A 72,089-nucleotide genomic window follows, 5' to 3' on the forward strand; every position below is an offset into this window, starting at 1 on the left:
CCAGGCTTTCACTCACCCCGGCGGCTGAGAATAGGGCGGAGCCGGGTCGACAGTTCTTGAGTAATGACTATCAAAAAGGCGGGGAGTTGGGAGGAGCGGAAGTGACGAAAACTTTGGGAGCTGACCGGAACCGCGCTGCGACCCCAGGCACGCGCCCAGAAGGCCTTCTGGGAAGTGTAGTCCTGGGGACGGCGTAGCTTGTGCGCATGCGTGCAGTCACACCCACGCTCCAAACACGCGGGGCTGACCCTGCCCTGTAGCTTCGCTGTGGAGCTTCGAGTTCTTTTCCCTCTTCCTTCATCTCTTCGCCGCGTTCAACCTCCATACCTGGGCACCGCCCAGTATCGCAGCTGCTCATGGACAACTTCGGCCTTACCCCTGGCCCCTCCCAGGGATCAGTTCGACTTACGCATTCATTAAGCGCCTACTGTATGTCAGGTTCTCATTTAGGTTTCGGGTTAGCCTAACCCTAAGTGCTGGAGATGAAAAAAGAGACAAAGTAATGGCGAGGCGGCATGCAAACAAATCTATACAAAACAAGCTCCGGGCGAGACCGACAGGTGATAGGATTAAGAGGGGCTGGGCATAGCTGGGGTGGCGGAGGGAGAGCGTCCTGGCCTGGGGGACAGCCCGAGAGGATGACCGGAGCCGGGAGAGGGAGGGCTCCGTCCGTGGAACAACCCGAGCCCGGTGCTTGTCCAAACTCAGAGACCGCCTGGTCCTGGTGTGAAACAGTCCTGGGATTTTGCTGTGTCTGGGTTCATCCAGAGGGCGAGCACAAAGGATTGTTATTGTCCAGCTCCGGGCACAGCTAGCTCGCCCGGCCTTAGCTCGGGAAGATGGGGTCTCTCTAAATAGTAAACAGAGAGGTGGTCTTGGCGTGGGATGCTGACGTTTCTGAGCCTGAGGGACCGGGAGGAGGCTGCTTCCCTCTATAGTAACAGGGAAGGGGTGGGGGTTAGGGTGAAAGATAATGAGTTCTTTTGCGCTGGTTGAGTTCGAGATGTTCACCGGGCGTTGGGCTCCACCTTTCTGAAAGGCATTTTGGGGGTCAGCGGAGACCTGGGGCAGACCAGGTAGATTTAAGAATAACCAGCATAGAGGCGGTAATTAAAGCCACATAAGCTGATGAGATCTAGAGAAGTAGTCACAAGAGGGCCCAGGACCTCACTCTGATTCCTTCCCGAAGGTGCTGTACTGAATGGGAAACAAAAGGAACATCAAATGCTTAGAAGTTAAAAATAAATAAATGAAAGGAGAAAGGAGTCTGTGAGGTTGAGGTTCCCTCCGAATCTCAAATTCTAACATTCTGTGACTAGCACTTAGCACAGTCGTATCGGACCCTTTGAGTCCCATTTGCGTTTTTTCGGCAAAGATACTGGAGTGGTTTCCCATTTCCTTCTCCAGCTCATTTACGGATGAGGAAACTGAGGCAGACAGGGGGAAGTGACTTTCCCAGCATCACTCAGCTAGTAAGTGTCTGAGGTCGGATTTGAGCTCAGGGAGTCCTCCTGACTCTAATTGCACTATGGTGCCACCCAGTGGCCCCAACTGTACAGCAGATTTTGTGTTCTCACTGAAGGCCTCTCAACATTTTTTACATCTGTGTGGTTTCTCTCCAGGATAAATTATCTGATGAAGAGTAAGATCTGATCTCCAACTTATTACATTTATAAGGTTTCTGTGCAGTGTAGTATTAATTTGATTGAAGTTCTTACCCACCCATTCAATAGGCCTCAGGTGGGCCTAGGTGGGAAAGCTTGACTGTGTCTTTGTTTGTAAGTAGGCCTAAAGCCTCTACATGCTAGATGCTAAGCCATTGTGGGTGTGAAGCCCTCAGGACCCTAAGGGGAGTTGATAAGACCAGAGCCAATGGTATGGGCACTGAGTTCTAGTCAATTATGGATTCAGCCAATCAGAGGCCTGAGTTCTAAGCCAATCACATGCCAGCTAGGACTGTATAAAAAGAGAACCCTGGGCAGCTAGGTGGCTCAGTGAGTAGAGCACCAGTCCTGGAGTCAGGAGGACCTGCCTTCAAATCTGGCCTCGATACTTGATACACTTACTAGCTGTGTAACCTTGGGCAAGTCACTTAACCCCAATTGCCCTGCCTTCCCCCCTCAAAAAAAAAAGAGAGAGCCCAGAACTGGGAGCAAAGTGGCGGGATTCAGAAGCAGACGTTGATGGAGAACCAGCATTGAGAGAGACTGCAGAGCCGAAAGTGCAGAACAAGAGAGAGTTGTGGAGATCAAGGAACGCGGAGTGTGCGGAGCTGCAGGAGAGAGTGCTGAGTGGAGAGTTAGGGTTCATGAGTGATTGTTTACAAGAAGCCCCTAGCAGGGGGGAAGTTACAGTATGGTTTGGCTCCTTGCTATATAATTTGCTTATAATTTCCTTGTTGCTACATTGAGGTGGGCTTACTGGTTTTGGCGTATCATTGCTACTACATGGAATTGAAATTATTGGTCCTGAGATTGGATTCTCTCATTTCTAAATAAATGTTATACTTCCTCAGCCTTCTATCTAGAGAATTTCTTGTACTTCACGATTCTGAACCATTCAGGCATGTTCATGGTCATCTTCAAGGTCATGAATCTTGCCTTGCTGCTATATCCAGTATGAATTCTACAATGAACAATAAATTGTGAGCTTTCTTGTATACGGCACATTTACAGTCTTTGTCTCCAGTATAAATTGCACAAGGGAACTTAATGGATGGTCTGTAGTCAAAATGTTCCTATATTTGTTGCATTCCTAAGTTTTCTCACTCCTTTGATATCCAATAGTGTAGCAACAATTCGGCTAGCAGCTGTTGTGGGGTGTAAGACCCAACAAGACCAGCAAGAAGAGCTGCCAGCATAGGTTCTTTGATCTGCTTTACTAAGGAAAGTAACATTAAGGGATTAGCAGTCTTACTTTAATCCAACATACAAATATCATTCACTCAGTTCAGGAGGAAAAGCCAGCAACCTGAACTTCAGAGCAAATACAAAGTACAAACATACGCAATATAAAAAGACCAAATCACAATTCATAGTTACCAAAAAGCATCAACACCTGGGTTCACGAGCTGGGGAGCTCTTCACAACGGCTTGCCCAGAGTCACACACCGCTCTTTCAGTCAGTGAGAGCCCCAAACAAACAACTCTGTTCTCTCTTTTGATGTAGTTCTTAGACGTCATCCGATCAACTGGAACATCATGTGATCAACCAGAACTTAGGTGCATACCATTGCTCTGGTCTTAGCAACTCCCCTTAGGGCCTTGGGGGCTTTCCACCTCCCTCAAACTAGCTAACTAGTTTGCTAATCACCCTGGGGCTTTGCACCTAGTAAGATTCAATCAAAGACAATCAATTTAGCATCCTAAAACAGTAAAAAAAAAAAAAAAGTCCCACCTTAATTACCAATAGAAATAGGGCACTGTAAGGATTTCATACATTCACTACTTAGGAAATAATTTCCTTTAATAGATTCTGTTACACTTAGGTCTGAATAGACTCTGAAACTTTTCCTCCGGATATCACATTTATGGACATTCACAATTATTCTCCACTATAGAAAAAGGTTTGGACTTGAGTCAGGAGTTCTTAACATGGGTTCCATTGACTTGTTTTTTTAAAATATTCTGATAATAATGATGGGCTGGTGAAGCTTTTAACAGCCAGCTCTCCGGGGGTGGGGGGGAGGTTTAGGGTTAGGGTTAGGGCTTCTATTGTTAATGGAATGGGCAGATCTTTCTTGCCCATTAAAAGCCTCTTTGACCTGCTTTGAGCCTGAGTCAAATGGAAGCCTGACTCTGTGGAGCCTGTGATGGGAGTAGCTTTTGGAAGGGACGGAGCAGAAAGAGTGGGTGAGGCAGAGCTGGGAGAGAAAGCAGGCAGAGAGAGGCAGAGCAGCTAGCATGTTTGAGAGAGGGGCATTTTGCCTAAGGGAGCTTGTTTGTGGGAAGGCCTGATGGAGGGAAGTCTTGGGGATGGTGGTGCCCCCTGCATTGGTAATGTATACCAACTTCTTTGTTACTATGGGGGATTTGGCTTTCTGGTCTCTGAATAAATATCTTGCTTTCATCTTTGAGGAAGAGAGTCTGTGATATCTTGCTATTCATACCAGGAAACACGCCTGCATATTCATAGCAGCTTCTCTGGGTATCACATTGATGATATAGGGCTTGACACACTTCTAAGTTTTATTTGAATTGTTAACATTCTTTCTATCACTTTCTTAAGCCTACATAATCAACAGAACAATAAATCAAACCTTTATTTGTATTATTTTCCAGTTCCTGAGGTAGAAATGCTCACACTGAAAATTTAACAATTGGCTCTCTAAAGCTGGTTATGAGCTGACTCCAGCACAACCCTGATTGTATTTTAGTATAATTGGTTTCCTTTGCAATCCTGAGTATTTTATTTTATGCATTTAAAAATATTATTGAGAAGAGGGTTCACCAGAATGTCCAAGAGGTTAAGAGCCCCTGCCTTAAACTGACCTTTCATGACCTATCACTGCATTGGGAGTTTTCCTTAGGGAGACTTTTATTTGCCTAGATCTCCTCACCATGCTATTGGTGCCTTCATCAGGGCATCAAGTTATGAAGCTTGTAGAATTCAGACCTATCTAAAAATAACAGAATCTATTAAAGGAAATTATTTCCTAAGTGGTGAATGTATGAAATCCTTTAATTATAATGCTCTATTGGATTTCAAAGGATAGAGAAAATGAAACAATTAGAAATGCAGCAAATGTGGGAACATTTAGACTATAGACCATCCAAGTTCCCTTACCCCCCACATGTAGAAACATGGAGGATCCCTTAGGAGCCACTGTGAGGACAGCTGTTCCATAGCATGCCAAGCTTTGGAGAGCCTTGGCTTCAGGCATCGGGAAAAGAAAGGCCTAAAAACTCTGTTTCTCCAGCTGGGAAAAAGTTAATCCCTGCTTACTTAGTCCTGTTTGCTGTTTCTTCCCTCAAGAAACACAATTGCCACAGGTTGTAGGGTAGAACAAAGAAAACAATATCATATATATCTGTAAGTTAGATAGATAGAAAAATGAGAAGCCCCTGAAATTCTCAAACAGGCTTAAGAAGCCTGCTTTCATGATACCCCTGCCTCCCAAAGAAAACCTCAAATATGAGTATTCTCTCAAAAGAAGATATCCTGGATTGGGGAAACCCAGCAAACAAGAATGTACAGTGTTCAGGAAAGACTAGTATCTCTGGTGTGAGGGCTGCCAAGCCTTTTTCAGGGCTACTTTCCACCTTTGGTGTTCAACTGGTCATCCAATTCTCACCTGTGGTTCCAAGAAGCTGCAGCATATGTTGTGTTTAATCCAGTAAACCATTACAGCAGATGGTTGAAGGTAATCAAGGGGTCTCAAACCCATCAGTGACTTAGGGGGTGACTACCCCAAGTGTATGAAGACATTCCCCTGTGGATGGGTGGATGAGAACAATTTATTCCAATAGCTATGAAGGTGGCAGAAGCAGACATTGTGGAGTGCTTAAAGCTTGCTTCGACATCAAAGCCATTACTGTATATTGAGCCGTAGCCAAGAGTTTTGTCTTGCCACTGGACTTTGATGACTCTGGAAGAGAGAGTGAGGCTGACAACTTCACACAACTCTGCCTCACTTAAATTTATATATGAATCAAAAGGCATCACCCATACAATTTTACCCTTTTTAGCTACCTCATAGTGCTTAGATGAAAGGCAAGTGATAAAGCAACAGGTGTGGCTATACTGGGAGCTATAGTCCCAACCCTATGCGCAGGCAGCCCAGACCACAGAGTCACTTTCTCACTAGACTGAAGCAACTTTTGGATTTAGCAGCCCCCTGGGTATCTGTGCAGCTTTTTTTAAGGACTGCATTGCTCACCTCCTGGCATTTAAAAGGGTCTAGAAAAGGTGCCTGTTGCGGGCCGAGTTAGAGCTGAGCCCTGTCCTCCTGGGACCTCCAGGCCCAGGGGCCTGCTGAGATAGATTCAGGGCTTTGGGATGGGGGTGGAGCCAGGAGGAGGGGTCTCGCCTTTGTTGCCTCCCTAGCTATTCCAGGTTGGACCTGCCTGACCACGTGGAACTTCCGGCTCTCTGGCAGAGCATGTGGAACTTCCGGTTCTTTTCCGGTTACTGCCTGCCTGACCGCAGGGAGCTTCGGTTAGCGCGGGAAGAGAAGGGGAGGAGAGTAGGCGGAGTCAGGGCAGTCCTAGGACCCAGGTGTATTGAGTTTTCACCTGTCCTTCACCCACGTAACCAAAGAATGTACCTGCGTCACTAAAGCAATAAATGTGCTGCTTGCTGAAATAATAAACGGAGTCCTTCACCATCTTTCGGCTCCCGCCCCGTACATTGTCTGAGAGATCAGGTCCTTTGCTTAGGCAGAGGCCTGGGGCTTGGGGGGAACCCCGAGCATAGTTACAAGGCTTCAGAAGCTCGTAATAGGTGCCCTAAAATTTGTCTCCACAGAACCTTGATGCAACAGGTGGGGATCTCAACCTGTAGTCAAAAAAAAAAACATACAAAAATTTTGCAAACATGATTCCACTCAACATCGGTACATGGAATGTGCACACACTTATGGACAAGAGGAAATCCAGTAGACCTGAAAGACAAACAGATCTTGTTGAGAGAGAACTCAGCAGTTATCATAGCCAAATAGCAGCCCTGAGTGAAACAAGGCTTGCAAATGAAGGCCAGCTTACTGGAAGTCAGCTAGATACACATTTTTCTGAAGTGGCTGCAGTGGTGAGGAGTGCTGTGAAGCTGGGATAGGTTTTGCAATCAGAACCAACCTAGTCAACAAGCTTGTATGCCTCCCAAAAGGAGTGAGTGAAAGATTTATAACAATGCAATTGCCCCTTGTAGGAAAGCATCACACCACCATCATTAATGCGAATGCTCCCACTGTGACTGATCCTGATGAGGTCAAAGAAAAAATTTATGAAAGACCTTCATCACTAATGTGCTGAGAGGACAAGCTGATATAATTCTTTTTTTTTTTTTAAATGCAATTTATTTATTTAACATATTTGGTTTTCAGCATTGATTTTCACAACATTTTGAATTACGAATTTTCTCCCCATTTCTACCCTCCCCCCCACTCCAAGATGGCTTATATTCTGGTTGCCCTGTTCCCCAGTCAGCCCTCCCCTCTATCACCCCCCTCCCCTCTCATCCCCTTTTCCCTTCCTTTCTTGTAGGGCAAGATAAATTTCTACACCCCATTGCCTGTGTAGCTTATTTTTTAGTTGCATATAAAAATTTTTTTGTTTTTGAACATCTGATTTTAAAACTTTGATTTCCAAATTCTCTTCCCTCTTCCCTTCCCACCCACCCTCCCTAAGAAGTTGAGCAATTCAACCTAGGCCACACATGTATTATTATGTATAACCCTTCCACAATACTCATGTTGTGAAAGGCTAACTACATTTTGCTCCTTCCCAACCCATCCTGCTTTATTGAATTTTCTCCCTTGACCCTGTCCCCTTTCCAAAGTGTTTGTTTTGATTACTTCCACCCCCATCTGCCCTCCCCTCCACCATCCCCCCGCCTTTTATTTTATTTTTATTTTTATTTTTTATCTTCCTCCCTCTTCTTTCCTGTGGGGTAAGATACCCAACTGAGTATGTATGGTATTCCCCCTCAGGCCAAATCTGATGAGAGCAAGGTTCACTCATTCCCCCCTCACCTGCCCTCTCCCCTCCTCCCATAGAACTGCTTCCTCTTGCCACCTTTATGCGAGATAATCCACCCCATTCTATCTCTCCCTATCTCCCTCTCTCAGTATGTTACTCTCTCATCCATTAATTTCATTTTATTTCTTTTAGATATCTTCCCTTCATCTTCAACTCACCCTGTGTCTGCTTTCTCTCTTTTACATATATATATATATATATATACACATATATATAAACATATATATATATATACACATACATACACATACATACATATAGACATAGATATATACATACATACACATTCACTTATATATATACATAAACATATATATATATATATACACATACACATATACATACATGCATATTCCCTTCAACTACCCTAATACTGAGGTCTCATGAATCATACTCATCATCTTTCCATGTAGGAATGTAAACAAAACAGTCCAACTTTAGTAAGTCCCTTGCAATTTCTTTTTCTTGTTCTTTTTCTTGATTACCTTTTCATGCTTCTCTTGATTCTTGTGTTTGAAAGTCAAATTTTCTATTCAGTTCTGGTCTTTTCACTGAGAAAGCTTGAAAGTCCTCTATTTTATTGAAACTCCATATTTTGCCTTGGAACATGATACTCAGTTTTGCTGGGTAGGTGATTCTAGGTTTTAATCCTAGCTCCATTGACCTCCGGAATATCGCATTCCAAGCCCTTCGATCTCTTAATGTAGAAGCTGCCAGATCTTGGGTTATTCTGATTGGGTTTCCACAATACTCAAATTGTTTCTTTCTGGCTGCTTGCAGTATTTTCTCCTTGATCTGGGAGCTCTGGAATTTGGCAACAATATTCCTAGGAGATTTCTTTTTGGGATCTATTTGAGGAGGCGATCGATGGATTCTTTCAATTTCTATTTTGCCCTGTGGCTCTAGAATATCAGGGCAGTTCTCCTTGATAATTTCCTGAAAGATGGTATCTAGGCTCTTTTTTGATCATGGCTTTCAGGTAGTCCAATAATTTTTAAATTATCTCTCCTGGATCTATTTTGCAGGTCAGTGGTTTTTCCAAGGAGATATTTCACATTGTCTTCCATTTTTTCATTCCTCTGGTTCTGTTTTATAATATCCTGATTTCTCATAAAGTCACTAGCTTCCACTTGCTCCAATCTAATTTTTAAAGTAGTATTTTCTTCAGTGGTCTTTTGGACCTCCTTTTCCATTTGGCTAATTCTGCCTTTCAAGGCATTCTTCTCCTCATTGGCTTTTTGGAGCTCTTTTGCCATTTGAGTTAGACTGTTTTTTAAGGTGTTGTTTTCTTCAGTGTATTTTTCAGTATTTTTTTGGGTCTCCTTTAGCAAGTCATTGACTTGTTTTTCATGGTTTTCTCGCATCCTTCTCATTTCTCTTCCCAATTTTTCCTCTACTTCTCTGACTTGCTTTTCCAAATCCTTTTTGAGTTCTTCTATGGCCTGGGGCCAGTTCATGTTTTTCTTGGAGGCTTTGGTTGTAGGCTCTATGACTTTGTTGTCTTCTTTAGGCTGTGTGTTTTGGTCTTCTTTGTCACCAAAGAAAGAATCCAAAGTCTGAGACTGAATCTGGGCGCGTTTTCGCTGCCTGGCCATATTCCCAACCAACTAACTTGACCCTTGAGTTTTTCAGTGGGGTATGACTGCTTGTAGACTTACGAGTTCTATGTTCTACGTTGGGGGGGAGGTGCCAGCTCTGTCAGAGCCGCACTCCTCCTTCCCCAAGGACCCCCAGTCCAGACTGGGCTTAGATCTTCAGCAGGCTGTTGCACTCCTGCTCTGATCCGCCACTTAATTCCTCCCACCAGGTGGGCCTGGAGCCGGAAGTAACAACCGCTGTAGCTGCCCCACCTCTGCTGCCCCTGGGGCTGGAAGCCGAACCACGAACTCCTTCCACTCCCGCAGCTTTTCCCACTAACCTTCTCCGCAGTCTTTGGTGTTTGTGGGTCGAGGGGTCTGGTAACCGCCGCAGCTCACATATCCAGGGCGCTAGGGCCCCCTCCGCCCGGCTTCTGGTCTGGATCGTCCACGCCGCTCAGGCTGGGCTCTGCTCCACTCCGTTCCCAGCTCCCAGCTCCGTGTGGAATAGACCTCACCCAGAGACCATCCAGGCTGTCCTGGGCTGGAACCCTGCTTCCCTCTGCTGTTCTGTGGGTTCTGCTGTTCTAGAATTGGTTCAGAGCCATTTTTATAGGTTTTTGGAGGGACTCGGGTACGGAGCTCACTCTAGTCCGTGCTTACCAGCCTCCATCTTGGCTCCGCCCCCCAAGCTGATATAATTCTGGGTGACTTCAACACCAGAGTAGACACAGACTAACAGAAAGAGTAGGGAGTCCTTGGGAGGAATGGATTCAGAAACAGCAACAGCAATCAATGGTCACTTAACTATTGAACATTTGTATGTCTTGTGACCTTCTCCTCACCAACATTGTCTTCCATTTACCTAAACCCAATAAAACTTCATGGATGCACCCTCACATCAAATGTTGGCATTTAATGTACTACATTATCATAAGGAGAAGAGACAGATAGAATCTGAAAGTAACAAAGGCAATTTATGGTGCAGAGTGCTGGATTGATTATAGACTTGTCTTCTCCAAGCTAAACATTCGAATTCAACAAAAGTGGTGATCCCAAGGCAAAATGACTATCAGAAGACTTAATATCAACATATTAGAGCACTTCTCTGAGCATGCAGTTTACTGCTAACTTGGAGGGAAAGCTGAGCCAACACATGGTTGGCAACAGTGGAGCAGAAAAGGAGTGGGGGTTTTCAGAGATTTGGTGTACAGTACCACATTTACTCATTTGGGCCAGCACACTCGCAAACAAGATTTGTTTGATGAAATTTATGGGGAAATCAGGAAGCTGCTAAATGAAAAACGAGAACTCCATAGGATTTACCAGAAAGATCCATCCATCTCTAGGAAGGGAACATTTAACTCTATCAAAAGTAAAGTTCAGGATTCTTGGCTCAGTAAGAAGCCAGAAGAAATTCAATTTTCCACTGATAGTAACACTCCAAAGCCCTTTTATAATGCCCTGAAAGTTATTTATGGGCCAAAGACCTATAGTGCATCTCAGCACTGATAGAGTCACATTGATTAGTGATAAAGACATGATCCTAGAGAGATGGGCTGACCACTTCCATAGTGTTCTCAACAGGCCATCATCAATCAATGCTGAAGTCACTGACCATTTACCTCAGGTTGAAGTCAGTCTCTCTCTAGCAGAACTTCCAGCTGAAGAAGAGGTTTTGAATGTCATTAGGTTTCTCTCATGTGGCAAAGCACCTGGTGCTGATTCTACTCCAAATGAGATTTACAAGGCAGGGTGTCCACTGCTCATACAAAAACTGATTGAAATTTTCCAAGTTACATGGCAAGAAGAGGTTACCCCCCAGGAGTTCAAGGATGCCTCCACTGTCAATCTCTATAAAGGAAAGGGAAATATTTTCCTTTAACAAACATGGTGGGGGGGGGGGCGTGGTAAGGGGTTGTCCCTCCTTAGTCATTGCTGGCAGTGTCCTCCTTAGTAGGCTGGTCCTTCCTATGGAAGACAGTCATCTACCTGAGAGCCAGAGTGACTTCAGAAAGAGCTAAAAAATGGTAGATATGGTGTTTACTGCCCGACAACTCAAGGAGAAGTGCCAAGAGCAGAACATAGGTCTGTGCACGGTGTTCATCAATATAACTAGGGCCTCTGATACTGTTGGTTGTGAGGGCTTATGGAAAATTAGGGCAAAATTTGATTGCCTGTAGAAGCTCATCTGTATTTTATATCGGTTTCATGACAGCATGCTTGGCTAATGGATGGTGCTGTAGCACTTTCCCAGTCACCAACTAAGTAAAGCATGGCTGTGTGCTTGCTCCCATGCTTTCTGGAATATTCTCAATAAGGTTGCTAAATGCCTTTAACAAAAATGAAAAGGACGTCAAGGTCAACTATTTCACTGACTAAATTATTTAACTTGAAAAGACTACACGCCAAGACTAAAGTGGAGGGAAAGTTGGTGTGTGAATTTTTGTTCATAGATGATTGTGTACTCGGTGCAACCTCTGAGGCTGAGATGCAACAAAGTACGAATTGATTCTCTGCTGTGCTAATTTTGGCCTAACAACAGCAAGGAAACAGAAGTTTTCTTTCAGACAGCTCTACATATATCCCTACATGAAAGCATCAGTTATGGCGAAATTCTGAATGCTGTGGAAAAGCTCACTTCCCTTGGCAATATACTCCTTTCCAGAGATGTCCACATAGATGATGAAGTTAACTTACACATTGTCAAAGCTAGCTCAGTGTTTGGGGGGCTCCAAAGGAAAGTGTGGGAGAGAACAGGTATTAGGCTGCCTATTGTGAGATGATTATTTCTCTCTTGTATTAATAATGAATTATTCAGTCAGAACCAAGGTTTTTCCTTGTTTCTACTTCCTCATCCAGAAACCAACCAGTGTGGAAAATCTTAAACAGAGATTTACCCAAATCACGATCTAATCAGACAGTAAAAAAAAATTCTAAGCTTAAGCTAATGGATGGATTCCTGCTTATTGTGTTTACTCAGACAGGTCTGGGAAAATGTTGATTCTCCCTTTTGTCTGACAGGTGATATGGAAATTGGTAAGTCTCTTTGACCAAGATTTGGGTGATCCAAGTCATGTGCCCCAAGATTCTCATTGAAATACAGCCCAGCCTCTCATTGTAATATTTATTTTCTCATTGTTCACCAATAACAGTTGATTGCCACCCTCAGGAACATCTGTTCTTCCAAGGGCATGTAAACTGTGAGGCTGATGGGGTGCTTGGGTGTTTAACGGAGCTTACCTTGACTTGGAGAATGCTTGAGACTTCAGACTGCTCCACATAGAGGCTACCACAGAAATTATACAGTTTAAAGAGTTCAGGGACCACACCCCCAGGACTGAAATACTGGACAGGGTCATCTAGAATGAATTCACAGACTCAAGCATATTATTGAGAAGAGGTCCATGGGGTTCACCAGACTGTCCAAGAGGTTAAGAGCCCCTGCCTTAAACTGACTTTTCATGACCTATCACTGAACTGGGAGTTTTCCTTAGTTTTCCCTGTGTGTGGGACAATAATCCCCGAAAATGAAATAACAATCAGAGGTTTCACAAGGTAAAGACAGAGGCTTTATTTGCAAGACTCACATGAGAGTTGGGCATCGCCCACTCCAGAATGGTCTGGGGTGGGGAGGCAAGTTTCAGAAGGCAGACAGTCAGTTTATATACCTCTCAAAGGCCCCCCGAAAAGCCCCCTTACATAACAATTCTAAGAAGCCCCATTACAATAACAATTCTAAGAAGCCCCCAAAAGCCCCTCCCCCCTTCTGGACCTCCATCCCCATCCATGGGGGTTGTTGGCCTCACATTCTTGAAACAAAAAAGATTCTTAATCTAACACCTTAACCTCAAACTAACAGACAGCAGCTACAGGTGGTATTCACCCTATGAGTATGCAGGATGTGGATATATGTGGTGTATGTGCAAGTTTAAGCGGGAGGGAAAAGGGGGAGTTTAATTCTTAAACTTAAAGACATAGTTCAGGCATTATGGAAGCTAAATTATTAAGTATCCTCTTTTCCCTAAATGGGAGACTTTCATTCATCTCACTCAATTCCTCCCCTTATTCCCTAGTTGAAAGTCTCTCACACCAAACTTGGTAAACTTCACCAGCTCTCTCATCAGTTTGGTCCCTACCCCCATCAGGGGTCAATTCCCATTCTTGACCCCTCAAAATCATCAGCCTCATGGACCCAACGGGGTCCTCTAACTTAATCATTTTGGAGAGTGTCTTATGCACAGTGGCTGTAATTAATTGCATCATGCATGGGAGGCAAACAGGGAGCAATATAACTCTACTTAGTGCCACTAGTAAAAACCATAGAACCTGTTTCCACCAGGTTCCTCCAAACCAGGACCACCATGATGCACTGAGTGGGGGAGACCAGGTCTGGACTGGAACATGGGCAATTTTTTATAATCTCTTTGTCAATGTCTCTGTTTTGCCCTACATCATACAACAAGTGGACAGATTGCGCTTATCACATACTCCCCCCTTCTTCAGCCAAGAGGTAGTCCAGCCTATGCTGCAAAATAGCATCCCTGTCTTAAATATTTAAGCAATACTTCCCTTCATGGGTCTCTGTTAGAGGCTGAGTATGTTTCTCTATTCCCGGCCAAGTTGGCATACCCAGGTGGACTTCAGACCTTTTACTAAGTATCTGAGCCGGGCTTACAGGAACAGGGACCCAGGGCCAGTTCTCCAACTGCTGGGGTCCTCCACAGACCCAGCAATGGGTCAAATTAAAGGTTCCGGCTACTCTCTGAGGGAGCCAAGGGATGGAGGCTGGAGAGGACAGTCCTAGCAGAAGGGCAAAGGTTAGGAAAGTCCCCATTTGTACTTACAATTCACGTGATTCAAGAGACTGGGGAGAAGGTAGTTTTGACTCAAAATCCAGAATACAATTAGAATTATCCAACCCAAGAGGGTCATCATGCATACCCACTGAGAGTCCAAGTCCCTTTACTCCAAGGAGAAAGGTTGGCACCAAAGATGAAGCTTTAAGTCCTTTGGGTCCTTCAGGTCTGTTTTCTCAACAGTCCGAACCATCAGAAGTGCAATTGGTCCTTTTACTCCAGTATGGTGTGTCTAACCGCTTTCCAGAGTCTGCACTGCCGTGTCTGAAGTTAGCAGGATCTGGAACGGCCCTTCTGTGTTGGTAACCAAAAATGGGCTCCTTAGCACTTAGTCAACAAGTGCCCTTGACTAGTTTGGCTTTTTCCCCTGAACTGAATGCTGTTTGTATGTTGGATTGGAGTAAGCTTGTTGGCCCCTTCACCTTGCTTCCCTTGCTTAAGCAGATGGAAAGAACCTGTGCTTTCCCCCGGCGTACCTTACACCCCCGCAGAAGCTGGATGGTTAAAAGCAGCTCCCGTTGGAGCCAGAGGCTGCTACAGCTACAGCCACAGCTGAAGCAGGAGCTGCCAGTAGCAGAGCTGACCTACGGGAGGTAGCTGAACAAGGACTTGAGGCCAGCGGGTAATCTTTTTACCATAGAGGGGAAGCATGTATGTGATTTTATTGTACACCATCATGCTTCTCTGTGGCCCCCTGGTTACTCTTGTGCAATGTACTTATTGGGCCTGGAAGCTTTTGATCAATATATCAAAATGGGGATGCTGGTTCACGGGTTGGTTACTGTGGAGCCTAAATATATGCTTTGATTCTTCTGCCTCCTACTTTGAGAGTTTCTTATATCTGGCGGTTCTGAACCTTTCAGATATATATATGATCCTCTTTGAAATTATAAACTCTGCCCTCCTAATACATTTGGTGACAAGGATGGGATTGCTAGGTATAAGATCTCTATTTAGAAGCAGAAGAACTTCAGAGGAAGAGATGAATATCCCAGGGTGGGAGGATCCATTTTATTCCTCCCTAGCAAAAGAATTGGCTAAAAAAGCTGGACCCTGTGAAAACTGGGAACCAAGGCTACAGAGAGGAGATCCTATGGATTTGGAAAGGTTTTTACAAGAGGTTGGGATTCAGTCAGGGGCATCACTATCTAGGCAAAGCTGGATAGTGTTATCAGCCTACCGGCTAGTATATGAAAGATTGAGATTAAGTGAAAGAGATGGGGGCACTCCTACCCCACGGCAAGAAGGGGAATCTCAGATAGCAGGAGAACAAACTGACTCAAATGAGAACTTTTCTATTAATGTGGCTAGGAGCAATAGGAGGACTATATAACCTAGACAATAAAATACTTCTCTCTCTCTCCTCTCTGCCACCCACTTGCTCCTCTAAGGAGACTGGAATCAGAGAGAGAGAGAGATCACACACACTCCACACAAAAACAAACACAGAAACGGATACAAACAAAGGGTGACAAGATGGATCCAGAAAGCTAATTTATTCAAAATTTTTGGGGTCCCCCTTTTCTGAATATATTTCAGCTAAATATTTAACCATTTTCTTCCTATCCTTTCCCTTATACTTTGGCAATTCATTCCAATTTTATTTTTGCAATCGATTGCCTAGAGGACTATATACAGGTACCCCACACTTATACTCCAACTGCACAATTTTAGACTGCTCTTTCCCCATCTTCAGGGGTTTTATGGGAGTCATCACCGAGCTCCCCGAGTCAAAAAGACTCAGCTGAATTACTGAGGGAGGTCGCCCGCCCTCCTCAGTCACCCGTGAAGCCTACTCAGTGGTGTCCTTTCACTGAGGTATTAACCCCGTACTTTGGTCGGTGGACTACCAGAAGTCCACTGCAATGCCAATTACCTCCAGACCCCCAAGCGCTTACCTCCAGGTTGTACATGTAAAAGTTTCCTGACTGCTCACACTCACCAGCCAGCCGGAATTTCAGTCTCACGTACGTAAGCCAAATTATTGTTGGAGTTTTAATAAGCAGTCTGTCTTACCGAGTCCCTCTCTCCGGTTGTTTCCCTCAGCCAGGCAGCTCCACTCCCCTTGGATCCAAAACCTCCAGGAAATCCCGGTGCGCGCTAGGTTGTGGCTCCAATAAAAGGGGTCTGCCTTAGTCAAGGGTTGTCCCAGGTTTCGGCACCAAAACTGTGTGGGACAATAATCCCCGAAAATGAAATAACAATCAGAGGTTTCACAAGGTAAAGACAGAGGCTTTATTTGCAAGTCTCACAGGAGAGTTGGGCATCGCCCACTCCAGAATGGTCTGGGGTGGGGAGGCAAGTTTCAGAAGGCAGACAGTCAGTTTATATACCTCTCAAAGGGCCCCCCGAAAAGCCCCCTTACATAACAATTCTAAGAAGCCTCATTACAATAACAATTCTAAGAAGCCCCCAAAAGCTCCCCGCCCCTTCTGGCCTCACATTCTTGAAACAAAAAAGATTCTTAATCTAACACCTTAACCTCAAACTAACAGACAGCAGCTACAGGTGGTATTCACCTTATGAGTATGCAGGATGTGGATATATGTGGTGTATGTGCAAGTTCAAGCGGGAGGGAAAAGGGGGAGTTTAATTCTTAAACTTAAAGATATAGTTCAGGCATTATGGAAGCTAAATTATTAAGTATCCTCTTTTCCCTAAACAGGAGACTTTCATTCATCTCACTCACTTAGAGAGACTATTATTCAAGGTGGCAAAGATTTATTGCAACACCAATATGGTGGGCAGAGCTCCCTAAGGAGGAGCTTGCCACTTAACAGGAATAATGCTAAAGTTTATACAGGAAAAGTAGTGGATTATCTGGAAGATATACTAATTAGGTGATAACTTACAGCCTTGGTCACAGGCATCATTCATTACTGGAAACTAGGGGAAGGGGTTTCTCAGGGGTGTACTTTTGGTCTGTCATGTCTGTAGAAAGATAGCTTTGAGAGTTGATGTCTATAGTTTGACCTCGATTGAATATTATAACACAATATTATACACAATAATTCTGTGGTTACAAGATAGTCCTGTTTTTACAAGAGAATTTCTTCAGAGGTCAGCTTGTTCTTGTGATGGGGAAAGATAGTTTGTTTTCCTGGGGCCCACTCATGAGTTATTGCTAGGCATAGTGTCCATGGGCTGGGGAGAAAACTGTCAGGGATAATGTTTTGAAGCTAGGAAGAAATGTGATTTTGGAACGGGGGTCCAAGCACTCCACCAAGTCCACCACTATGAGGGGTCTTTGGTCTAAGAGAGAGATGGCCAAATAACCATTCATTTATTAATAAACATGCTGACATTATAAATAAAATTATTAAATTACCCAGAAATCATGTCTCTCAAACTCTTTAAATGCAGACTACCAAACTGAAAATCTACAGAGCCATTGTGTTGACCTCACTGTATGCCTATGGAAACCTGAAGAGTGTACCAGGGCCATGCCAGGAAACTTAATTGCTTCCATCTGAATTGTCTAAGGAAGATTCTGAAGATCATCTGGAAAGGTAAGGTACAGGATGCCATAGTCCTTTCTCAAGATGAACTGACAAGGATTCAAACTCTAATGCAGAGAATGCAACTCTGATGGGCTGGCCATGTTGTTTGAATGCCAGATGTATATTTGCCTAAAAGACTATTTTACAAAGAACTCGCATAAAGCAAGTGTTCACATGGAGGTCAGAAGAAGTGAACAAGGACAATCTCAAGATCTCTCTGAAGAACCTTGGAATAAATTGCAAGATGTTGAACACGTTGGCACAGGACCACCCATGGAGTGACCACAGCAAAGAAGGCGCTGTGCTCTATAAGCAAAGCAGAATTGCAGTAGCTCAAAAGAAACATGAGATGCGCACATTAGAAACATCTCACTCCAAATGTTCATATGGACGATTTGTGCCTGACCTGTGGTAGTCTTCTAAGCTCATATTGGTCTGATCAGCCAAAGTCGGACACACTGTACCTGAACTCCAAGATATTGATGCTATTTTGGTCCTCTCCAAGAATGAAAGACAACAACCAAGCAGACTTCCAAACTATTTTGTGTTTTGACAGGTTTAGGTCTCCGTCTTCCAGGAGACTATAATAGTGCTTATGGTGCTGCTACTTGTTTAGGTTTTTTTGTCAGTGCATGTTTGTGAGCCTCTTATGTTAAGCATTTTGTAGGTGCAGGGGAGGAATGAATAGCAGTTCTATACCTGAGTCACATGGCATGTTTAGTATCTTTATACTTCCCCCTTCAGGAAGACCACAGACAGGAGCCAGAGCTAACCTGTAGATCCTTTACCTAAATTTCACCCCTGCCTCATTTATCTACTTTGGCAGACAGAGAAAGGCACTTTTCTCCCTATCTAGAGGCCAGTTTGTAGACTAGCAGACCAGGAGAAAGATATAGCTGAAGTTTCCCTAGATTTCAGTGAAGCATATGACAAAGTATCTCATACGATTAGGGGTTTTTGGTAGCGAAATGAAGGCATTTGGGCTAGGGGATGGTACAATTCTTCCATTCAGGATGGGTTGAAAAGTCAAACCAAGTTAATGATCAATTATGGCTGGACAGCATTAAGAAGAGAGTTTCAAGGGAAATGCCCTCCAGCCTCTGTGCTTGGACATCCTCTGTTGAACATTTTTACCAGTGACTTGGGATGAAATAATAGAAAACCTATCCAGTTCAAAAATAACCCAAAGCTGGGTAAATAATATGAATAAACTGGATGTGAACAGGTTAGAACACTGGGCCAAACATAATACAATAAAATCAAATAGGAATAAATGAAAAGTCTTACATTTAGATTTTTTAAAAATTTCTCAGCCACAAGGAGGCTCAACAGATGGTCAACTGAAAAAAGATCTGAGGGTCCAGTGGATTTTCAGTGCAGATTACTTCAACAGTGTCATGAAGCAGCTAAGAAAGGTAAAGCAATCTTAGGCTGATGATAAGAGAGCCATAGCATCTAAGATGGTGCTAACTCTGCTATGTCCATGAAGCCTACCCTGATTAGATCACACCTAAAATACTGTCTTCACTTCTCGGTATCATATTTTAAGATGGAAATTGATCCGTGGGAATCTTTGCAGAGCAAACCAGGATGGTAAATAAATCCTATTACAGGTCAAAAATTAAAGAAACAGGAGATGTTGAACCTGGAGGAGACCTGGGGAAGGGGAGCTAACTGGAGGTTATGCATAAATACTGTTGTAGCAACTCCACTCTTTTGCTACCTCTTCCAACTTTCATAATCAACTATGATTTTGATCTATAGAGGGCAGCCACTACCTTGAGTTCTAGGTGTACATACTACTAAAATTATCCTGAGCCCCAACCAGTGTGCTTCCCACTAACAATAAGCCAGTAGACACAAGTATCTCTTAGCAAAGGCATTACTAATATGACACAGTAAAAGTTGTAGGCACACAATATCTTCTTATAAACCTGAGGTGTCCTCTCACACTAACACACAGTGTCCATGGGCACCTACACAGAGTACAATAGTAGTGGGATACACACACACACTCATAGGAAATACATGTGGCAAAGCAACTCACAATTTTGGTAGTTTAGGGCCTGGAATTCCTTTCTCTTTTTGCCAAATCCTAATGCAGCTCCCTCTGGCTGCAGTGTCTGTTGGGTGAGATACTATGCTCAGTTCCCAAAGTCTGTTCCTCTTTGTAATTCAACTCTCAGTTGCCAGAGCTAAGTCTTTCCTTAAGTCTCCAGCCACCTCTTTTCTCTGCTATATCTTCCTTTGAGTGACCAAAGTATATGTTTCTACTTTCTCAACTGTGTCTTAAACTCTCTTGAACAAACAAACCTTAGAACTGTTGCATGGGGGCATCTCCCTCTGGGCAAGTAACTATTTGAAAATGATCAGCTTGGTAAGAGAAAGAGAAATGCCCTATGATCCTACTTCCCTTTCCCTCATCTCCTGCACAAAATGCTCCTGAGTCTTGAATACCTGGTGTTCCCTTGAACTGGATTGCCATTCCTAGGGATTAGCTATCTATAGCCCTGCAAAGGCATGTCTAATTTATGATTGTTCTCTATAATGGTCAGAAAAAGGAGCTCATACACTCCATAAAAGGACCAACAAGTGCTAATACTTAATTACCTCAAGTGTGAATATGTAACTATCACAGAATGGGGGGAGGGAATAATCACATGCCCCCCCCCCCAAAAGGAAAGGCTCTCCTTGCTATGTTATAGCTACATGAAGCCAATGCCAGAACACAATGGCAAAGGAACAGAATTTGGACCAACCAGGGTTTATTGAGTTTGCCACTAAGGGAGGCTCACCCAAAGGGGCAAAGACTCCCCCAAACAAACAGTACGCAAGGATTCTATAGGTTTTGCCAGTGAGGAACAGGGAAGAGGACTGGGCAAAAGTTGATTCATCGAGGTCCCTGTTGCTGGGGCTCAAGACTGATCTGGTACAATACCCCTTTTACGCAGTTTCAGGGTTGGGGGATGTTCTAGGCTGGTCCCCAGACCATGTTGCAAAACAGGATACCGTGGCACTGTAACAACAATGCCGCTTGCTGCTACTGTGACTGTGTAAGACCAACAACACCAGCACACAGGAAGGCTGCAAGCACAAGTTCTTTGATTTGCTTTTGTAAGGAAAGCAACTTTAAGGGGTTAACAATCTCCCTTTAATTAAACATACATATATCATTCACTTACTTCAGGGGGAAAAGCTAGCATCCTGAACTTCGGAGCAAATACAAACAGAAATTACAGAGATAATATAAACAGAGCAAACACATACGGTTATCAACAGACAGGCCTCTGCCTGACCAAAGAATTACATAGTTACCAGAGATAGAGGCACCAACATCTGGGTTTTGAAAAGGTGGGGGGCATGGGGGGGTTGCTCCAGCAGCCACCCAGAGTCTCCTCTGGATCAAATTACACGACACCCTTCCAGTGAGTGACAGCCCCAAACAAAATGCTAACCTCTGAGTTTGTATACCCTATTCAGGGTCAAAGGGTTTCACAGCCAGGCGACTCAAACCTATGTGAGCTAGGCTTTCCTGTTGCTTAAGCAGGTCATCAAAGACTCCGGATTTAATCAAAGAAACAAAGGCCAGACTCATCTAAGGCACTTGATTACCTCAGTGGTCCAAAAGAGAAAACAGCAAAAAAAATAAAAATTAAAATTAAAAAAAAGGCCCACACTAATTACCCATACAGGCACATCCTATCTGGGGCCCCTCATTGCAAGCATTGTTGTCAGAGTAAGGTCCTACACGGCTGAACTCTCCATGGCTCCATGGCTCTCCAAACGGCGGTAGCTCTGGGTCCACATTGACCTGCTGGACGCTCCTTGGACAGCCATTCTGGGTCCCCTTCCGTGCCTTTGACCAGTCTGGCTCCGAGCCCTGGAACATTCTCCCTGCACCCTTCAATCTCCTGCAGGCCCACGGGGCCCTTCCAGGCTCAGCTCCCGAGCTCCCTCATACAGACCAAAACAAAACCCCGGCTGTGCCTAGTGACTCATCTGGGCCGCGCTCTTTCTGCCGGGTAGGAAGCACACTACTCCGGGCACGGACAGCTTCCGTCTGCTCTTTGCGTTCCCAGAAAGGGGCACAGGGCTCGTTTGGTTGACCGAGGAATCCGCTGAATGGAAGGCTGGAAGCTCAGTTGGGAAGCTCTATCTCTGTAACACAGGCTGGAGGGGAAGACCAGGAGGTGCTGGGGAGGGAGAAGACCTGGCACCCGAAGGATGGAGCTGGGAGTGGGCGTGGGGAACAGAGAGGGGGACTGCGGGTGGGGGCAGGGAGAGAAGGGGAGGGGGATGGGCATGGTTGGGGGCACAGGGGCTGCAGAGGGATGATCTTAAGGTAACCCCAGGCTGAGAACGGAAAGGAGGGAGGTCCTGAGACCCGAGATTTGGCGGGAGTCGTTTGCCGCACAGCGGGACCGAGCGCCTCGACCGAGGCAAGGGCAGGCAGAGGGAGCATTCGCTGCCCTAACTGGGGACTGACAGCACGAGGACCGGAGCGGCCCGGTAGGAGGACCAGGTGTGCACAGAAGCCGCCAGTTCCTAGAACTACGATTCCCAGAAAGCGTTGCGGGAACACCTTGGAGCTGTGTGCGCCATTTTCGCTTCCTCCGGTGCACAGACGATCCCCGCCCCCCTCCAGCCCACTGCCTGAGACAATGCGGCGATTGGTCGGGCCGGAGGCGGCGGTGAGGCCTAATAGCCAATCAGAAGCCAAGATGAAGCCACTCCCCGAGGCACCAGCCCTCCCCAGAGGAGGCCGCCCCAGCACGTGTCTGGGGCAGAAGGAGGCCTGGGCGTGGCCTGCGTGGCCCGCTGGGTCTCCTTTTCGGTAGACTCTGCCTCTGGCTGTACAGGCTTCGGCCAGTCCCAGAGCCCAACAGGGAGCATGGCTCCCGGGCCCACAGCGGCCGCTGCCCTCCAGGTGAGCCCTCGGAGGGGGCAGGGCCGGGCAGGACTCCCTGCCGAGCTCAGGGCTGGCCTCCGGGCATGCACGTTGGGGGTGCCCAGACTCGGGACTCTGGGCTGGGGTCTGCCCTCAGGGAGCGCCCAAGCTGTCGGGGAGACCACCGAGACCACTTTCAGACAGCCCTGGGCCTGCCGTGGACTTTTAGCTGAAGCTGGGAGGAAGCCAGGAGGCGGATGGGGAGGGAGGGCATCCCTGGCATTGGGCACGGCCAGAGACGATGTCTGTAGGCTGGCCGTGGAGCGTCTTGTTGGGAAAGAGCAAGGGGCTGGAGTCACTGGCTCAGAGAGTGTGCGGAGGGGCTGATATCGAGGCTTGAAATAGTGGAGTCAGGGACATGGTGGGGGAAAGCTTTGAACGCCGAACAACATCCTCCGTGCCATGGAGTCAGGCAGGAAACGGGGGCCTTTGTTGAGTCGGGGGGCGACGTGGCCCCACCTGCCCTTCGGGAAAATCACTTTGTTGCATGAGTGGAGGGTGGATTAGAGCGGGGAGACCCCAGCCCCCCCCCACCCCGCAGAAGCTGCCATGGGCCAGGTGGGAGGTGATGAGGGTCTACCCCAGGTTCGGGGCGGGGTCAGAGGAGAGAAGGGGGCGTTGGAGAAATGTTGCAGAGGTGACATGGACAGGAGGCCTGCTTAGGTGAAGTTGACAAGCCCTGTCTCAACTGGGGGAGGGGAGAGAGGAATCCGGGATGATGCCTAGGTTGGGAGCCTGGGGACTGGGAGGAGGAGAAGGAGAATGCCCTCAAACATCTATGGGGCTGGGTGGAGAGGAGGAATCCCAGTTTGTTGTGTTTCAGATGTCTACTGGACATTCAGTGGGAGATGGGAGATGGGCGCTCAGCACAGAGACTGGGCTAGGGTAGACAGATCTGAGAATTCTCTACATAAAGATGGGAGATAGATCCCCGGGAGCTGACCAGGTGAAGTAGGATGGGGTAGAAGAGAAGAGGGTGTGGACAGAACCCTGAAGGATACCTGTGGTTAGAGCCTGTGATCTGGACAAGAACCTAGCAAAACAGACAGAGGAGGAGGGGGCAGAGAGGAAGGAAGAGAACCAGGAGAGAGAGGGGTGTCCTGAAAACCCAGAGAGAAGAGAATATCAAGGAGGACAGGGAGATTGGCAGTGTCCAGGGCAGCAGAGACCTCAAGGAGTATGAATTGTTAGTTTCCTTACTCTAGTGGTATCTATAAAATTTTGGGGCCTTATTGATGAGTAAAAGGTTATGTTTAAGACCTTGAAATGTCATGATCATGAGTGCTTGGTTGTGTAAATAGACCTTGGGTGGGGGCTCAAGAGCTGGCAAGGACATCCCCTCAACAGGCCTACCCCTGGCACTCTGAAAGTAGGGATGTCACCATATTGTGGCAGGGACCTATCTCTGGGAAGGTAGCCATGGTCATGTGAGAGTTGATTGGCATGAGTGTGCACACCCAGTGAGAACTGGGCCATCTCCTATACCTGAGGGAGAGATGTGAGGTTCCCGCCCAGTGTGGGTTCTGACTGGACTCACTGACTAGCCCCCTGGAGTAGTGACCAACCCAGGGGACATGTTTCTCTGTCAGACCAGCATAGGCTGTGTTAGGGGGCCCTGGGCCTGGGAAGGTGAGGGCCTCTGGCCTCTGCTCTCATCATAAATGCACGTCAGGTGCATTTATACCATTCCGTGCTAAAGGACTTGGATCATTGGAGTGTGGGAGAGGGGGGCAATCAGGAAGGAGAAGGGCCTCAGAAACATGCCATTCGAGGATCACTTGAAGGAAGAGAAGACTTAGGAGCCATAATATCTGCCATCTCTGATGGAAGAGAGAGTAAGCTTGCTCTCGTGGGTCCAGGAATGTCAGACCAGCAAATTTAACGTGAAGTAAGGAAGAACTCCCTCTTGCCACAGCTCCTGGGCAGTAGAATGGGGTGCTTCAGCTCCTGTGGATCACCTTCACTGGGGGTCTTCCCCTGGAGCCTGGACAGGCACTAGCTGGAGACAGCAGGACAGGGCACTTATTCAGGTGTAGGCCAGGCAACATGGCATCTTGCACTGCTTCCGGACCTTAAGATGCTGGCATTTCTTGCATTCCTCTTTCTCATCTTCACAATGGAGGTGATGAGGAGTGTTTGCAGGTCCTGCTTCACAGAACTGTGTGGAGGTAAGTGCTTTGTTAAACAGAAAGGTCAGTTCATCATAAATGCGGTGACAATATTCTCATTTGGTTGCATCATTCAGAATCTCCTCCGAGCTCTGCGCACAGTAAGCCCTCCATAAATGTGGGACTTGGAACACTGCCGTCCTAATCAGTGCAAGAACTACTACTTACAAACTGTGTCAGCTTCCCCAGGCCTCCCAGGTCTATCAAAAGGAGGATCCCTGAGTCAGCTCTTACTCAGCTGTTTGTTATTTCAGAAATCAGTGACCTTCCAGGACGTGGCCTTGGACTTCTCCTTAGAGGAGTGGGGGCAGCTGGGCCCTTCTCAGAAGGAGCTATACCAGGAGGTGATGCTGGAGAACTACAGGAACCTGGTCTGCCTGGGTGAGGACCACAGGCTGCCCCATGGGGGGCTTTCTTTCCTTCTGGTTAGTGCTATGGGATTTCTTGAGTGTTTGCTCCTGTCTGGCATCCAGAGACCAGAGTTTCTCAATCCCCCTGTGGCCTAGAGAGAGGTTATAGGTTACCTACTTACCTGTTCCCAGGTGAAGGGTCTTTGTACATGTACAATCTGGCTGCTGGATTGTGTTGTCCCTGAGGCTGCCTCACCCCAAATCGTCCCTTCTTGTCCCGGGTATCTTGAATATGTCAACAGTCTCCATCTTCTTAGCAGGGATTGGGTCAAATGACCTGGTGTTTTCTGAGCCCAGTTCTACAGTGACACCTATTCCTCCCTGCTTCCAAGTGCAAGATCTAGAGCATCCTTCAGTGGTCCCGTTTGCATTCCCAGCATGCTGTATTTCCCCAGAAGGGGAAAGGAACTAGGATCAAGCTCTTTGGGGGGATTCTCTGACAAAAGATCTTTTCAATGAACAGGCCTGGCCATTTCCAAGCCAGATGTGATCTGTCAGTTGGAGAGAGGGGAAGCCCCTTGGATGCCAGAGGGAGATGTCCCCCAGAGCAGCTGTGCAGGTGAGTCATGGTGACCAACAGTTGGTCATTTGGGAGTTTCCCAGGCCTGAGCACCTTCTCAGAGCCTCCCCTTCCTTGCAGGAAATCACTCCTGACAGGACCCTCCTTGGTTGTGCCTCAGTTGGGACTGAACATTGGGGCAGCCTATTCTCCGGCCTCCCCCTCATCAGTTCATTCTCACTTCACATACTTATATTCCTTAAGCAATAGTAATCAAAAGGCTCTTTGGGTGGCTCTGTCCTTTAATTCTGGGTATAAAGGTTTGGTTGCTGTGTTATTTTCCCTAGTCACAGTTGTTGTACATACTCTGATCCTGCTTTCTTCCATCTCCATAACTGACTGTCCATCCCCCTCGTGTCTGTACTTTTCAGTGGTAAGCCTGTGGGGTTAACAATGCATGAATAAGCCAAACCTTGTTTAGGCACAACCCCCTCATCAAACACTTGGGTCCTCTCCAGGGCTCTCTTACCTTTCTCATACAGCCATTAGAACTATTTCTAGACTGAGGTTTTCATTTCCTTTCAGTCACTTCCTTGGGGGTGGTCCCAGCTGTGGAATCATTGAGTCAGAGGCTGTGACCATTTATGTTGCTCTTGGTCTGTGTGGCTGGGTTGCTTTTGACTTCAGGCTTCAGAAGGAGAAGGTTATGGGGCTAGAGAAGGGAATGGATGGGGGCTGAATAAAGAGCAGAGAATTGTGAAGATGGCTTGGGAGTCTTGGGAGTAGTGTAGAAGGCCAGGGACTGAACTGGGGAAGCACAGATTTGGGAGAACTTGAAGGAGGTGGATTTAAGCTAAAGGAGGAGAAAGGAGTTCCAATCTGAAGGAGGGAAAGGACTGAAAGAGGACGTGTACTCTGGGGTGAAGAGAAGGTAGTTGGTAAGGCCAGGTAAGTGAGAAATACATTGGTAAAGATAAGGAAGGTGGTGGGTGCGCTTCTCCTGGGAGTAATCGAAGGGTGTTCAGCTGTGAAGGAAATAACAGCACAGAAAGGATGTGCAAACTCAGCAGTGAGAACAGAGGCCTGGGCAAGGTTTGCACCGGGTGCGCTGTTTTTACTGTGTCTCTTCTGTGTTGAAAGCCTGCTGCTCATGCAGCCAGCTGGTCCGATCTCCCTCACGAACGCTGGTTTCTTCGCGCTCCGGCTTTCCTGGGATGATGACGTGTTCCTCAGAACGGCAAGGAGCCCAGGGAGGTGAAGAAGTTCTGAGAAGTCAGAGGGGAATCTTGACTGGGATTGGGAGATTGGAGGATGGAAGAGTGGTCCACAGAGAGAAGGGAACATGGAGGGCCCCTGAAAGAAAGCTGAGGCTCTGCCATTTAGCAAGTCCAGGGGTTACTGAAGAGAGCTGGAGGGGAGGGAGATGCAGTTAGAGGAAGAAAACGTTTAATAAGAGAAATAAGGAGGGGGAGAGAATGAAGATTGATTGTGGCCGTATCTGAAGCAATACTCACCAAATACTTGGGAATGATGGAAAATGGAAAGTTAGACCGATGGAATAAGCAAGACAGAAAACCAGTGACTCAGTTGTTCAACGCGTGAGATGGTGAGAAAGCAAATCGATGGAGTCACATCACTACCTGAATGATTGCTGAGCTCCTTCTGGTCATATTGGAAAGAATATAGAAAACTGTAGGCAAAGGTCCCAGTTTCATTTTTTTTAAATGTGCTTTAGGCTAAGTACCTTGCCTTAGGTTCTTGTGAATATTCTAGAAGATTCTGGAAGACATAGCAGTGACCACGTAGCAAAAGGGAGCAGTGTTCGCAGAGAGCCAACATTGCTTCATGAAGAGTAGTTCGTGTTAGCATAACCTTGTTTCCTTTTTTTACAGGATCCCTAAACTGCTAAGTCAAGAAAATGCTTAAAGACAGAATTTTCTTAGAGTTTAGCAAAGCATTTAATAAAATACTTTTTTATCTTCTTGTGGAGAAGATGTAGAGATATCATCTAAATGGTAGTGCAGTTAGTTGGATTTAGAATTGGTTGAATGACCAGATTCAGAGTAGCCTTTAATGGGTTAATAAAATTTGGCAGGACATGACCAATTTGGTTGCCAGGGAATTCTGCTTGGCCCTGTGCTAGTTAACTTTTTTTTTTTAATTCCTGGCTTACATGAAGAAATAAATTGCATGCTTCTCAGATTTTCAGATAACTGAAGTATGGGGGAATACACGGGATGACAGAGTTAAGGTTGAAAAGGGATTAAAGCTAATAAAAGAGAATTCAATAGGAATAATTTTGGTAAAGCCTTTCACTTTTGCTTTCAAAAACCAAACCTCATATTACAGGATGGGGGAGGCCTGTTAGATGGCAGGTTATCTGAAAACGATCTGGAGGCTTGAGTGGACTGCCACTTCATAATGAGTCAACAATATGATGTGCAGTTAAAAAAACAAATGGTATCTTGAGTCATAGAGAAAGATACAGCTTCCCAAAATAAAGAGTTATCATTTCCCACCCTCGTCCCCTGTCCTGTATTTGCCCTGTTTTCCACCTCTAAAATACCGTATTAAGTTATGAGTGCCACAAATTAAGATGTGTCTCAAAGACAGCCGGGATGGTGAGAGGCCTTGAGACCATATCGTATGAGGAATGATTGAAAAGATTGATTGAAAAAAAAAAAAGCTGTTTAGCCTGAAGATGAGAAAAATCAGACCTACAAGGTACATATTGAGTCAAATCCTCGAATTTAAATGATGAGAAAGTTGGGTCTCAGAGACGTTAAGTGATTTGCTCAAAGTCACACAGCCAGTAAGTGTCCAAGGACAGGCTTAAGGTCCATGGCCCTATTCACCAAAGCACACTGCCTCCAAGTATTTGAAGGGAATTGACCCCAGAGGCTAGAACCAGGATGACATGACTTGATGTAAGGATTAAAGGGGCAGATTTAGGCTTACTGTCAGGTAAAAACTCGCTAACAGTGCCAGCTATGCAGGAGTAGAATTGACTATCTCAGGTGGTGGTAGTTTTCCTTTCATTGGAGGTCTTCAGGTAGTGACTGGATGGCCACCAAAGTCCCAGAGAACTCTACAGTTCTGAGATTCTGTGAAACCCGAGAGCACAAACTGCTGGAGAAGAATTTTGCATATGACAAGAATTACTGGGCAAACTGGAAAACATTCACTTAGACCGGCAACTTATGCCATAGAAGCTCCAACTGGAAAAAAAAAAAGGAGCCTAAATATAAAAGGTCACTTAAAAAACTTAGAGACAAAGAGGTTCAGAAAATTACCAAGTTTTCACTTCTGTGCTTCTGAGGGTGATAAGTAACCAAACATAGAGGCTTGTCACAAATGGACCGAAAATGGAAAATCGCCATCATAAAGAAACTGAAAGCCTTTTACATGAAGTAAGTCAGTGTAGCTAGAGTAAGAAGAGAAATTACAGAATGAAGAAAATCACTCTCACTAAAATGGAATTCTTAATATCCAGTTTATATTAGGAACTGTCAAGCTAAGAGCCATTCCACAGTAAATAAATGATTAAAAGATACTTTGTTGTTACTGAGTCATTTCAATCACATCCGATTCTTCATGGCTCCATTTGGGATTTTCTTGGCAAAGATACTAGAATAGTTTGCTGTTTCCTTCTCCAGCTCATTTTACAAATGAAGAAACTGAGGCAAATGGGGTTAAGTGACTTTCCCAGGGTCACACAGCTAGTGAGGGTCTGAGGCCAAATTTGAACTCAGGAAGAAGAATGTCTTCCTGATTCCAGGCCCACCTCTCTTTCTGCAGTGCCACCTAGCTGCCCATGAAAAGATGCAAATAAACTTTTTTCAAAAGAATTGCAAAAGAGTGTGACAGCAGTTGTGGGGCTGGATGGCAGGTGGCCAGCCCGGCCTGTCCAGTCCCTGTGGCCTAACAGGAGAATCTTCTTCTATCCAATGGGATGGGAGCAGTGGCACACAGTGTCGATTCCAGATCAAGTTTCACATCAAGTTAAAGAACTGGATTGATAGTGACAGTTTGAAGAAACAGTTTTTACTCTAAATGACTTTTATGAAGAAGCAGAAGTGCTTGGGAACCAATCCAATCATATCTTAAAGAGTGTTTGGCTTGTTTGGTAAGAGATACTATCTTTGGGCATGGAATCACATTGTGAGGATGTTCTTCAGAAAAATCACCACATGTACAGCATCCCAAGAGTCTTAGTGTCTTTTTAAGCTTGATTAGCTTTAATAGCTTACAAGTACATTAAGGCTTTTGGGGCTTCCTGTATAGTCAGGAACAGAATGAGAAGCTAGCATTCCCAAGGGCCTCCTTGTGGTTATTCACAAAGACAGAAATGTAAGCAGTGGTATACAAGCCGTGGAGTGTATTTCAGAAGACTCTTCTCTGTCCACTGGCCAACTGTTCAGTGTTCCTTTTCCTTTTCTTTACTGCCAGAGCCATGGTGCTAGTTTGCTCCAAGAGATTCATTTCTAAAATCAGGGGCAACAAAGTTGAGTACATTTTGGGTCTTTAAATCTTGTAGGACTCTAAGAAAGAATCATTTCTCCTGTTTTTTTTCCAAACAGTTTAGTAAAATGAGGTGTGTAAGTTAGCTTAGGGCAGCTAGAGGGCTTAGTGTAGAGAGCGCTGGGCCTGGAGTCAGGAAGACCTGAATACAAATCCAGCCTCAGATACTTATAGTTGTGTGACCTTGGGCAAGTCACTTATCCCTGTTTGTCTCAGTTTCTTCATCTGTCAGATGAGCTGGAGAAGGAAGTGACAAACCATTCTAGTATGTTTGCCAAGAAAACCCCAAATGGAGTCATGAAGAACTGGACATGACTGAATCATAAATTAGCTGAGTGAAAAGTCCATATTTCAGCAAACCATATCCAAGTTTGGTCTTATCTCCCCATTGATTAAAAAATCCCCTTTCTTAAAAGAATGGCTTTTGGTGAGGAGTAAGCCATCTCCCAGGCCTCAAAAACATGACAGGGCTTCCCAAAATCTGATCCTCCTGTTGAGTTTCTTCCACCAAAGTTTGTTGGAAAGAGAATGTGTAGTGCTCTTCCTTCCTAGTAGGCACTATTCCTAAATGAGCCCTTATTTCATAAGCTTGTTTCTTCTTGGAAAATGTTCTGTCCTTACTAAACATGGGGAGAATGCAGTATGTGCACTTTGTTTTATTAAAACTACCTAAGCACGATAAAAGGAGTGTTAAAATTCAGACTGACCTTTGAGCATCTATGCCCTGGGGTATACTTGGGGTATACTAATCCAATGCAGTTTTTCATATAGCTTTATTATAAATATAACTTATGGGCGAAATAATGGGATAGGAATATTATATGTGCTCATTTTAAAATCTTTGTTATGCTAGCAAAACTTACAAATCATTAGCCTTCCTTTTGTGCAGTATTAAAAGTGCATATTTAGTGTAAGTAAAATAACCTTAATGTTTCCAGAATAAAACTCTCCAAAAAAATCCCAAGATTTTTTGTTTTACCTACAAATTCTCCATGAGTGTTTCTGAAAAGCTTAAAATTGAGCTCATCATTAGGGTTTATGAGCATTGTTTTTTTAGAAACAGGTAAGAAAACAATGGAAGAATTTCGAATTTTACTTTCAGTGATAATTATAAAAGTTAATACTTCATCTAACTTTCCAGAATAAGTCACCCAAGTTCTAGTGGCATGTTAAACTTTTAATGATATAAAAACCCTTTGTTTTTCTCAGGCCTATAAGAGCATCTTTATCTGCCTTTCAAATATGTTATAAGTTGTAAGAAATATTAATACATTAGTAAAACTTTTTAAATTATAAAAAATGACAAACCACTGACAACTATATAAAACAACTACAAATATTACCATAAACAAAAGGTGGTGTCTTATTTGTCTAACCTATGACTTTGACAATAATTTCTTGAGGGAGGAGAGAAGACAGAACTAAGTAAGCAGCAAATTACCCTTCTAGCCATAGTAAAAGGGTTTTCAAGGTTTTTTAATACTTTTCCTCCCACAGATTCAGAGGTTGTCCCTGAACCCAAGAAATCAGCTTTGAAATATGCCACTTCTTCAAAAGAATCATCAGTTGAACATCTCACAAAGGATAATCCCTGTTTCTCCAACTTGGAAAAAGCTTCAGAACCTAAGGCCAGGTTAAAAAGGAACTGGTGTGATGAGGAGATCCAGTCTAGGCAAGTAGAAGTCCTCCTAAGGAAAATTCTCAATAAAGTGATTGGCCATGAAAGAAACAAATGTGGCTTAATTTTCAGTCTAGGGCCAATGCTTTTTCTTCCATGGACAGTGTCTATAGGAAAGAGTTCTCCATAAATGTGATCCCCAGAGCAAGGCTTTCAGAGACTACTGAGACCTAGTAAATGTAACAGAAACTGCTCCAGGAAATGATATCCTAAGTAATGCATGTGTGAAATACTTAAATTACAATACCATTCTGGTTATCTTAGGATGTGCTGTTAAAAGTAATAATATAATGAATATGAGAACCATTTTAACTATAATTCACCTATTACTTCTCCTCATAGAATTCATACTGGAGAGAAACTCCATAAATGTGGTGGATATGGGAAGGCTTTGCCCAAAGGCCCACAACTGACTGCACATCATAGAATTCTTTCTGCAGAGAAACCTTATAAATGTAATGAATGTGGGAAGGCCTTTAGCCAGCGCTCACACCTTGTTGGACACCAGAGAATTCATACTGGAGAGAAACCTTATAAATGTAAAGAATGTGAGAAGACCTTCAGATGGATCACAGGACTTACTCAACATCAGAGAATCCATACTGGAGAGAAACCTTATGAATGCAATGAATGTGGGAAGGCCTTCACACAGAGCTCGCAATGTACTCAGCATCAGAGAATTCATACTGAAGAGAAACATTATGAATGTAAAGAATGTGAGAAAGTCTTCACACAGAGGTCTCATCTTATTGTACATCAAAGAATTCATACTGGAGAGAAAACTTATGAATGTAATGAATGTTGGAAGGTTTTCAAATGGCACTCACACCTTACTCAGCATCAGCGAATTCATACTGGAGAGAAACCTTACGAATGTGATAAATGTGGGAAAGCCTTCAGTTTGAGGACAGGTCTTACTGTACACCAGAGAGTGCATACTGGAGAAAAACCATATAAATGTAATGAATGTGGGAAGGCTTTCAGACAGAGTTCACATTTTAATGTACATCGGATAATTCATACTAGAGAGAAGTCATATGAATGTAATGAATGTGGAAAGACCTTCAAATGGAGGTCAGAACTTACTCTACATCAGAGAGTTCATATTGGTGAGAAACCTTATGAATGTGATAAATGTGGTGATGCTTTCAGCCAGAGGTCGAAACTTACCCTTCATCGGAGAATTCATGCTAGGGAAAAATGTTAAAAAAAAAAAAAAGACCAGGCCCAGTTCTGTGTACTCAGTTGGTGGATAATTAATGCTTATTGAGTTGAATTGACTAGGGAGCAGGTTTTGTGTGGAGCATGAAACTCCCTGCCCACCCCCAGATTTGTGATGCAGAGAAACCCTTATGGAATCCGGATTCCAGCCCATTCTTATTCACTGTGTTCCTAGAGTGCTTGACATTGCTGCCAAGTTCTGTGAGTAGACCAGGTATCGCCATCCTGAAGAGTCTGCAGGAGAAATTTTCTTTCCGATTTGAATTTCTGCTGAATGCATGTGGAACAATGGAAAGGAAGTCCTGGTCAACTTGCAGCGCTCACTGTGAGAAGGATCCAGTCCTGGCTTGGTCTCTGTGCCCCGATGATTGCCTCTCCATCAATCTTCACATTTTGTACCTCATTCTCCTGGCATCATACTGTCCCTCATTTGTCTTTCAACTCCACGCCAGCCTCCATGTATTATTTGACTTCTCAGTTTTCACGTAAATAGGTAGTCTTGCCCTACTTGGAAAAAGAGTTTGTCTGTGACACAAGGCTGTTGTTTTGGCCCTTCCCCCTTGGCTACTAGTAATCATAGTCTTCATTCCTCTGGGGGTGGGTCATAAGCATTGCTCTTTGGTGCCCTGCTCTGTTATCTTTCCACTACCACTACATCCCTCCAGATCCTCTCCTTGGGTGAAAGAAGTTGACAACTTGTTTTCCTCCTCTTCCACCAGCCTCCTGCCTGGGATTCAGGCTGCGTGGCCGTATGCCTTCTGTGTCTGTGTGCCCTCTTCCTTAACACCAAAGAATGGAGTGTTTTCCCTTGGAGGATCACAGAAACCCTAGCTAGCCACATGTGTAGTCACATTGATGGAGGCCCCAAGCCATTGCTTGAGTTGGAGCTTTATGGGTCTGCAGGTGATTCTCAGGGGAGCTGCCCCTTCCCTCCAGGTCTGATAAAAATGCTTCATTCACATCATAACAGGTTTTGACACACATCTGTTAGTGTGAAATCTGTTCCGTTATAGATAGACACATCCAAGAAATGTGACTGCGCAGTCCTTGGAAAAAGCCACACAGATGATTAGCGAGCACCTGAAAATGTATTCAAATTCCCAGATGATCAGAGACATACAAAGTAAAACAGCTCAGAGGTACATCTTCTGTTAATAACAGACATTTAGAGTTTTCCAGAGTAGTGAGGTGCAAAGCACTTAGACTGAGTTGCAAGGGATGTCAGAGGTCATTTAGCCCAAGCTGAACACCTGACAGGTGGTCATCCAGCCTTGGCTTGAAGACCATCATACCATCATTCTTAAGTTTCACCCCATGCCCATCAAACTGGGTAGCAGCAAAGGACTGGAAAGAATGTTGCAGTAGATAACAGCGCCTGGCACAGTATGTTAAATGCTAGTTACTGACTGACTGACATCTATGAGGGAAAGAATGAAAAAATTGTGGTTCATGAACGGCACCATTTCTGACGCAATGGGATTTTTAAAAACCCATGAAACTCTTGCTTCAGGGTCTTTTAGGGTATCAGATAAGTGGCCATTAGCTTAATACCCTCAAATGGCTGGCATTTGCCCAGCTGCTGATGACCCTACTCCTGAGGCCACAAGGAATTGTGGAGGGACCCTGCTTGGGGGCTGGGTGAGGACCCAAACCTCTTAGTGGTCCCAGCTCCCCCTTGTGTGTTTACTAGGCCTGTGGTTTGGCCTGGTTGATGTTTCCTCTCTGGTCCCAGAATTGGCCCCTCAGGGAGGCCCCCTGGGATTTTCCAGAGGCAGAGTTCCATGAACATCTACAGGGAAAAAGAAACTAGGTAAAGCACCTCAAGCTGTGGGACCTGCAGAAACGAAGTTCTCACCCCACATAACCAGTCAGTTGGCAAGTCTTGCCATTTCTCCCTCCACAGCTGTAATTCCTGCCCCCTTCCAGAACCACCTCTCACCCAGATGATGGCAGTGGCCTCCAGGTTCTACCTTCTCCAGTCCATCCACCATAGAGCTGAGAAGCATCTAGAGATCTAATGTATCCCCAACTCACCTCATTGTGCAAACTCAATTTAACATTCAAAGTCTTCAGAACTTGGCCCCAGGCTCCTTCCACCTTCACTGTACATGACTCCTTTTCTTCATTCTATGGTCCTGCCAAACTAGTCCCTCTTCCTTCCAAGAACCTTCACCTCCTTGCCTTTGCATGGACTGTCCCCCCCCATGACTTTGAATGCACTCCTTCCTCACCTCAGTCTGAATCCCTGTCTTCCTGCAAGACCGTTCAAGTATCACTTTCTATATGAAGTCCCCCCAAGCTACTGCTCCCCATCTTTAACTAGTTTGAATATAGTTTGTTTTTCTGTATATTACATGTTTGTTTGTAAATTGCATCTACATTTTCTGTATTTTTTTACTTATATGTTTATGTTGTACATGTTTCTATGTTTTTGCATAATACAGATGTACTTGTGTGCATGAGAATGTAAGCTTTTTGCAAGCAGAAATTATGTGTACTTGTCCCCAGCACCTAGCATGGTGCTTGGCATATAGTAAATACTTCCAGAATGCTAGTAGCCCACTTCTAGAATGCCTCTCCATGTCCTGGACTCCTCTTCTTCCCCAGTACTCTTAGGGGCCCACATGAACTGCTTCTTGCACTGTATAGATACTGGGATGAAAAATGTGTTGATTCAGGGGCTTACATTGCCCAAGTTTCCAGGTCACTTGGCCACAGGCCCCTGCAGTGGCAGCATTGAGGATCACTCCAGGTGGTGGCACAAGTAGTTGGTTGTCCTTTGTGCTCAAAGAGGAACAAAATGACACCACTATGTCAGGTCAAGTTAAGTGTGTCCAACTGTGGCTGACCAGAACAGTATTATCACAGATTGGGCACAACTAGTCCCTATGAACATTTGGAGTGGAGATGTCTATGAATTTGCTCATTTCACATTTCTTTTGAGCTACTGCAGTTCTCCTTTGCTCAGAGCAAACAGCTTCTCTGATGTGACTACTCCATGCTAGGCAGCCCTTTGCCAGTCTCTCCCATGTCTCACTATCTATTCCCAAATTCTTCAGAGACCTTGAGAGTGTCTTTGTGTCTCTTCTTCTGACCTCCATGTGAGCACTTGCCTTGTGTGAGTCCTTAGTAAAATAGTCTTTTAGGCAAATGAACATTTGACATTCGAACAACATGGTCAGCCCATCGAAGTTGTGCTCTCTGAAGCAAAGTTTGAATGCTTGGCGGTTCAGCTTGGGAAAAGACCTCAGTGTCTGGTACCTTATCCTGCCAGGTAATCTTCAGAATCTTCCTAAGATAATTCAAATGGAAGCAATTAATTTTCCTGGCATAGCACTGGTAAACTGTCCAGGTTTCACAGGTATACAACAATGAGGTCAGCATAACGGCTCTATAGATCTTCAGTTTGGTAGTCAGTCTAATGCCTCTTCTTTCCCACACTCTCCTTTGGAGCCTCCCAACACTGAGCTAGCTCTGGTGATGCATGTGTCAACCTCATCATTTATGAGGACATCCTTGGAAAGTACACTGCCGAGGTAAGTGAACTTATCCACAGCATTCAATATGTCTCCATTTGCTGTAACCAATGATGCTACATGCGGCTAGTGTGATGTTGGCTAGTGGAGGCCTGCTGTTTTCTTGGTGTTCATTGTCAGGCCAAAATTAGCACAAACAGCAGAAAATCAATCCATATTTTGTTGCATATCAACCTCGAAGGCTGCATTGAGCACACAATCATTTGCAAACAAAAAGTTGTCCACAGATTCTCCCTCCACTTTGGTCTTGGTTTCTAGCCTTTTGTTTTAACAATCCGGCTAGCAGCTTCTGTGGGGGCATAAGATCCTCCCACAGCCAGCACCCAGGAGGCTGCCGGCACGCAGGAAAAGCACAGGTTCTTTTTATCTGCTTAAACAAGAAAAGCACAGTGAAGGGGTTGACCAGCTTACTTTAATCCAGCATTCAGTTAGTTCAGGGGAGCATACAGACAAGCATAAACAGACAGACCAAAAACAGATTCATTCACTTACTTCAGGGGAAAAATTCAGCACCCTGAAGTTTGGAACATTCATTTAGTTCGGGGGGAAAAATAAAACCAGAACCCCGAACTTCAGAACAAAATACAAACAAGTTACAAACATCAACAGACAGACCCAATACAATTCATAGTTACCAACATCTAGGTTCAGCCCGAGAGCTCGGGCTGGCCCAGAGTCACGCTCGCCACCGCTGCTGCGCCAACCGGAAAAAGGAAAAAAGGATCTTCAAGCCATCTTCTCCCCTCTTATAGAGTTTTTGACATCATCAAGCACCGCCTGAATGACCAGAGCCGATTGGCTCTTGAGTTGGCCCCTCCCCCTAGGACCCTGGGAGGTTCACATCCATAGACTAGGTTAATACCCAATAGGGCATGGCTCTGGAGTTAACACATCCCCTCAGCCAGCCCCATGAATCATCACACAGGAAGTTCTCTGCTCCCAGGCATGGTCTCTGGGCTTCCTGCCCCAGAGGAGAAGCTGCAGAGCCAGCACCCAGCAAGGCTCAATGAGATAAACTGAGTCAAAGAAAACAAAGGCAACTCTGGCCACACCTTTCCAAGTTAAATAATCTACCGTCATTGCAGTAGCTGGATGTTATTTTCATCCTGTTTGAAGGCATCTGGCAACATTGCAGAAAACCTTCTAAAAATCAGGGGAGTAAGTACACAGCCATGCTTCACTCCATCGGTGACTGGGAAAACACAAAAGCACTGTCCATCCAGAACCTGTGCGAGCGCCCCAGCATAGAATTGTTGTACAATACTGATTAACTCCTCCAGGCCACCAGATCTTCCACAAGCCCGCACAACTGACAGTATCAAGGACTTTGGTCATACCAACAAATGTTGTGTACAGATGTGTTTTGCTCCTGACATTTCTCCTGGAGTTGTTGGTCAGCAAGCACCATATTTGCTGTTCCTCAGACCTTTCTGAAGCCTCATTGTCTCTTGGATAGATGACACTCTTCCAGGTGAAGTTTCAGCTGATTAAGGAAGACTCAGGCAAGAATCTTGCCAGCAATGACTAAAAGAAAGACACCACCCTCCCACCCCATCATCATTGTCACAGGACAACCCATTTCCTTTTCTCTTTCTAGAAATGAATGATCAGGTATCCTTGGACTCTGGGGGATGATCTCTTCTTCCCATATAACCCAAAAGATTTTAGTCAACTTTGTATGCCAGTGTATCCCCTGCCTTGTAAATCTCAGAGCTGGATAGAATCAGCACCAGGTTCTTTGTCACAGGAGGGAAACCTAATGGTATATTCAGAACCTTCAGTTGGAAGTTTAGCTAGAGAGGGATTGACTTCAACCTGAGGTCATTGGCTTCAGCATTGATGATGGTCTGTTGAGAACACTATGGAACTGTTCATCCCATGTCTCCAGGAATGATTTGGGCCCAAAACACAGCCTGAGTTGCCTCCCTGATTATCTCTGGACTCTACATGCTCATTATGACAGTCATATGACAGCAGGCATAGATGCGGGGGCCCAGACCCAGAGGAAGTCAAATATATCTGCCCATCCACTTTCAGTCACCACCATGGCCAGAATGGTGCTTCCTGTGAGCAGAGCCCCATCCTGGCCACTGGGGAGAGAGAAGAGGTCAGAGACATTGGGATGTAACTCCTAGTCTCAGGATTTCCCAGCCTCCTGGTGGAGTTGTGCTACTCCTAGGCAAACAAAGTCAGTGTTCCTTAGAGCAGGCTGAGTTGCCTCCTGACCTGACTTGGGAGTGGGGGAGGATGGAGAGATGTTTCTGGAAGGAGCATGGTATGGAGTCCATCTGGGAAGCTTCCTGGAGAATATAAGGGGTTGGCAGGATTGAGGGTGATCCAGGAGGGGAGGAGCATACGGTAGGTTGGCTAGACTGAAGGGGACAGTTCAAATGCACAGCATGAGGACCTTTGGAGGGGGCAGACCCATGCCACAGACTAGGAGTTGAGAGAACTAATCAAGGTTCTTGCTGCTGTATCCAGGATGACTTCAGGACATAGGCCCTTGAGGCAAGAAGGCAGTAGAGGGGACTCTGGCCTGAGTCTGAGCAGGGGCTCATGAAAGGGGGGGGGTCTACACCAGGGTCTGGACAAAAAATTATAAGGGTAGTGTAGACCTGAGATGTGAAAGTGTCGTATTTCTCCACCCTGGATTGGAATCCTGGGCATGTTCTGGGGCTCAGATGACACATGCTGGGCCACAGAAGCTGTTACTGTGATCCTTCTCTCCCATTACCTGGTTCCAGAAACAGCCCTGTAGCTGACTCCACTCCCTGCCCACCAGTGGGGAGTACTGTGGAGGGGCCACTGCTGGACCCTGGATACCTTCTAGAGACCCCTGATCTGGTCATCCGCACAGGTCTGGTGACTGCTGTGAAGGCCATTTCTGCTGGTCCCCGCTTGTCTTCTTTGGTGGGATTGCTCTGGTGGCTGCTGGGCCTCCACTATGTTCCAATTAAAGTGATCTCCTTGAAGTGGCAGCTCTGGCCTGAGTTCCTTTCAACAGCTGATTCCTCCAGTGGTTAGTGCTTCCCCTCTCCAAAAGATCCAGATTAGAAACTGTAACAAGAACTGGCCAGTGAGCCCAGTCCTTCTGAGCATGGGCAGAGTATTCCAAAGGTCCCCATGGATTCTGGCAGATGTGCAGATTTTCTGTAACTGGTTCTGAGATCCTTGTCAGTTCCCTGTTACAAAAGGAAAAATCTAATTCAAAACACTAAGACCTAACATGGATATGCAATAAGGTTTTCTCCCAATTCCTACAATTTAATAAAATTTTCTCACAAGACAGAAGTTGTTCTAGACCCATAATTGAATAGAAAAGGAACTGAGCTAGCTCCAGAATTCAGTCACCAGATGAAGTCAGTATGGGTCACTCAGTTTCCACAATTAACTACTTGCTGTCCTAATCCCCTCAATCTCCTCAATTCCCACTTTTGATTTATGAGAGAGTAGGCAGTTCACCTCCCCCCCCCACCCAGGGATACATAAGTCAAGTTACAGCTCAAACTACTGAGGGGGCTCACAATGGACCAATTTTGAGAAGGGATCCACATGTTACCAAGGTAACCAAGAAAACCTAAACAGACACCATGAAATAAAAGGGTGAAGCAATATAATCATAATCATTAATATTAACTACCATCAAGTCTTCTAGTAGCCCACTCCCAACGTCTATTTAGTCAGCACGTTTTGAGTTCCAGATTCTCATGCAGTCATCTGATCCTTAGGTATCCTCTTGAACATCTTGGAGGAGGCTTCATTCTCAGGGCAGGTCTGAAGGGGGCTCTGCTTCTCTGCTTCGAAATCCTTGCAGAGGTTCCTAGGGAATTCTTCTAAAATCTGCCACTACAGAGACTTAATACATTTTAGTACAATCTCTTAATTTTGGTTTTCTGAACCTGAAATTTCAGAGAATTTCAGTTTCTATGTGCACTTTGCTGTTTTTATCTTTACCTGAACCCTGTATCTGATATAAGAATCTAAAAGAAAAAAATTCATGAAGGTCTAACTGTAAAATGAACTCTTCTGTCTTTTAAATCTATCTTTTAAAACTGGAAAATAATTTCACTTTCTTTAACAATTGTCATTACAATTTTATATGTAAAATCTTTTATCTAATTTTGAGAATTTATTGCTAAAACATAATCAAAGTGTGAATTTCCATACTAGATACATTTAGAAACCAGTCCTACATAGAGGAAAAAAATTTAATTTTGTTGTTTTCTCTAAATTTACTATTCCATTTAATTAGAAAACTTTTACATTACAATTTTTTATTACTTTTTCTAATTCCCCATTTTGGAGGACATCATCTCTTAATATAGAGATTGTAATATTAATTTGACCACAAATAGAGATTAAAATTGTAATATTTTTCATACATGCATTTTATTACAGCAATTAGGAGATGCTCCAGTATCAATCTATTAATAAATCTAGTATTGTATTTACAAAATTTCTACTGCTCACCTATTCTTATTGTAGAAATTTGCTATGAAAGAAAAAGGAAAGACATAGTGATAGCAATGTCAAGACTCATCCCTTCAAGGCCATAGACTGACCTGACATATAGCACAACATGGGGAAAACTCCCTTAGCTCTGTTTAATTCTAGGCACGAGTCACATCCGACAGTCAATCACAGAGTCAGAGGGTATCAAAAGCAAGGCTCAAGATTAACCAGGTGGGGAAATTTCTTGTTAAGAAAGGAAACATCAAAATGGGAAATGAGTGAAGAGGGTGCTACATTAGACCATGCCAAGGTCACCCCGCCACTTTTTCTCAGGGACAAACATCCACCTGTCGTAATTATCAGAATAGAGCGCATGAGATTTTCTATTGTCAGCTTCATGGCAATTCAAACAACCATCCCTGTTGTAATCAAAACTAAAAATAACATCAGATTATGGTCCCAAGAGTTTTTACCTCAAATAGCAAAATCTTCACTAATCACAACTTAGGGCTGGAAAGCTACTAACTCCTCTCCTGTTTCCCTGACAGTTTGGTGGCCTGGAGAAATTCACATCACTTGCCCGGGTTCTGGATACTGGACGATGCTCTCATGCTTTCCCAGTCACCAGTGGAGTGAAACAAGGCTGTGTGCTCGCTCCCATGCTTCTTAGCATGATGTTTTCAGCCATGTTGTCAAATGCTTTCTTTTATTTAACATATTTAGTTTTCAGCATTGATTTTCACAAGAGTTTGAATTACAAATTTTCTCCCCATTTCTACCCTCTCCCCCGCTCCAAGATGGCATATATTCTGTTTGCCCTGTTCCCCAGTCAGCGCTCCCTTCTGTCACCCCGCTCCCCTCCCATCCACTTTTCCCTTCCTTTCTTGTAGGGCAAGATAAATTTCTACACCCCATTGCCTGTGTATCTTATTTTCTAGTTGCATGCAAAAACTTTTTTTGTTGTTTTTAAATATCTGTTTTTAAAACTTTGAGTTCCAAATTGTCTCCCCTCTTCACTTCCCGCCCACCCTTCCTAAGAAGTCAAGCAATTCAACATAGGCCACATGAGTATCATTATGTATAACCCTTCCACAATACTCATGTTGTGAAAGACTCACTATATTTTGCTCCTTCCTAACCTATCCCCCTTTATTGAATTTTCTCCCTTGACCCTGTCCCCTTTCAAAAGTATTTGTTTTTGATTACTTCCACCCCCATCTGCCCTCCCTTCTATCATCCCCCCTTTTTTTATCTTCTTCTTCCTCCTTTTTTCCTGTGGGGTAAGTTACCCAATTGAGTATGTATGGTATTCCCTCCTCAGGTCAAATCTGATGACAGCAAGATTCACTCATTCCCCCTCTCCTGACTTCTCTTCCCTTCCTACAGAACTGCTTTTTCTTGCCACTTTTATGCAAGATAATTTACCCCATTCTATCTCTCCCTATCTCCCTCTCTCAATATATTCCTCTCTCATCCCTTAATTTGATGTTATTTCTTTTAGATATCTTCCCTTCATCTTCAACTCACACTGTGCTCTCTCTCTCTCTCTCTCTCTCTCTATATATATATATATATATATATATATATATATATATATATATATATACACACATACATATATACATACATACACACTCACATATACATAAACATATATATACATATATATATATGAATATTCCCTTCAGCTACCCTAATACTGAGGTCTCATGAATCATACACATCATCTTTCCATGTAGGAATGTAAACAAAACAGTTCAACTTTAGTAAGTCCCTTGCAATTTCTTTTTCTTGATTACCTTTTCATGCTTCTCTTTATTCTTGTGTTTGAAAGTCAAATTTTCTATTCAGCTCTGATCTTTTCACTGAGAAAGCTTGAAAGTCGTCTATTTTATTAAAAATCCATATTTTGCCTTGGAACATGATACTCAGTTTTGCTGGGTAGGTGATTCTGGGTTCTAATCCTAGCTCCATTGACCTCCGGAATATCGTATTCCAAGCCCTTCGATCTCTTAACGTAGAAGCTCCTAGATCTTGGGTTATTCTGATTGTGTTTCCAGAATACTCAAATTGTTTCTTTCTGGCTGCTTGCAATATTTTCTCCTTGATCTGGGAGCTCTGGAATTTGGCAACAATATTCCTAGGAGTTTTCTTTTTGAGGAGGCGATCTGTGGATTCTTTCAATTTCTATTTTACCCTCTGGCTCTAGAATATCAGGGCAGTTCTCCTGGATAATTTCTTGAAAGATGATATCTAGGCTCTTTTTTTGATCATGGTTTTCAGGTAGTCCAATAATTTTTAAATTATCTCTCCTGGATCTATTTTCCAGGTCAGTGGTTTTTCCAAGGAGATATTTCACATTGTCTTCCACCTTTTCATTCCTCTGGTTCTGTTTTATAATATCTTGATTTCTCGTAAAGTCACTAGCTTCCACTTGCTCCAGTCTAATTTTTAAAGTAGTATTTTCTTCAGTGGTCTTTTGGACCTCCTTTTCCATTTGGCTAATTCTGCCTTTCAAGGCATTCTTCTCCTCATTGGCTTTTTGGAGGTCTTTTGCCATTTGAGTTAGTCTAGTTTTTTAAGGTGTTGTTTTCTTCAGTTTTTTTTTGGTTCTCCTTTAGCAAGTCATTGACTTGTTTTTCATGGTTTTCTCGCATCGTTCTCATTTCTCTTCCTAATTTTTCCTCTACTTCTCTAACTTGCTTTTCCAAATCCTTTTTGAGCTCTTCCATGGCCTGAGACAAGTTCATGTTTTTCTTGGAGGCTTTTGATGTAGGCTCTTTGACTTTGTTGACTTCTTCTGGCTGTATGTTTTGGTCTTCTTTGTCACCAAAGAAAGATTCCAAAGTCTGAGGCTGAATCTGAGTCCGTTTTCACTGCCTGGCCATGTTCCCAGCCAACTTACTTGACCCTTGAGTTTTTCGTGGGGGTATGACAGCTTGTAGAGTAAAGAGTACTTTGTTCCAAGCTTGAGGGGATGCGCTGTTTTTTCAGAGCTATTTCTATACAGCCAGCCCTGCCACACCAACACTCCTCCTTCCCCAAGAACTGCCAAGCCAGACCTGACTCAGATCTTAAGCAGGCTCTGCACTCCTGCTCTGATCTGCCAAGTAATTCCTCCCAACCGGTGGGCCTGGGGCCGGAAGCAACTGTAGCTGTAGTTCTGTTGCTGCACCACCTCCACTTCCCCAAGGGGGGTGGCCGAACCACGAACTCCTTCACTCTGTCCCTGCAGCTTTCCCCACTAACCTTCTCTGTTGTCTGTGGTGTTTGTGGGTTGAGAAATCTGGTAACTGCCACAGCTCACTGATTCAGGGTGCTAGGGCCTGTTCCGCCCAGCCCTGGTCTGGTTGGTCCTGCCACCGACCACGCTGGGCTCTGCTCCCCTCCCGCTCCCAGTTCCATGCGCGACAGACCTCACCCAGCGACCATCCAGGTTGTCCTGGGCTGGAGCCCTGCTTCCCTCTGCTTTTTTGTGGGTTCTGCAGTTCTAGAATTTGTTCAGAGCCATTTTTTATAGGTTTTTGGAGGGACCTGACGGGGAGCTCATGCAAGTCCCTGCTTTCCAGCCGCCATCTTGGCTCCCAAGAATTTCTAAATACATAATAACATACACAATATCATGTATTTAAAACATGAAAGAAAACTTACTGTCATTCAGATGATGCTGATTCAGCTGAATGCATTTACAAATTATACTGTATGGAAATCATCACCTTTATTACCTTTGGAATTTTATAGTAATCACATCTGAAATCCAGTATGCAAATACATTCAATTAAACAAAGAATAGTAATAATAACAATAGTCAACACGTATAGAGCGCTTGCCGTGTGCTGCTCATTGTGTTAGCACTTCACAGTCTGATGCTCCCCCAACCCTGGGAGGTGGGTGTCGTTATTATTGTGATCCTCATAGATCAGCAAACTGAGATAACATAAATTATTTAGGATCACAGAGCTAATAAATTTCTGCAACTGGAATGTAACTTAAGTTACCCTGCATTTTTTTTTTCTGCGCCTTTCTTTGGGTATCTGATCTGAAATGAGAGGGACTAACAGAGTCGGAGGAGGAAGGTCTCCGAACTGGGGTGGGAGTCAGAGGGGAATCTGCTGGGATTAATCTGCTGGGATTAATGTGCTGGGAGTCAGCTGAACTAGAATGGGGAAGAGTACTCAGGGAGTCCCTGATCAGGGCTAGGAGTCAGAAGGGGATATCTGAGCTTGGATGGGGGGGATGCCTTCAGGGTCCCTGCTCTAAATAATATTTTCTCTTTTCATGATCAAGGAGGGATTAAGTGACGGGTAAATTTATTTTTCGGTTTTTGAAAATTTTTTATCTTAAGTTTAAATACAAAATAAGAAAAGAAAAAAGAAACTTAAATTTTAAAAACCAAAGGGGGAAAAAAACCATTGCATGTGCACAGCGGAACATGAGAGGATTCAAAATATAAAGCAATAAATTTCCATTTCAAGGAAGCCTGTATAACAAATACTACATATTGTGTTCAGAGGTGTCCATCTTTTCTTTGCTTCCTTGTAGATTTTCTTTTGTTCTCTGCTGTGCACTTTTTATTTTGGTTTTTTTTTCCCATTCCTCCCTCCCCTGAGAAGGCTACAATTAAGTGGAGATGTATTTATACATACATATGCATGTACACACAAACATATTTATACATATGGTACACATGCATACACTTACATACACATACATGTACATAGATATCTATAATCATACACATATATACACACATAGACGTATATATTCTTGTTTGTCCTCTGTTTCTCTGAAGGTGGATAACATCATCCTTTCTTAAGTCTCAGTCTTTACATATTTTTCCAAATCCACCAACTCCTCATTTCCTGTTCCACAGCAATATTCCAACCTTATACTCTCTAGTTATTTAACTAGTCTAAAACGATATTGATTAATATGACTGATATATGGTGTAGTTTCCCTATTTTTCTCTTTTGGTTAAATCTATTTTAGCTTTAACTTTGTCTGAAATCATGATTACTACCCCAGCTTTTTTTGTAATAAATTCCACTCCTGATCTTTATTTTATTTTTGAGTGTATCTCTTATTTCCTATCCATCCTGACTCCTCTGTTTTACTTGTATCCACTACCTTGCTCTCCTATTACTTAACCTGCCCCTTCCAAGGATCCCTCTTTTACCCTATCCCATTCCCATTAATCTAGACACACTTTTATGCCCTTCCTTATTCTTCTCCCTCACCCTCCTATTTCTTTATACATTTAGAAGACCTTTGTGCCTTTCTAAATGTATATATTGTTCTCTCTTTAATCCAGATCTGAGTGGAGTTCCCTCTATATATGTATTGTTCCGTCTTTAACCCATTGCCGATGAGAGTAGGGTTCCAGACCTATGAGCCCTCCTCCCCCATTTAATTCCTCTGTGTCAGTGCTTCCTCTCACACCTCATTTGTATAATTACTCTTTTTACATTCTCCTAGACAGTTTACTTTTTAGTATCACATCATATTCAGCTCTACTCTAACCTTTCTTTCAAACTACCTAGCTACTAATAACAGTCTTAGACATGATTCACATTTCCTCATATGAAAAGTAAACAGTCTGTCTTTATTGAGTCCCTTGTAATTAGTCTTTGATGTTTAGCTTCTATTTCTCTTAGATCTTGGGTATTAAGTTTTCTATTAAGTTCAAGTCTTCTTGCAACAAGATCCTGAAAGTCTGCCAATTCATTGAATGTCCTTTTGTCATTCAGGATTCCAGGTATTTTCTTTTTCTTTTTTAAAATTTTTATTAATTTAAACTTAAATACTAATATATACACAGTAAGAAAAGGAAAAGAAACATTATGAACTTAAATATTAAAACAAATATAAAATAAGAAAAGAAAAAAAGCATTGCCATGTGCACAGCAGAACAAGAGAAGATTCAAAATATGCAACAAGAAATCTCCATTTCAAGAAAGACTGCATAATAAATACTATGCATTATGTTCAGAACTGTCCATCTTGTTGCTTCCTTGCAAGTTTTCCTTTGCTCTCTACTATGTAGTTTTTACTTTGTCCTGTTTTCATCTACACACATACATACACATACACACACAAACATATATATATATACCCCCACACACAAAGATACATACATACACATACACACACACATATATATACCCGTACACACAGATATATATACATACATATACATACATACACATACACACACATACTTAGAGATCCGTAATCATACTCATATATAGACATGTACATTTATATGCATCTGTGTAATACCATACTATGCTTGTTTGTCCTCTGTTTCTCTGAGGACGGATAATATCTTCCTTCATAAGTCTGAGTCTTTCCATATTTTCTAAGTCCGCCAACTCCTCATTCCACAGCAATATTCCTAATATTCCCAATAACCCTAACCCTAACCTTATACTGTCTAGCTATTTTAAATAGTCTAAAACAATACTGATTAATATGGCTGACATATAGAGTAGTTTCCCTATTTTTCTCTTTTGATTAAATCTATTTTAGCTCAAACTTAGTCTGAAGTCATGATTACTACTCCTGCTTTTTTTCTAATAAATTCTACTCCTGATCTTTATTTTTGTGTGTATTTCTTATTTCCTGTCCCTCCTGACTTCTCTACTTCACTTCTGCCCACTACCTTGACCTCCTATTACTTAACCTTAACCTACCCCCCTCCAAGGATCCTTCCCTTATCCTCCCATTCCCTTGAATCTACACAACCTTCTATACCTCCCTTATCCTATTCCCTCACCCTCCCCTCTAAAAATCCTTCTCTTATCCTCTCCTCCCTCACTATCCCCTTAGACTCGTATTTCTTTTTGAATTTAGAAGACTTTTATACCCTTCTAGATATATATGTATTGTTCCCTCTTTAACCCATTCCTAATGAAAGTAGGGTTCTAGAACTACCAGCCCTTCTCCCCCACCTAATTCCTCTGTGTGAGTCCTTCTTCTCACATCTCCTTTATATAATTATTCTTTTTTTTATTTTATTTTATTTTTTTGGTTTTTTTTTAAATTTATTTATTTAACATATTTGGTTTTCAGCATTGATTTTCACAACAGTTTGAATTACAAATTTTCTCCCCATTTCTACCCTCCCCCCCACTCCAAGATGGCATATATTCTGGTTGCCCTGTTCTCCAGTCAGCCCTCCCCTCTATCACCCCCCTCCCCTCTCATCCCCTTTTCCCTTCCTTTCTTGTAGGGCAAGATAAATTTCTACGCCCCATTGCCTGTGTATCTTATTTTTTAGTTGCATGCAAAAACTTTTTTTTTTGTTTTTGAACATCTGTTTTTAAAACTTTGAGTTTCAAATTCTCTCCCCTCTTCCCTTCCCACCCACCCTCCCTAAGAAGTCGAGCACTTCAACCTAGGCCACGCATGTATCATTATGTATAACCCTTCCACAATACTCATGTTGTGAAAGGCTAACTACATTTTGCTCCTTCTCAACCCATCCCGCTTTATTGAATTTTCTCCCTTGACCCTGTCCCCTTTCAAAAGTGTTTGTTTTGATTACCTCCACCCCCATCTGCCCTCTCCTCCATCATCCCCCCCCTTTTATTTTTTTTATCTTCCTCCCTCTTCTTTCCTGTGGGGTAAGATACCCAACTGAGTATGTATGGTATTCCCTCCTCAGGCCGAATCTGATGAGAGCAAGGTTCACTCATTCCCCCCTCACCTGCCCTCTCCCCTCCTCCCACATAACTGCTTCCTCTTGCCACCTTTATGCAAGATAATCCACCCCATTCTATCTCTCCCTATCTCCCTCTCTCAGTATGTTGTTCTCTCATCCCTTAATTTCATTTTATTTCTTTTACACATCTTCCCTTCATCTTCAACTCACCCTGTGTCTGTTCTCTCTCTTTTACATATATGTGTATATATATATATACATATATATGTATATACATATATAAAAGCACACATATATATATACCTACATACACATGCATACATATACACATAGATACATACATACATACACATTCACTTATATATATACATAAACATATATATATGCATATTCCCTTCAACTTCCCTAATACTGAGGTCTCATGAATCATACACATCATCTTTCCATGTAGGAATGTAAACAAAACAGTTCAACTTTAGTAAGTCCCTTGCGATTTCTTTTTCTTGATTACCTTTTCATGCTTCTCTTGATTCTTGTGTTTGAAAGTCAAATTTTCTATTCAGTTCTGGTCTTTTCACTGAGAAAGCTTGAAAGTCCTCTATTTTATTGAAAATCCATATTTTGCCTTGGAACATGATACTCAGTTTTGCTGGGTAGGTGATTCTAGGTTTTAATCCTAGCTCCATTGACCTCCGGAATATCGCATTCCAAGCCCTTCAATCTCTTAATGTAGAAGATGCCAGATCTTGGGTTATTCTGATTGGGTTTCCACAATACTCAAATTGTTTCTTTCTGGCTGCTTGCAATATTTTCTCCTTGATCTGGGAGCTCTGGAATTCAGCGACAATATTCCTAGGAGATTTCTTTTTGGGATCTATTTGAGGAGGCGATCGATGGATTCTTTCAATTTCTATTTTGCCCTGTGGCTCTAGAATATCAGGGCAGTTCTCCTTGATAATTTCTTGAAAGATGGTATCTAGGCTCTTTTTTTGATCATGGCTTTCAGGTAGTCCAATAATTTTTAAATTATCTCTCCTGGATCTATTTTCCAGGTCAGTGGTTTTTCCAAGGAGATATTTCACATTGTCTTCCATTTTTTCATTCCTTTGGTTCTGTTTTATAATATCCTGATTTCTCATAACGTCACTAGCTTCCACTTGCTCCAATCTAATTTTTAAAGTAGTATTTTCTTCAGTGGTCTTTTGGACCTCCTTTTCCATTTGGCTAATTCTGCCTTTCAAGGCATTCTTCTCCTCATTGGCTTTTTGGAGGTCTTTTGCCATTTGAGTTAGTCTATTTTTTAAGGTGTTGTTTTCTTCAGTGTATTTTTCAGTATATTTTTGGGTCTCCTTTAGCAATTCATTGACTTGTTTTTCATGGTTTTCTCGCATCCTTCTCATTTCTCTTCCCAATTTTTCCTCTACTTCTCTAACTTGCTTTTCCAACTCCTTTTTGAGTTCTTCCATGGCCTGGGACCAGTTCCTGTTTTTCTTGGAGGTTTCTGTTGTAGGCTCTTTGACTTTATTAATTTCTTCTGTCTGTATGTTTTGGTCTTCTTTGTCAGCAAAGAAAGAATGCAAAGTCTGAGACTGAATCTCGGTGCGTTTTTGCTGCCTGGCCATATTCCCAGCCAGCTAACTTGACCCTTGAGTTTTTCAGTGGGGTACGACTGCTTGCAGATTACAGAGTTCTATGTTCCACGTTTAGGGGGGAGGTGCCAGCTCTGCCACACCAGCACTGCTCCTTCCCCAACCCCCAACCCGAACTGGGCTTAGATCTTCGGCAGGCTGTGCACCCCTGCTCTGATCCGCCACTTAATTCCTCCCACCAGGTGGACCTGGAGCCGGAAGTAACAACAGCTGTAGCTGCCCCCGGGGCTGGAAGCCGAACCGCGAACTCCTTCCACTCCCGCAGCTTTTCCCACTAACCTTCTCCGCAGTCTTTGGTGTTTGTGGGTCGAGGGGTCTGGTAACTGCCGCGGCTCACTGATTCAGGGCGCTAGGGCCCCCTCCGCCCGGCTTCTGGTCTGGATGGTCCACGCCGCTCAGCCTGGGCTCTGCTCCACTCCGTTCCCAGCTCCCAGCTCCCAGCTCCGAGCTCCGTGCGGGATAGACCTCACCCAGAGACCATCCAGGCTGTCCTGGGCTGGAGCCCTGCTTCCCTCTGCTGTTTTGTGGGTTCAGCCATTCTATAATTGGTTCAGAGCCATTTTTTATAAGTTTTTGGAGGGTCTCCGTACGGAGCTCACATTATTCCCTGCTTACCAGCCGCCATCTTCTATAATTATTCTTTTTGCCTTTTCCCAAATGGTTTTACTTTTCAGAATCCTATCATACTTAGGTCTACCCCAGTCTTTCTTTCAAACTACACAACTACTTAGACATATTACATTTTACATCTTAGACATATTACATTTCCTAATATAAAAAGTAAACAGTCTATCCTTACTGAGTCTCTTGTAATCAGTCTTTGATATGTATCTTATTTCTCTTGGATCTTATATGTCAAATCTTTTATTGAGTTTAGGTTGGTTTTGTTTTTGTTTTTTTAACAAAATCCTGAAAGTCTGGCAATTCACAAAATGTCCTTTTCCATTCAGAATTATGCTTAACTTTGCTGAGTATGATATTTTTACCACAGCCCCAGTTCTTTTGCTCTTCACTATGTAGTGTTCCAAGACCTGCAGTCTTTTAGTATCATTGCTGCTAGGTCTTGTGTGATTCTAATTGTGGCACTACCATATTTAAATTGATTTTTCTTGTTGTTCATTTCAGGTAAATGTAAACAGTGATCTATATGCCTATTTTTTTTCTTTGCTCTGGAATTACTTTCAAACTAGCTGCTTTGCCTTCATTAAACCAAAACAACAGATCTATCTGTGGGGGGGCAGAAGGGAGATGGAATTAGCTAAGGGCTATTTACCCCTAAAACATTTACAGAATTTAATTCTTATTTTTCCTCCTCAAAACAAATTCTACACAATGGTACCACAGAACTCACTAAGATATTTCAGAAGGAGGTGTAAGATATATATTAAGTTCAGTTTCCACACAGTTGGAGCCATAGGACCCCAACCTTCTGACAATCTTGTGAAATAAGTTTCCACACAGTTGGAGCCATAGGGCCCCAACCTTGTGACAACTCAAAAGTTTCTGAGATATGATAAAAAGCTTGACCAGTCAGCAGTGTATGGAAGGAGCTCAGGAACCACAAACTTAGGGGCCCCAGACAAACTGGCTCAAACTGGTCAGAGTTAACTCCTGGTCAGCAACAGTGTAACAACTGCTAGGTACCTAAATGGGCATATAGAGAATGTTGTAACCTGTAAGGATCAGGACCAATCCTGATCCAGAAGCAGGGAGTTGCAGTTACTAATCCTATAAAGCTTGCTCTTGCTTCTGTACTCAGTGTACTCTTCCTTTCTGAGGAGTTGTGCCCCCTTCTCGAGAATTTAAAAGGGAAACCCTTCAGCCTCTTGAATAAAACGCTTGAGATGCCAACTTCAGAATTGATCTGGGGTCTTCTTTATTGCTCTGATAGATTGGGTAAATGGCTTATGGGATATGGTTCTCTGGTGTCTGAATAAATGGTTTACTTCTACCTTCTATGTGGAGAGTCTAGTATACTTTGTAACACAGAACCACAGAGGCATTTTGTCAATTATCATCTACAATGTTATTATTGCCTTACTAATGGGGGCGGGGGGAGGGGGAGATCACAAGTCAATATATCTAACACAGGTAGGAAACTGGCGGCAAAGTGCTGCCTTTGTTGATCCAGGGTACTTTATCTCTGGGAGTCAATTGATCTGGGTTAGCTGAGTCTCAGTTAATAGACTTGACTTAGAGATGGGGAGGAAGAACTCAAAGGGAAAGGTGCCTAAGGAGGGGAAGGGACTTGAGGACCCCTTCCAGAAATACCACAAATTAGTCCACTGGGTGAGTATGCTAGCAAATTGGGACTGTGGATCACAGGGAAAAAGATAAAAAGAAGATGATTAAATATTGTTGTGATGATTGGACAAAGAAATTATTAAACATATATGTGACTAATAAAGAAAGTAGTCAGGAAGAACAAGACTATGAAGCATGCTGAATAAAAGGATGTCTGACTTCTGCTAACATATTTCTCAGTACTTTTGTTTAATGCTCCTCTGCCCTGTCCCTCTTCCCCACTTCCTGTGCTTCCTGTCCCTCCTTTCCCCGCTGCTGTTGTTGAACTAGACACTGTAAACCCTGGAAAAAGAGAGGAAAAGGAGGCAGAGGACAGGTTATATCCTACGTTAAGAAGGGAATTGGAGCAAATCAAAAAGGATGTATGTAACTTCCCATTTCGTGACTCAGGGGCCAGTGACACTCCCGGAACATCGAATACGTTTCCACTCAGGGAGGTGCCCATGGGAGGCTCAGGGGGAGGGATAGTATTTGTGAACGTTCCATTAAGTGCTACTGAAGTGAGAAATTTTAAGAAGGAGATGAAATCTCTAGTGGAGGACGCAATGGGACTGTCTGAGCAATTAGACCAGTTTTTAGGATCTAATATCTACACTTGGATGGAGTTAATGTCTATCCTTAATATCCTCTTCATGGGGGAAGAACAAGGGATAATTAGGAGGGCAGAAATGGAAGGCTGGGAAAGAAGACACCCTCTAGCCCAGGGTGTTCTCCCCCTGAAGTTAAGTATCCCAACACAGATCCAGGGTGGGACCATAATAATCAAGCCCACTGACCACATATGCAGGATTTGAGAGAGTTAGTAGCAGCCAGGATTAAAGAAGGCAGTACCAAAATCTCAGAATTTGAATAAGACATTTTATATAGACTGAAAGAAAGATGAGACTCCTTCAGAGTTCCTAGACAAGGAACTTGATTAGCTGAGAGTTTGCAAATGATCTAGAGATAACTGGCTTAGGACAGATTTTAAAATTAGAATTTAAGATGTGAGTCTTGGTAAAGTTTCCCTTAAAGGGACTTGGCAATCTGATGTAAAAGAACCCACCCTCTGGGGGAAATGCCACTGTGCCTGTGGAAGTCTATGATGTTTTCTTTTCCTTTTGGTGGCAGTCTCTGTAATCAAAACAAGTAGTTAGTGATAAAGGAAAAGTTTCTGTAGGAGTTTGTTGCTATTGTGAAATGAAATCGTGGTATCTAAAGACCTAGAAGGTTTTATGGGGAGAAATGGAAAATTTGATTAATGCAAATATGTGAAATCTTGCTGTTTTCAATCAAATGATTGGGTAAATCAGTACTCTTGTATAGTCATGTGAAAGATAACATTCTTTCTAAATATTAATGGGGATAATTTGATAAAAGGAAAAGAAATAAAGATACAAATGCAATGTTGAATCATTATCCCATAGACTAAGTCTAAGATTTAAAGTTACTGTGTATCTATGTGAAATAAGGTCCTTAAATGTTTCAAAATGACATAAGAGACATTGGGTAATTGACTGAATTAACTACTGGAACTAAATCAGAGACATCTTCAGTTTGCGGGAAACAATTTCAGTGTAAATTTCTTAAAGAAAGATAAGTTATAGAACACTTTTGCATTGATGAGAAGAGTTAAATGTTTCCATGATCTAAAACATAATATATTTCATTAGAAGTTTGGGAAACTGATGCAAATCTATTAGAACAGTAACTTGTGATCTTAATGGGAAGGTTTTGTGAACAAAGATAAAAGTACATGCAAGCTATTTAAGGCTCATTTTAAAGATGTTCTTTAACCGATATGAGATTATAGTCATATCTTAAACTGATTGTTGGAACTTGGTATTCAAAGACTTAATGGGACTGTTAACTGACCTTTTTTTCTGAGTCTGACTCCAGGTATCAATATCAAGGAACGCTTCCTGAGCCACTGATCCATGGTGCCAGCAGCCCTGTGAGGGGCAAGTATGAACTGCAGGTTGGAAGGGCAACTGTTCCACATGTGCTGAGGTAGGACTCTCTTGACTTGATTCCTTAACTGAAACCTGGAAGACTTTAAGCCTGGCTCAATGCAATTTGCAGTTTGACATAACTCCTGCCTGGAGTTGACATGAAGTTAGGGAAATATTGTTCCATTATTATAAGTTATGTTCCTAATCTCTTAGTAGCAAACTCCTATAATCAAAGGTTTTGTAAGCACAATAACCAGTATATTAAATAATTGATTATGAAATATCTTAGGTTATCATAAGACTGAGCTATTATCAAGTTTAGGATTTTAGCCCAAACAACAGCTAGCTATCTAGATTTGATATGTTATTAGCATACACACACATACACACAAATATATACATATATAAATATATACATATATATATATATATATATATAATCCTGTATAAGTTAGGGTCCTTTAGTTCTTTGTAATAGTACGGAGACAATTAGGTCGAGGGCTTGTGAGAATATTATTTTGTTATTTGGCTAGTATCATGCTCATCTAAAGTTTTCTTGCAAATAGTAATGTTAAAAGAGGAATGGTTTATGGTTTATTTTGTAAATGCCTTTTAAAAGAAACATGGCATGACTAGAAGTTTATGACTTAATATGTACTATGTCGAAAATTGATTACTTAATGCATTTATGTATGTACTACAGCCTGTTGTTAATTCCTTGGTGAAATCTCATCCTCCTGGTGAGGAAATTAATCATGGATTAATGTGAAGTATGAGAAACTGAGTTCTGATGTGAATTTCTTAAACATGATAATTGGTCAAGGTTCCAATTTTGATTTTTATAAGAATGATAAGGCTATAAAAGCTTTAGGAATGTTAACTTAAAATTGTGCTAAGGTCACTTTTGTAGGAGAATGGACAAAAAGCTGGTTGCTACAAGAAGACAAGGAGAAGGAGCTGCACAGCATGATTTAGAACATGACTGCTTAGATTTAGTAAATTTTCAAACTAGAGTGAGGACTGACCTCAGGGATTTCCCCTTTAAAGTAGGGAAAAGGTTGTTAGTAGGTAGCTATTCCAGAATTATAGGAGGAAAGAGAAGAAATGGCTATGCGATAATAGACAGAGATGCATGGTAAGTAGCGGAATCAGGGGCTCTCCCAAAACAGTGGTCCACCTAAACTTGTGAGCGATATGCCTTGATTCAGGCCCTCAGGAGTTTAGAGGGGCAAGAGGGAACAATCTACACTGACTTTAAGTGTGCCTATAATGTAATGCATACTTTTGGGAAGATTTGGGAGGAGAGGGGATTAATTAATAGCAAAGGGAATAGATTGGCAGATGAAGAAGCAAAAAGGGCATCTTTGAGTAAAATCAGAACCAAAATATTGATCCTCATACCTGAGGTCAGAACTCCAAAATTTACTCCTTTGTTCAATGAAAAGGAACAGGAGGAACTGGAAAAATTGGGGGCTGTAAGGGAGGGATGAGGAATTACTAGAGATTTTACATAAAGGAAGTCATTGGGGAACTCAGGCTATGTGTGATATGATACTAAGACACTTTGGTAGCATGGGAATTTACACAGTAGCCAAACAAATTACTGAAAGGTGTGTGATATATCAAAAAGTGAACAGAAAGGTATTGAGAAAGTCTTTATCAGGGGATCAAAGCCCAAGTCTGAGACCCTTACAGAGTATTCAAGTAGATTTCACTGAAATGCCATGATCAGGAGGGTGAAATACTTGCTGGTTACAGTGGATCATTTAACTGGATGGGTGGAGGCTTATCCTTTGAGTTCAGCTACAGCCTCAGGGGTCAGCAAGGTAATTTTAGAACAAATCATTCCTAGGTTTGGAATGGTAGAAAGAATCAGACAATGGGTCCCACTTCACAGCTAGGATACTGCAGAATATTATGTCTAGCCTGGATATCACATGGGAATTCCACACCCCTTGGCATCCCTCATCTTCTGGGAAGGGAGAAAGAATGAATCAAACTCTAATGAGACAACTGACCAAATTAGGAATAGAAACTAGACTACCATGGACTAAGTGCTTACCAATAGCCCCTCGGAAAGACACAGGGTTATCTCCTTATGAAATGTTGTATGGGTTGCCTTACCGAGGGGAGAGGGGAGAATTACCTATGTTTGAATCTAAAGACAAATTCCTAAAGGACTACTACATACTGGCAGTGTCATCCTCCCTTTCAGAACTTAGCAAGAAAGGACTATTGGCACAAACTCCGCCACTTGAATTCACTGTTCATCACTTCAAACCAGGGGACTGGGTGCTGACCAAGGTAGTGGAAGGAGGTTAAGCTTACTTCAAGCTGGGAAGGACCCTACCAAGTTCTGCTGACCACTGAAACTGAACTAAGGAAATCAGAAAACTGGCTCACGTGCCTGTGCAAACATGGACATCACCATTTAACACCGCCTGGCTGTGGTGGTTCAGTGGACCCTGGTGGAAACAAATGTTAGGCGCCCTGCTCTTGGAGCTGGGCGGGTTGATCTTTCCAATCTGCCTACCTTGCATGATACAGCTCATCACCAGGACTGTGTAAGACACTGTAAGTAAATTAGGGCAAGTCCATATTTCCGGAGAAGGCCAAGTAAAAGTTTTAGTGGAGAGAGGTAGTGAGGCTAAAAGAGACACTGAAGAATGTGAACTTATGCTAAAGAGATGTGAGGAAAATATGGGCCCAAAGGAAGTGTGGAAACTGAATTTATACTAAAATTGAAAAGGGGGAAATTGTAAGATATGTATATTGTGATATATAAAGTTCAGTTTCCACACAGTTGGATACATAGGGCCCCAACCTACTCAAAAGTTCCTGAGGTAAGATACAAAGCTTGACCAGTGAGCAATGTATGGAAGGAGCTCAGAGACCACAAACTTAGGGGCCCCAGGCAGACTGGCTCAGACGGGCCAGAGTTAATGCCCGGTCAGCAACAGTGTAGCAACTGCTGGGTAAGTGAAATGGACACATAGAGAATGTTGTAACCTGCAAGGATCAGGACTGGTCCTGAGGCAGAAGGCGGGAGCTGCAGTTACCAACCTGCTCTTGCTTGGAGCTCTGTCCTCACTCAGTACTCCTTCCTTTCTGAGGGTTTGTGCCCGCTTCTCGAGAATCGAAAGGGGAAACCCTTCAGCCCTTCAGCCTCTTGAATAAAACACTTGAGACGCCAACTGCAGAATTGAGTCTGGGATCTTCTTTATAACAGAGATGTGTTCTGGGATTTTCCCGAATTCCCAGGAATTGTCCCCCTGAAATCTTAAAATTATTCATCTACAAACTCTTTAATGATTAATCTCTAACCCCTTAATCTCCAAACCTCTAAAATCTACCAAAATGTTTTTAGGGTTTTTTTTAACCTAATCTCCAGCTGAAAGTCTGAAGTGAGAGTCAGTCTATCTCGCTGGGACAAGTACTTCAAGCATGAAACTTCATTAATCTTTTCCATCGTGCCCTTTGAGCGCAGCTTTTTGGCGCTTTTTCTGGTTTGGCTGCATTTCCCTTTTAGAAATCTTTCAACGAACAGAACCTCCAAACAAAACCAAAATCAACACAAGACAATGATTTTCATGCAATTTACAAAGACACAAACGCACAATCAAAATAAAAGGAAAAGTACCGTATTTCCCCATGTATAAGATGTACCTTAATTTGGGGGCCCAAAATTTGGAAAAAAAAAAAGTGTTACATAAAGTTATTGAACTCAAGTTTTATTCATCTGCTCATAGCTTTCAGGCATCTTTTGGGCAAGTGTGGTGTGTGTACGCATGCTTAATACATTCTGTTTCAAGAACCTGAAGCACTAATTGTGTCCTCCTTTGAAATCAGTAACTTCTTTTTCATCAGCAGTTCTTCTTCCCTCCTGCTGAACCATCTTTGTGGACACAGGAACTCCAGTTTCCCTTTGCTCCTCAATCCGTATCTTCAGTTCCCTCTCCAAATCAGGCCATTTTTCTGACTTGCCTCTCATGGTCTTCTTCTGCCGTGGCATTTTCAGTAGGGTTTCTTCTTCTGTGGTCAGTCTCGGATTGTTTTCTCAGTTGAAGGAGAATGAAACTTACGTTCAGCAGCACAATTTACATTCACTTTTGCAAACTGGATCACTTTTAACTTGAATTCAGCATTGTACGAAAATCTTTTCTGAGCCATTTCTGAGCAGAACGTGGCAAAATGTAACCTACTATACTGGTAACAAATAAGAAACAATGAGCGCAAAGAAAAGCATGAAAAAGCGGGAAATGCAAGTAAAAAAATCTGCAACCACTGTACAAGATGCGCCCAGTTTTTAGACCCCAGATTTTTCAAAAAAGGGTCTGTCTTTATACATGGGGAAATACGGTAAGCACAATTTTCCAAAGCTTAAAGTAATTGAAAGTCCCTTCTCCAGGCCAGGTTTGGGACCTATTTGGACTTGTACGTATAAATTGGAGCATAATTTGAGGACTCTATCTTTAGACACCCCTTCCACTCCTGCATGACAAGCTACATCTACTTCCACACCAATAAGAATTTTCCTAACGGGGTGTCAATTTAACATGATCTTCCTCTGGTCTCATGCCAATTTCTTTTTTCCAAGGGGGAATCCTTTGATTTTTTTTTTACTACAGGAACCCAAAATTCTTCTCCATCTTTTAGAGAAAACCTAATCCTAAAACACCTCGTTTACTGGGGCAAACTTCCTAAATTTCTTCTCTCCTGGGGGCCCCATCAGGTGAGGGCAAATCTAAACTTTAAGGTAACCTAAATCCTAAATTTCCCTGCCCTTGGAGGCAAACCAAAACCTTAAATTAAACCACCTCAATCCCAAACTTAATCTAAATCTAAACCACCCAATTCCTGGGGCAACCCTGATGCAAACCTAAACCACCCCAAACCCTGGGGCAGACTTCTAAAAGCTAAAACCTAAACCTTACCTTAGCTCAAAAGAAATAGGGACCGAGAGCAGAAATCTCCCTCTGGAGAGAGACTTCTGTGACAAAGTCCTTCAGTGAAAGATTAAGCAGAGATTTCTAGGAGTTTTTCTGGAAGGCTGTTGGACTGGGGAAGTTGGAGTCCTGACTCAACCTTCTGCAAAAAACTTCAGTGGATGAAATGTGGAATGGCTGAGGAAACAAAGGTTTGATCTTCTGGGCACATAAATCAGGACCAGGTCCCACTCTCGATTTAGAGCTGGACCCTGAATACAGAGGGAGACATATTTTCCCTTCCTTGATCATGAAAAGAGAAAAGACCATTTAAACCAAAGATCTCCTGCGACTCCCTCGGTTCAGAGACCCTATCCCTCTGATCCTGTTGGCCCCTGTTAACCTCGCTCAGATCAGGTTCCCAAATAAAAGATGCTGAAATAATCCCAGAAAAAATGCAGGGAAACAAGTTACATTCGGGTTGCAGAAATTTATTAGCTGGGTAATCTTAAGCAAGTTATCTTATCTCTGTTTGCCTTGGTTTCCTGATCTGTAAAAAACCAATAATGATGATACCCACCTCTGAGGGTTTTTATGAGCATCACAATACTATGATTGTAAAGTGCTTAACACAGTGACTGACATATGCTAAGGCCTCGATTATTATTATTTCTTGTAATTGTTCCATGCCTGATAACTCTAAAGGGCTTTAAGAATGCCAAGAGTAAAAAGACTAAAGATTTTTATATGGGATAACTTACAATTCACTGATGTCATCTGAGCTTTTGTTTCATGTCTAAATACATCAAGTTGTTTATGTTATTATTGTATTTCTAAATTCTCTTACATTGCAAAATTTGAGAGACCATTGTAACAGAAATGGTGTTAGACAAAACAACTTCCTTTTAATCTGGATGCTGTTAGATTATGAGGTGAGCTTTCAAAAGGATATGGAAAGGTAGTTTTCTAATTAAACAGTAAATTTTGAGAAAGCAAGAGGATTAGATGATTTTCTCTTTTTCTCTTTTTTTTAGACTATTTTTGTAAAGAAATATATACGTGCATGTGATTCACTTCCAAATTTCTCTATCATGGGAATTCAGTATATTAGTAATAAGTTCTCAAAATTTGATTAAGGATTTTGCACATAAATTGTATTGATAATGGTAAAGAAAGTGGAATTATCTTCCTATTTTAAAGTATCTGATAATTTCAAAAGGCATAAGAATTCATTTTACAGTTGGACCCTCATAGATTTTTAAAAGATTCTTCTATCAGTGAGACATGTAAGAAAATTTTATTCAATTGTGGGAATTGGCAAGGGGGACCTTACTGCCTGCCGTATTTGAACCTGGCTCTGTGTAGCTAGGAAACTAGAGCATCTCCAAGTGTTGTTTAGAGACCCTTAACCAAGGACCTAGCTTGTGCTGACCAGAAACTGAGATCCAAAGATTGACACCAAAGGTTTTCTGACAGTTGTACATCTCAAGCAACCCATATGTCTTAACTGAAAAGTGGCCCCATATGATCAATCAGTTCTTGTTTCCACATTACAGATATTTGGGAAGTGGAAAACTGCGTTTTCTGAATTCAGGAAATTGCACCTGTTCACTCCATCCCTCAATCTAAGGGCCCCTACCACAACATTCCCACTATGCCCACAGCTTCCAAATTTATGGGTGTGGACTCCTGGGTCATCTGAAGAAAGCCCCCACTCCTAAGCAGAGAGCAGAACCCTCTGGGGACCTCAACGTTCATCTAGCATGGACCCAAGAGCAGCCAAAAACCAGACAAGAAAGCTGGCCCAAGATTCCTGACAAGGGTTGAGTATCCTGTCCTAGTTTTTTTTTCTCTCTCTCTTTCTCTCTTCCCTTTTGTTATGTGTCCAACCAGCAAGGCCTTGTCTTGGGCATGTATTGGCCTTTTCTCCTCTGCACTTTTGGCTTCCTCCTTCATTTTTTCTGCTTATAACAGACAACGACTAGACAAGACCTATGGCTCTTTCTGTTTACACTCTTTGCCCTGTTGGGATTTTCAAGATACCTGGGACACAATTCCCTTCTAGATCCCCTCAAGGAACTAACCTCCTGGGATAAAAATGCCATTCTTCATCAATCCTCCATCATTGCTAAGGGGGAAGAGTGAACAAATTGTTGGATTTGCCCCCTCAACCCCCAAGCTCACCAAGCTAAGCAACATTTTGTCCCGTCCCAATTGGCCTCTCATAGCATCTTGGCTTATACCTGTCTCTCCTTTCTTGGCCAGAATGGGGGGGAGGTTCTTTTAAACACCCCACTTGGATCAAAAGGGGCAAATGTCAGGATCCCCCATGCCAAGATCACTCCCGCTTTTTAACTATTACTTTTTACTATTATTTACTATTTGCCGCGTTCCCCCTAGGCCTCTTCCTGGGCCGGGGGTCGCGGGCAGTCCTCCCCGGGGGACCTCTTCTGCTCCTACACCGAGCCTTCGGTCGTCACCGGCCGGCCTGGCCTCCACCCAGACCGGAATTCACCAGACAGAACGCCAGAGGATCTCGCTCACGGTCTTTATTGGTACATCTTCCACGGCGACTGCTCGACTCGACTCTGCTCTCTTCCCCTATCCCCGTACATTATATAACCTATTGCAGCCAATCCAGTGGCGAGAGCTATAACATTGCCTTATATGGACGGGCTTCATCCTAAGCCGGCACCGCCCAGCGATATACCCGGAAAAGCGTTATACCCGGAAAGCTGTAGTCCCTGCCCCACCCTCCACCCAGCCCTAAGCGGCGTCCCACCCCCACCCAAATCCCAACACTATTTATTTTCTCTCTTTTTACTATTAGGAGACACACTGTTTCCCAGAGCTATGGGCCCAGCAAGCTAGCTGTACCCTGAGCTTGGCATAACAGCAATCCTTTGCACTCATCCTGTGCAGCGAGATCCCAGAGTTGCTTCACACCAGCCCCAGGTGGTACCTGAGCTTGGACAAGCACCTGTGGTACCCATGTTCCAGTCATAAAGCCCTGCTATGAATCAAACTTGTCTCTTTGTTGCTCTTACCCCCTCATTGCCATGGCTACAGCTCACTCCATAGCCACTACTATATGTATCAAGGCTTAGCCTCACTTCGGTGGGTCTCCTCAGTACCAGTGTCATTAAATATCTCCTGTTTCTTTATTGGACTTTAGCACACCTACATGAGTGCTACGTCTCCCAGTTTCACAAGCAAGTATGAGTTGTGTCTATATAGGGTGGCCACTACCTTGGGTTCTAGGTGAACCTGCTCCTTTGTTGTTGCTGTTTGTTCTTCCTTCTCAAGGAGGACCAATGAAATCAGACGGTGGTGTCTTGACTTGTGAGTGAATTGGACTTAAGTGAGGCAGAACTATGCAAATTCATCAGCTTCACTCTCACCTCCAGAGTCCAGTGGCAAGACATAGGTCAGGATGACTGGCAATGGCCCCAGATGGTTTTTTAAGCTAAAGTCTTTCCCAGGTCTCAGTTTCTGTGAGGCAACACCCACTCAGTAATTAAAGGGTAGGTCAGAATAGAGGCAAAAGATGGCCTAGTTTGCCTTCACAAAAGAACCAATCTGAGAGGGAAAGACCCTCAAAATTTCTGGCCAGAACAGAAACAATTGCTATTTACATTCACTCTGAGCCATCAAAACGAAACAATGAGTAAGTGAGGCTTGGACTGGGAATTATTATTGGCCAATCAGTGAGAGCCAGAGTGATTGTTATGTGTTTTGGTTTAAAGGCATAGTCCAGTAGCTCCATTTGAATCCCAATCACTTGCAAGTCAAGATATCACAATCTGAACCCCCTCCTAAAACTATCTTGAGCCCCTACCAGTGTGCTTCCCCCCTAACAATAAGCCAGTAGGTACACAATATCTTCTTATAAACCTGAGGTGCCTTCTCACACTAATACACAGTGTCCATGGGCACATACATAAAGTACAATAGTAGTGGGACACACACACACACACACACACAGAGGAAATATATGTGGTCAAAGAAACTCACAACTTTTGGTAGTTTAGGGCCTGGAACTCCCTTCTCTCTTTGTCATATCTTAATGAAGCTCCCTCTGGCTACAGTGTCTCTGTTGGGTGGGATACTCTGCTCAGTTCCCAAAGTCTGTTCCTCTTTATAATTCAACTCTCAGTTGCCAGAACTAAGTCTTTTCTTAAGTCTCCAGCCACCTCTCTTCTCTGCTATATCTTCCCTTGAGTGACCAGAGTATATGTTTCTACTTTCTCAACTGTCTCTTAAACTCTCTTGAACAAACAAACCTTAGAACTGTTGCATGGGGGCATCTCCCACTGGGCAAGTAACTGTTTGAAAATGGTCAGCTTGGTAAGAGAGAGAGAAATGCCCTATTCTCCTACTTCATGTTCCCCCATCTCCTGCACAAAATGCTCCTGAGTCTTGAATTCCTGGCGTTTTCCCTTGAACATTGCCATTCCTAGGGCTTAGATATCTAAAGCCCTGAAAAGGCATGTTTCATTTTTGATTGTTCTCTTTAATGGGCAGAAAAAGGAGCTCACACACTCCATAAAGGAATCAACAAGTTGTTGTTGTGTTTGTCCTTCGTTCTCAAAGAGGACCATGACATACGGGAAACGATGCCGTGACTTGCAGTTGACTTTGATTTGAGTGAGGGAGGGATGTACAAGGTCACCAGCCTCACTTTCTCCTCCAGAGCCATCTGGGTCCAGTGGCCAGATGTTGATCGGGATGATTGGAAATGGCCCAGGATGTAATGGGAGACCCAGGCTCTCACTCTGAGCGAGGTAACACCCATTCGGTGAATTACCTCAAGTGTGACTACTGTGACTATATCACCGAGTAGGGGTGGGGGTAGGAGATAATCACAGGCCCCCCTCAATAAGGAAAGGCTCTCCTTGCTATGTTCTAGCTACATGAAGCCAATGCCAGAACATAACGGCAGAGGAACAGAATTTGGACCAACCAGGGTTTATTGAGTTTGCCAGTAAGGGAGGCTCGCCCAAAGAGGCAAAGACTCCCCCAAACAAACGGTATGCAAGGATTCTGTAAGTTTTGCCAGTGAGGAACAGGGAAGAGGACTGGGCAAAAATTGATTCATGGAGGTCCCTGTTGCTGGAGCTCGAGGCTGATCTGGTACAATACCTCTTTTACCCAGTTTCAGGGTTGGGGGATGTTCTAGGCTGTTCCCCAGACCAGGTTGCAAAACAGGATACCAGGCACATCCTATTTGAGGTTCCCTCATTGCAAGCACTATCGTCAGAGTAAGGTCCTACATGACTGAACAAAACAGAGTGGTTCTCCAAATGGCGGTAGCTCTGGGTCCACATTGACCTGCTGGACGCTCCTTGGACAGCCATTCTGGGTCCCCTTCCGTGCCTTTGACTAGTCTGGCTCCGAGCCCTGGAACATTCTCCCTGCACACTTCAATCTCCTGCAGGCCCACGGGGCCCTTCCAGGCTCAGCTCCCGAGCTCCCTCATACAGACAAAAACAAAACCCTTGCCTTTGTACCAGGTAACTCATCTGGGCTGCGCTCTTTCTGCCGGGTAGGAAGCGCACTACTCCGGGAACGGACAGCTTCTGTCTGCTCTTTGCGATCCCAGAAAGGAGCACAGGGCTCCGCACCTAGTAGGTGCTTTTTGGTTGACCAAGGAATCGACTGGATGGAAAGCAGAAGACCTAGATGGAGCCGGGGGGAAGCCCTATCTCCGTAGCACAGGCTGGAGGGGAAGACCAGGAGGTGCTGGGGAGGGAGAAGACTTGGCACTAGCTGGGTGGAGCTGATAGTGGGGGTGGGGAACAGAGAGGGAGATTGGGGGACAGGGAGAGATGGGGAGGGGGTGAGCATGGTTGGGAGGCACGGGGGCTGGACAGGGAGGCTGAGAACCCGAAGGAGGGAGGTCCTGAGACCCGAGAGATGGCGAACGTCGGTTCCGTACAGCGGGACCGGGGGCTTCGACCGAGGGAAGGGCACACAGAGAGAGCATTCGCTGCCCTACTCAGGGACTGACAGCACGAAGGCCCGAGAGGCCAAGTAGGCAGACCAGGCAGGCACGAAAGCCGCCAGCTCCAAGAACTACGATTCCCAGAAAGGGTTGCGGGAATACATAGGACCTACGGGTGGGGCCTATTACGTTACTTCCGTCTCGGGCGCACAGCCAATCCCCGCCCCCCTCCAGCCCTCTGCCCAAGAGAATTCGGCGATTGGTCCGGCCGGAGGCGGTGATAAAGCCTGAAAGCCAATCAAAAGCCAGGGTGAAGTCCCTCCCTGTGGCACCACCCCTCCCGAGCGGCGGCTGCCCCGGCACGTGGCTGGAGCAGAAGGTGGCCTGGGCGTGGCCTGCGGTGGGCGGGCGTCCCCAACCCATGCCCTTCCCCTGAGTTCTGCTCCCATCGCCGCCCGGTCTCCCTCTCTGTGGCCTGATACCGCCTCGGGAGGCTCCAGCGGAAAGTCCAGGAGCCCAGCAGGGAGCATGGCCTCTGGGACCCCAGCGGCCGCTGCCCCCCAGGTGAGCCCTCGCAGGGGGCGAGGCTGGGCAGGACCTCCTGCCAAGCTCAGGGCTATCCCCCGGGCATGCACGTTGGGGGTGCTCAGACTCGGGACTCTGGGCTGGGGTCTGCCCTCAGGGAGCGCCCAGGCTGTCGGGGAGACCACCGAGACCACCTTCAGACAGCCCTGGGCCTGCCGTGGGCTTTTAGCTGCAGCTGGAAACAGATGGGGAGGGAGGGCATCCCTGTCATGGGGCACCGGCAGCGACAATGCCCGGAATCTGGCCGTGGAGCGTCTTGTTGGGGAAAAGCAAGTGGCCAGGATCACTGGCTCAGGGAGTGCGCGGAGGGGCTGAGGTCGAGGCTTGAAGCAGTGAGCTCCGGGACAGGGTGGGAGAAAGCTTTAAACACGGAACATCCTCCACGCCATGGAATCAGCCAGGGGACGTGGTCCCACCTGCCCTTCGGGAAAATCACTTTGGTGCATGATGGGAGGGTGGATTAGAGCGGGGAGACCCCAGCCCCCAGCAGATGTTTCCGTGGGCCAGGTGAGAGGTGACGCCCCAGGGTGGGGGCGGGGTCAGGGGAGAGAAGGGGGTGTGTCTTCAGGGGAGAAAAGAAGCAGAGGTGAAATGGACAAACCCATCACAGCCCGGGGTGGCAGAGGAGAGGACGGAATCCGGGATGATGCCTAGGTTGGGAGCCTGGGGACTGGGAGGAGGAGAAGGAGAATGCCCTCAAACATCTATGGTGCTGGGTGGAGAGGAGGAATCCCAGTTTGTTGTGTTTCAGATGTCTACTGGACATTCAGTGGGAGATGGGAGATGGGCGCTCAGCACAGAGACTGGGCTAGGGTAGACAGATCTGAGAATTCTCTACATAAAGATGGGAGATAGATCCCCGGGAGCTGACCAGGTGAAGTAGGATGGGGTAGAAGAGAAGAGGGTGTGGACAGAACCCTGAAGGATACCTGTGGTTAGAGCCTGTGATCTGGACAAGAACCTAGCAAAACAGACAGAGGAGGAGGGGCCAGAGAGGAAGAAAGAGAACCAGGAGAGAGAGGGGTGTCCTGAAAACCCAGAGAGAAGAGAATATCAAGGAGGAGAGGGAGATTGGCAGTGTCCAGGGCAGCAGAGACCTCAAGCAGTATGAATTGTTAGTTTCCTTACTCTAGTGGTATCTATAAAATTTTGGGGCCTTATTGATGAGTAAAAGGTTATGTTTAAGACCTTGAAATGTCATGATCATGAGTGATTGGTTGTGTAAATAGACCTTGGGTGGGGGCTCAAGAGCTGGCAAGGACATCCCCTCAACAGGCCTACCCCTGGCACTCTGAAAGTAGGGATGTCACCATATTGTGGCAGGGACCTATCTCTGGGAAGGTAGCCATGGTCATGTGAGAGTTGATTGGCATGAGTGTGCACACCCAGTGAGAACTGGGCCATCTCCTATACCTGAGGGAGGGATGTGAGGTTCCCACCCAGTGTGGGTTCTGACTGGACTCACTGACTAGCCCCCTGGAGTAGTGACCAACCCAGGAGACATGTTTCTCTGTCAGACCAGCATAGGCTGTGTTAGGGGGCACTGGGCCTGGGAAGGTGAGGGCCTCTGGCCTCTGCTCTCATCATAAATGCACATCAGGTGCATTTATAGCATTCCATGCTGAAGGACGTGGATCATTGGGGTGTGGGAGAGGGGGGCAATCAGGAAGGAGAAGGGCCTCAGGAACATGCCATTCGAGGATCACTTGAAGGAAGAGAAGACTTAGGAGCCATGATGCCTGTCTTCAGTTATTTGAAGGGCTCTCTGGTGGAAGAGAGAGTAGGCTTGCTCTCATGGGTCTAGGAATGTCAGAATGTCAAATTTAGCATGAAGTAAGGAAGAACTCCCTCTTCCTACAGCTCCTGGGCAGTGGAATGGGGTGCTTCAGCTCCTGTGGATCACCCTTCACTGGGGGGGGGTCTTCCCCTGGAGCCTGGGCAGGCACTAGCTGGAGACAAGAGGGACAGGGCACTTATTCAGGTGTAGGCTGGGCATCATGGCCTCTTGGGCTACTTCCAGATCTTAAGCTATTTATCATTTCAGGAATCAGTGACCTTCCAGGACGTGGCCTTGGACTTCTCCTTAGAGGAGTGGGGGCAGCTGGGCCCTTCTCAGAAGGAGCTATACCAGGAGGTGATGCTGGAGAACTACAGGAACCTGGTCTGCCTGGGTGAGGATCACAGGCTGCCCCATGGGGGGCTTTCTTTCCTTCTGGTTAGTGCTATGGGATTTCTTGAGTGTTTGCTCCTGTCTGGCATCCAGAGACCAGAGTTTCCCAATCCCCCTGTGGCCTAGAGAGAGGTTATAGGTTACCTACTTACCTGTTCCCAGGTGAAGGGTCTTTGTACATGTACAATCTGGCTGCTGGATTGTGTTGTCCCTGAGGCTGCCTCATCCCAAATCCTCCCTTCTTGTCCCAGATATCTTGAATATGTCAACAGTCTCCATCTTCTTAGCAGGGATTGGGTCAAATGACCTGGTGTTTTCTGAGCCCAGTTCTACAGTGACACCTATTCCTCCCTGCTTCCAAGTGCAAGATCTAGAACATCCTTCAGTGGTCCTGTTTGCATTCCCAGCATGCTCTATTTCCCCAGAAGGGGAAAGGAACTAGGATCAAGCTCTTTGGGGGGATTCTCTGACAAAAGATCTTTTCAATGAACAGGCCTGGCCATTTCCAAGCCAGATGTGATCTTTCAGTTGGAGAGAGGGGAAGCCCCTTGGATGCCAGAGGGAGATGTCCCCCAGAGCAGCTGTGCAGGTGAGTCATGGTGACCAACAGTTGGTCATTTGGGAGTTTCCCAGGCCTGAGCACCTTCTCAGAGCCTCCCCTTCCTTGCAGGAAATCACTCCTGACAGGACCCTCCTTGGTTGTGCCTCAGTTGGGACTGAACATTGGGGCAGCCCATTCTCCGGCCTCCCCCTCATCAGTTCATTCTCTCTTCACATACTTATATTCCTTAAACAATAGTAATCAAAAGGCCCTTTTGGTGGCTCTGTCCTTTAATTCTGGGTACAAAGGTTTGGTTGCTGTGTTATTTTCCCTAGTCACAGTTGTTGTACATACTCTGATCCTGCTTTCTTCCATCTCCATAGCTGACTGTCCATCCCCCTCATGTCTGTGCTTTCCAGTGATTAGCCCGTGGGGCCAATAAGTCACAAATAGGCCAAACGTTGTTTAGGCACAACCCCCTCATCAAACACTTGGGTCCTCTCCAGGGCTCTCTTACCTTTCTCGTACAGCCATTAGAACTATTTCTAGACTGAGGTTTTCATTTCTTTTCAGTCACTTCCTTAGGGGATGGTCCCAGCTGTGGGATCATTGAGTCAGAGGCTGTGACCATTTATGTTGCTCTTGGTCTGTGTGGCTGGGTTTCTTTTGACTTCAGGCTTCAGAAGTTGAAGGTTATGGGGCTAGAGAAGGGAATGGATGGGGGCTGAATAAAGAGCAGAGAATTGTGAAGATGGCTTGGGAGTCTTGGGAGTACTGTAGAAGGCCAGGGACTGAACTGGGGAAGCACAGATTTGGGAGAACTTGAAGGAGGTGGATTTAAGCCAAAGGAGGAGAAAGGAGATTCATTCTGCAGGATGGATCTCTCAGAAAAATCTAGATTTTGCTTTTGTTTTACTCAAGAATTCTCCATGAAATTAAGTTCATCATTGGGGTCTGTGAGCGTTTTTTCTTGGAAGAAGGTAAGAAAAGAACAGAAGAATTTTGAGGCCTACTTTCAGTGATATTGTAGGAGGTAGTACTGAATCTGAATTTGCAGATTTAATTTATGTATGAATTTATTGTCACCCAAATTCCAGTGGCCTGTTTAATATTTTAATGATATAAAGACCCCAAGGTCACACAGCTAGTAAGTGTGAAGTATCTGAGACCAGATTTAAACTCAGGTCCTCTTGACTCCATGGCCGGTGCTCTATCCACTACACCATCTAGCTGTCCCCCTTGGAAGAAATATTAATGCATTAGTAAAACTTTTTAAACAATAAAGAATGACAAACCACTAACAAGTATATTTTTAAAAAATTACAAATGTTACCATGAACAAAAGATTCTGTTAGCTTATTTGTCTTATTTGTCTTTGCCTGTGGCTTTGATAATAATTTCTTGAGGGTGGAGAGAGAAGACAGAGCTAAGTAAGCAGCAAATTACCTTTCTCCTAGCCAGGGTAAAAGGGTTTTGAAGGTTTTTTATACTTTTCTTCCCACAGATTCAGAGATTATCCCTGAACCCAGGAAGTTAGCTTCAAAGCTTGGCACTTCTTCAGAAGAATCATCACCTGACCAGCTCACAAAGGATCATCCCTGTTTCTCCAACTGGGAGGAAGCTTCAGAACCTAATGCCAGATTCAAAAGGAACTGGTGTGATGAGGAGATCCAGTCTAGGCAAGTAGAAGTCCTCCTAAGGAAAATTCTCAATAAAATGATTGGCCACGAAAGAAACAAATGTGGCTTAATTTTCAGTCTAGGGCCAGTGCTTTTTCTTCCATGGACAGTGTCTATAGGAAAGAGTTCTCCATAAATGTGATCCCCAGAGCAAGGCTTTCAGAGACTACTGAGACCTAGTAAATGTAACAGAGTCTGCTGCAGGAAGTGGTAGCCTAAGTAGTGCACGTGTGAAATACTTACATTGTAATACCCTTCTGGTTATCTTAAGATGTGCTGTTAAAAGTAACAATATATTGAATATGGGAACCCTTTTAACTATAATTCACCCATTACTTCTCCTCACAGAATCCATACTGGAGAGAAACTCCATAAATGTGATGGATATGGGAAGGCTTTGCCCAAAGGCTCACAACTGACTGCACATCGTAGAATTCATACTAGAAAGAAACCATATAAGTGTGATGAATGTGGGAAAGCCTTTAGCCAGCGCTCACACCTTGATGGACACCAGAGAATCCATACTGGAGAAAAACCTTATAAATGTAAAGAATGTGGGAAGACCTTCAGATGGATCACAGGACTTACTCAGCATCAGAGAATCCATACTGGAGAGAAACCTTATGAATGCAATGAATGTGGGAAGGCCTTCACACAGAGCTCACAATGTATTCAACATCAGAGAATTCATACTGGAGAGAAACATTATAAATGTAAAGAATGTGAGAAAATCTTTAGCCAGAGGTCTCAACTCATTGTACATCAGAGAATTCATACTGGAGAGAAAACTTATGAATGTAATGAATGTTGGAAGGTCTTTAAATGGCACTCACACCTTACTAAGCACCAGAGAATTCACACTGGAGAGAAACCTTATGAATGTGATGAATGTGGGAAAGCCTTCAGCTTCAGAACAGGCCTTACTGTACATCAGAGAGTGCATACTGGAGAAAAACCATATACATGTAGTGAATGTGGGAAGGCTTTCAGACAGATCTCTCATTTTAATGTACATCAGATAATTCATACTAGAGAGAAATCTTATGAATGTAATGAATGTGGAAAGACCTTTAGATGGAGATCAGAACGTACTCTCCATCAGAAAGTTCATATGGGTGAAAAACCTTATGAATGTGATAAATGTGGGAAGGCTTTCACACAAAGCTCACAATGTACTCAGCATCAGAGAAGTCATGCTAGGGAGAAACATTATAAATGTAGAGAATGTGAGAAAATCTTTAGCCAGAGGTCTCAACTCATCGTACATCAGAGAATTCATACCGGAGAGAAAACTTATGAATGCAGTGAATGCAGGAAAGTCTTCATGTGTCATTCATACCTTATTCAGCACCAGAGAATTCACACTGGAGAGAAACCTTATGAATGTGATAAATGTGGGAAAGCCTTCAGCTTCAGAACAGGCCTTACTGTACATCAGCGAGTGCATACTGGAGAAAAACCGTATAAATGTAATGAATGTGGGAAGTCTTTCAAACAGAGTTCGCAGTTTAATGTACATCAGATAATTCATACTAGAGAGAAATCTTATGAATGCAATGAATGTGGAAAGACCTTCAGATGGAAGTCAGAACTTATTCTACATCAGAGAATTCATATTGATGAGAAACCTTGTGA

At 44.0% G+C, this 72,089-nt stretch overlaps 1 protein-coding gene across 1 annotated transcript; it reads left to right on the top strand.

Moving 5' to 3' along the window:
* Positions 1-515: 515 nt before the first annotated feature.
* On the top strand, positions 516-35,536 carry LOC118834239 (zinc finger protein 883-like). Its single transcript, XM_036741707.1, has 7 exons — positions 516-560; positions 21,464-21,652; positions 22,119-22,246; positions 22,358-22,557; positions 25,001-25,127; positions 25,620-25,715; positions 32,197-35,536. The coding sequence occupies exons 1-7, from the start codon at positions 516-518 to the stop codon at positions 33,059-33,061; spliced, it is 1,650 nt and encodes a 549-aa protein (XP_036597602.1). The 3' UTR covers positions 33,062-35,536.
* The last annotated feature ends 36,553 nt before the right edge of the window (positions 35,537-72,089 follow it).

Source organism: Trichosurus vulpecula, chromosome 1 (genome assembly GCF_011100635.1).
Source record: "Trichosurus vulpecula isolate mTriVul1 chromosome 1, mTriVul1.pri, whole genome shotgun sequence".
Lineage (NCBI taxonomy): Eukaryota > Metazoa > Chordata > Mammalia > Diprotodontia > Phalangeridae > Trichosurus > Trichosurus vulpecula.

What these genes read in the sequence shown, in the direction of transcription:
- LOC118834239 (XM_036741707.1), top strand. Translation starts at nt 516, where the DNA reads ATGCAAACAAATCTATACAAAACAAGCTCCGGGCGAGACCGACAG. An exon ending in CAGCGGCCGCTGCCCTCCAG is followed by an intron (nt 22,558 to 25,000) that starts GTGAGCCCTCGG and finishes TTGTTATTTCAG; the next exon opens with AAATCAGTGACCTTCCAGGA. An exon ending in CAGGAACCTGGTCTGCCTGG is followed by an intron (nt 25,128 to 25,619) that starts GTGAGGACCACA and finishes TTCAATGAACAG; the next exon opens with GCCTGGCCATTTCCAAGCCA.